We start from the raw sequence: 72,089 nt of genomic DNA, 5'->3' as shown, positions 1-72,089 counted from the left end.
TTTAGTCCCTGCGCCCATGTCTGCCCAGGCGCTCCTGATCGACCTCACAGAGGCGACCAGGAGCACCTCGGACATGACGATGACAGCTACCAGTCGTACTGTACCGTCTGCTGCCACAAGGCAAGGGGTTGCTGCTACTGTGTAGCAATGCCATACCGCATCTGCCAGCACCCAGGAGACATAGGGTGACGGTTACCTGAGCGGGCTCCATGCTTGCAGTGGTATGGCGTCTGCACAGGTAACTCAGGAAAAAAGGCGCGAAATGATTGTCTGCCCTTGCTTTCACGGAGGGAGGGAGGGAACGGGGGCCTGACGATATGTACCCAGAACCACCCGCGACAATGTTTTAGCCCCATCAGGCATTGGGATCTCAACCCAGAATTCCAATGGGCAGCGGAGACTGTGGGAACTGTGGGATAGCTACCCACAGTGCAACGCTCTGGAAGTCGACTCTAGCCTCGGTACTGTGGAAGCACTCCACCAAGTTAATGCACTTAATGCATTTAGAGCATTTTCTGTGGGGACACACACACTCGAATATATAAAACCGATTTCTAAAAAACCGACTTCTATAAATTCGACCTTATTCCGTAGTGTAGACATACCCTTAGACTGGTGGAACAAAATGGGGAAACTTTTAAAGTGACCACTGTAACATCACAGCTCCATTCACCTGATGGTAGCAGCTGACACGTTCTACAGAAAGAAGGAAAGATGTTGGGTTAGTAGAGGGAGGGAAGGACCAGCATGACAACAGTTAGTATCTCAGATTCCCACTCCACAACCTCAGATGCCATATGCTTTTTAAAAAAAAGTACATACTGTATTTATAAGTCTGTATTCGGCCTCAGAGGATAAAATGTATTTATAGCACCTTTGCAGGGCTGCTGTTCTGGGGATGCTTTAGAGGAGCACTGAGAACATTCTGAAAGCTGGTGAATAAAGGTGCAGCTGGGTGCTTTACAAAGCCAGGGAGCTATGAATGGGGAGTGGTATAAGAACTACTAAGGTAACCCTACCTCATTCAGGGATTTCCCCCATGCTCAGGGAATCCCTATTCAACCATACCTGCCATTTTTACAGCCCCCTTGCACTGGCAGACTGGTATAATGGAGCCAGAGTACAGGCGAGAATCTGCCCCATAAAATCTACATACATTAGAGCCAGATTCTTCAGCAAGTGGCACAAAAGAACCTTAATGCACCAGCGGTGGCCATCTGAGAATTCTCCCTGTGCCAGGGAAAACGCCACTTCCTTCTGTGCCTCCCATCTCCCACCTCCCTCTCCCCACCTGCTCCCTTTATAAAGGAAAAGAAGGAGGCAGGGAGCATGTTGGGGGTGCACAACAGAGGCCATAGAACTTCCCTGAAATAATTCCTGTGTAACCTGGAGCATATGTTTTAGAAAAATATCCAATCTTGATTTTTAAAAGGATGGGGAAGGGCGGGGGGATGGAAGAAGCCAGCTCTAGCTATGCCCTATGCCCCAGTGAGGTGAGGTCCCTGAGGGAGCACAGGAACAACCCTGAGGGACCATATGCCAGTTGCATAAATTAGGGCCACTCTTGTGCAGCCCTACCTTGCCCTGGTGCTGGGTGGCTGTGATGCAGGAAGGTACCATTAGCTCCCTGTTGCCCCTTCCTCTCCATGCCACGTGAGCTCAGTTACTGACTTAGGCTCTCACCCAATATTATTTATCTCGTTAAGAAGCATTTCCGCTCAGCTCTAAGCATTTTGTTGCTGTTTTTAACTTTACAAAATGTGTAATTTGTGCCAAATCATTCATCCCAAGAGTCAACTTTTATTTAATGCAAAATGAAAAGCATAGAGAAGTATTGGACACAAGCTATTAAGCTACCATCAGCACCTTGTAGTAAGTGGAAGGGACTATTAGTTTGGCTCTTCTTTTTAAATGCTGTCTGCACACTTGGTGCTATTTACAAGATAAATAAGAGGTTGACCATCATTGGTACCAAATTATTTTACCACTTCTCATGCTGGAAGGGCATAATGAGTGGGTTCAGTTCTGGGTCCAGTTCTGTTCAATATTGTTAATGATTTAGATAATGACACTTATAAAGTTTGCGGATGATACCAAGCTGGGAGGGGTTGCAAGTGCTTTGGAGGATAGGATTAAACTTCAAAATGATCTGGACAAACTGGAGAAATGGTCTGAAGTAAATAGGATGAAATTCAATAAGGACAAATGCAAAGTACTCTATTTAAGAAGGAACAATCAGTTGCACACATACAAAATGGAAAATGACTGCCTAGGAAGGAGTGTTGCAGAAAGGGATCTGGGGGTCATAGTGGACCATAAGATAAATATGAATCAACAGTGTAACACTGTTGCAAAAAAAGCAAACATCATACTGGATGTATTAGGAGGAGTGTGGTAAGCAAGACACGAGAAGTAATTCTTCTGCTCTACTACACGCTGATTAGGCCTAAATCTAGTATTGTGTCCAGTTCTGGGTGCCACATTTCAGGAAAGATGTGGACAAATTGGAGAAAGTCCTGAGAAGAGCAACAAAAATGATTAAAGGTCTAGAAAACATGACCGATGAGGGAAGATTGAAAAAATTTGGTTTGTTTAGTCTGGAAAAGAGAAAAACGAAAGGGGACATGATAACTGTTTTCAAGTACATAAAAGGGTTTTACAAGGAGGAGGGAGAAGAATTGTTCTTCTTAACCTCTGAGGACAGGAGAAGAAACAATGGGCTTAAATTGCAGCAAGGGAGGTTTAGGTTGGACATTCGGAAAAACTTCCTCACTGTCATGATGGTGAAGCACTGGAATAAATTAAACAGGGAGGTTGTTGAATCTCCATCATTTTTAAGAGCAGGTTAGATAAACACCAGTAAGGGATGGTCTAGGTAACACTTCATCCTGCCTTGAGTGCAGGGGACTGGACTAGATGACCTCTCGAGGTCCCTTCCAGTCCTATGATTCTATGACTCAATAAAAACAACAAGGAGTCCGGTGGCACCTTAAAGACAAACAAATTTATTTGAGCATAAGCTTTCGTAGGTAAGTGGGGTTTTTACCCAAGAAAGCTTATGCTCAAATAAATCTGTTTGTCTTTAAGGTGCCACCGGGCTCCTTGTTGTTTTTGTGGATACAGACTTCCACGGCTACCCCCTGATACTTGACACTATGATTCAATAAGAGTTTTGACAGTGACTTGGCTGGGATCAGGATTTGGCTTTTAAAATAGTAAACAATCAAGACCTCTGAAAATTGTCAAAAGGGGGAATCAGAAGATATTCTTTAAGGTTAATATGTGCTCAGCATGGTATGGCTTAGACCTCTCATTTACTTTCCTTTGTAAAGCACTTTGAAATCATGGATGAAAAGTGTGATGTAAGCACTAGTATTATATAAATTACTATTACTTATTAATTTTGCTTCAGTGGCTGCACTCACTCTTTTTTTTTTCTTAGCAGAAATAAAGGGCTTTTCTTGTTGAAATTTTCATAACTGGTGCCAAATCCTGATGCCAGAAAATGACAAAATTTTCCATTGATTCTTTAGTGGGAACAAGACTGGGTCCTTGAAGAGCTGAAGTTTCTCTAAGTTCATGATACATTGCTTTTAACCTAGGAAGTCTGGAATTCTTTTAATTCTCTATCAAATTATTTAAGTCAATTGAGCCTTTTAAAATTTGCTTTAATTCCTCCCTAAACTCCTTTGAAGTCATTTTGCTCTTTGCATACTCAGTTCTTTCCTTTATTTTGCTCTGCTTTTAACAATAGCGTTTCTATGTTTGCCAAAACTGCAATGTTCTCACACTCTTTACAAAGATTTGTATAAGCACACATACCCACACAGGACATTTGTAACTAAAAGCAAAATGCCTGACTCTCGCATACATCCTCTTTGTGTGCCCTGGGGCTCCCCAAACAGAATACCCTCCTGGCATCTAAATATCTTGATTTTTCAAAAACGCTCAAACTCTCTTTAGGCTGTAGCATAATTGTCTTGTGCAACAGAACAACAACAAGAAAGCATAAAAATGAACCAGGAAATGTTTTACCATGACTGTGAAATGGAGAAGCTTCCAAAATTGTCTCATTAGTGCATTGGTGGTAGAGATGGTCGTAACTGGGTAACAGTCTGACCTGCGTTGACTTCCTTTTATCTCAGGTTCCAGCAGACTCTTGTCCAATAACGCATTCCCACCCCCTTTCTCTCTTGATTTACATTAACAGTTTAGTCTCTCCAAATATTTTGTTAACAATATCTGTAGAGCAAACATCTGTCACATTTACTTAGATTCAGAATACCTAGGCTGCCATGATCAACTTGGAGATAATGGTGTTCATTTTTTGCCTTGACTAATACCATCTTACCTAGGGAATAAATCTCTCCTCTAAACTACAATTCTTTGGTTCATTTGAGACAGATTATGAAGAGGTGTTTCCTTTCCTCAACTGTCTGGACTTACTATAAAGAGAACATTTTTATTAAGATATGTAACCCTGCTATAATATTCTTACACAATTATTTTATGTGAGTCTTGTGGCAGGAGGTTCTTTCTCCCCACTAAGCTGGTTAAAAATAATCATGAGCAAATTCTTGCGTGTGAAATGATTGTTTAGGTTCTGGCCTTAGGTGGCTGCCAATGCAATTAGCCTAAACTAACAGCAATCCAGCACAGAGCTCCACAGATTGCAGAGGATGAAAAAAAAAAAAACAGCATAGGAAAAGTTGACTTTGGAGAAATGCTGGAAACAGTTAATGCATCTCAAAGGGCTCTGCCAGTATAGATATGTGAAATTAAAGGATCTTTAACTGCTTTAAATTACAGATATGACAGAAACACACAGAAAAACCTGAAAATGCCAGCTACAGAGAAGAGCAGAAAAAACTGCTACTCAGGGAGATTAAAGACTTGTAAAGATATGTAGAAGTTATAATGAAATCGACAGCGTTTGAGGAACCTTAGCTGCATTTTAGGCATGCACAGGGAGAGGAAAATACCAGCAGAACTAAATGATTTTTACTGTCTTCTCCAGCCCAAAATCCACTGGGTTAGAGAACTCAGTGATCTGCTAAATGGACTGGAGAGAAAATATACAGAGTTCCAAACTTCAAATATTATATTAGAGTTGGAAGAGACCTCAGAAGGTCATCTAGTCCAATACCCTGCTCAAAGAAGGACCAACACCAATTAAATCATCCCAGCCAAGGCTTTGTCAAGCTGGGCCTTAAAAACATCTAAGGATGGAGATTCCACGACCTCCCTAGGTAACATATTCCAGTGCTTCACCACCCTCCTAGTGAAATAGTTTCCTAATATCCAACCTAGACCTTCCCCAACTTGAAACCATTGCTTCTTGTTCTGTCATCTGCCACAACTGAGAACCGCCTAGTTCCATCTTCTTTGGAACCCCACTTCAGGTAATTGAAGGCTGCTATCAAATCCCCCCCACTCTTCTCTTCTGCAGACTAAATAACCCCACTTCAGCAAGTCCTAAGGAAAAGCTGAATGAGGGAGTGTGATGGGATAGTTAGAGCTGAGTACTAGTTAGAGTTCTATTCTTAGCTGTGCTACCAACTTACACTGGTACCTTGGGCACTTCACTTCACGAACAATTCTGTCCTTTTATTTGCTCAGCTATGAAATGGGTATAATACTGTTGCCCCTCTGTTGAGCGGTAGCAGATGTTGGGGCCTTGCAGGTAAGTTTCCTGTTAGAAAACAGTGACATAGTGTCTAAATATTTTCTTAGTATAATTCTGTTTATTCACAATGTACACTCCACTCCTTGATCAGAGGGGTCACAAGCGGCATGCAAGCAAACCCCTCTTTCAGGAATCTCAGCCCAGACACCAGTGACTGGTTCCCAGGAAGCAACTCTGGCCTAAAAATGTATTCTAGATTGAGAGTTTAAGACAGAGAGCAAACTGTTGGGGGATGGGAGGGAATTGTTGAGTGCCAAGTAATTGTATCCCAACAGTTACTAAAAATGTTTAGTCTAGATAAACAAGAAATGGCAGGCCAGCTCTTACTAATTATCTCTTATTGCCAAGACAGGCATGTGTCTCTCACTATTTTAGGCAAAGGGGTTCTTTGACATACCACAGAGGACACCACGATTAGTGCTGAGCAAATGATCACAATTATTAACCTTGGCTATTTGATTGTTAAAGAAAGTAAAAGAAAACATTAATCAAAACACAAATGATAAACAAAGGTTACTTCTATTATAGTCTCTTCTGGATGTCTTTCTGTGGAGAGTTTTTCTACAGAGATTACACTTTCGAGAGGAGACCTGGCTTGGGTGGGGCCCTTTTCTCTTGGTAAATTGAGGCTAAAATGATTGGGGGTTCAGTCTTAATAAATCATTAGATAACTGAAAACTGTTTATAGATGGGCAAAATAATTTCGTTTAAGGTCAGGTGAGTCCTGCTTGGTTACCATTGATAAGCTAAAAGCGTTTTAAAATGGGAAAAGTAAGCAACTAAAATCCAAGGAAATTAAATAAACTTTTTAAACCAGTTACTTAGAAAAAGCCATCTACAGATCTGTCTTAAGCCAAAAATCTTAAATCCAGTTAAATCCCACTGTTTTTCTGTTTTCTGGTGTTTAGCCCCTGACTCCTCTCCAGGGATACATTGTAACCATTTGGTAATTAACAGGATAAACTGTTCAGTTACAATTGCATGTCAATATTCCAATAAAATCATTACAAGAGTTTTCAAATCTACTCTCTTGGTAACGGTTTAGTTATTTCATCTCACTGCTCCATGCTGAAGTCTTGGTGATGTCCATTGGGGATTGAAGGTTGCCTTTTCACTGCTGCTGCATGGCTGTTCTCTTCTATTTCGTCTTAGCTGGCTGTGGCAGCTTGCTTGTATAGCTGGACAGGATTAATTGATGAGTGCTGTAAAGTTGTGGATGGCGGCACAGAGAGTGCAAATGCCAAATTAGCCTCAGTCATCTTTTCATTGGCTCAGTATCTTCCTGGGTTGTTCTTAGGAGCCTCTTTATCTTATTAATATGTAATATGTTAATTCCTATATGTGTTAGAGTTGTAATTCTTTCTTGACAGTTATATTGCCTTTTTCTTTGCGCAGGGAGATTCCTCCACCATCTTTAAGTTTAGAGCTTTAACTCTTTTCACTCAGCCCATTTTCTGAGCTATTTCTTCAGTTTCATTAGGGTTCAACAGGAATTGAAATTCTGATTTGAAAGAGTCCAAACACTCCTGTTCTTTATAGCAAAGCTTTTTAGCTCTCAAAGTCTTTTAAAAATAAATAATTCTTAAAGAGAATCTTCAAACTGGAATAATTATTAAAGGATTGCTTTCTTGTCTCAACAAATTTTGAAGAGGTGATCCTTGTTCTTCTGAGTTGGGTGAGGAGTTGCTAGCAGATAGCTAATTAATAAATATTCTCTATCTAAATAGCTTCTCATATTAGTGATCCATTCAGCAAGATTTCAGACTGGTACATAAAAGATTTTACCCTTCACATAGGGTATGTCTACACTACGAAATTAGGTCGAATTTATAGAAGTCGGTTTTTTAGAAATCGGTTTTATATATTCGAGTGTGTGTGTCCCCACAGAAAATGCTCTAAGTGCATTAAGTGCATTAACTTGGCGGAGCGCTTCCACAGTACCGAGGCAAGCGTCGACTTCCGGAGCGTTGCACTGTGGGTAGCTATCCCACAGTTCCCGCAGTCTGCGCTGCCCATTGGAATTCTGGGTCGATATCCCAATGCCTGATGGGGCTAAAACATTGTCGCGGGTGGTTCTGGGTACATATCGTCAGGACCCCGTTCCCACCCTCCCTCCCCCCGTGAAAGCAAGGGCAGACAATCATTTCGCGCCTTTTTTCCTGAGTTACCTGTGCAGACGCCATACCACGGCAAGCATGGAGCCCGCTCAGGTAACCGTCACCCTATGTCTCCTGGGTGCTGGCAGACGCGGTACGGCTTTGCTGCACAGTAGCAGCAACCCATTGCCTTCTGGCAGCAGACGGTGCAATACGACTGGTAGTTGTCCTCATCGTGTCCGAGGTGCTCCTGGCCACGTCGGCTGGGAGCGCCTGGGCAGACATGGGCGCAGGGACTAAATTTGGAGTGACTTGACCAGGTCATTCTCTTTAGTCCTGCAGTCAGTCCTATTGAACCGTCTTATGGTGAGCGGGCAGGCGATACGGACTGCTAGCAGTCGTACTGTACCATCTTCTGCCAGGCAGGCAAGAGATGAGGATTGCTAGCAGTCGTATTGTACCATCTTATGCCAGGCAGGCAAGAGATGAAGATGGCTAGCAGTCGTACTGTACCATCTTCTGCCAAGCAGCCATGAGATGTGGATGGCATGCAGTCCTTCTGCACCGTCTGCTGCCAGCCAAAGATGTAAAGGATAGATGGAGTGGGTCAGAACAAGAAATAGACCAGATTTGTTTTGTACTCATTTTCCTCCTCCCCTGTCTAGATCACACTGCAGTCAGTCACAGAGAAGCCGCAGCGAGGTTAATCTAGCCATGTATCAATCAGAGGCCAGGCTAACCTCCTTGTTCCAATAACAACGATAACTTTGGTGCACCATTTCTTATTGGAACCCTCCGTGCAGTCCTGCCTGAAATACTCCTTGATGTACAGGCACACCCTTTGTTGATTTTAGCTCCCTGAAGCCAACCCTGTAAGCCGTGTCGTCAGTCGCCCCTCCCTCTGTCAGAGCAACGGCAGACAATCGTTCCACGCCTTTTTTCTATGCGGACGCCATACCAAGGCAAGCATGGAGGCCGCTGAGCTCATTTTGGCAATTAGGAGCACATCAACCACCACACGCATTATCCAGCAGTATATGCAGCACCAGAACATGGCAACGCGATACCGGGCGAGGAGGCGACGTCAGCGCGGTCCCTTGAGTGATCAGGACATGGACACAGATTTCTCTGAAAGCATGGGCCCTGCCAATGCATGCATCATGGTGCTAATGGGGCAGGTTCATGCTGTGGAACGTCGATTCTGGGCTCGGGAAACAAGCACAGACTGGTGGGACCGCATAGTGTTGCAGGTCTGGGACGATTCCCAGTGGCTGCGAAACTTTCGCATGCGTAAGGGCACTTTCATGGAACTTTGTGACTTGCTTTCCCCTGCCCTGAAGCGCATGAATACCAGGATGAGAGCAGCCCTCACAGTTGAGAAGAGAGTGGCGATAGCCCTGTGGAAGCTTGCAATGCCAGACAGCTACCGGTCAGTTGGGAATCAATTTGGAGTGGGCAAATCTACTGTGGGGGCTGCTGTGATGCAAGTAGCTCACGCAATCAAAGATCTGCTGATATCAAGGGTAGTGACCCTGGGAAATGTGCAGGTCATAGTGGATGGCTTTGCTGCAATGGGATTCCCTAACTGTGGTGGGGCCATAGACGGAACCCATATCCCTATCTTGGCACCAGAGCACCAAGCCAGCGAGTACATAAACCGCAAGGGGTACTTTTCGATAGTGCTGCAAGCTCTGGTGGATCACAAGGGACGTTTCACCAACATCAACGTGGGATGGCCGGGAAAGGTGCATGATGCTCGCATCTTCAGGAACTCTGGTCTGTTTCAAAAGCTGCAGGAAGGGACTTTCTTCCCAGACCAGAAAATAACTGTTGGGGATGTTGAAATGCCTATATGTATCCTTGGGGACCCAGCCTACCCCTTAATGCCATGGCTCATGAAGCCGTACACAGGCAGCCTGGACAGTGGTCAGGAGCTGTTCAACTACAGGCTGAGCAAGTGCAGAATGGTGGTAGAATGTGCATTTGGACGTTTAAAGGCGCGCTGGCGCAGTTTACTGACTCGCTTAGACCTCAGCGAAACCAATATTCCCACTGTTATTACTGCTTGCTGTGTGCTCCACAATATCTGTGAGAGTAAGGGGGAGACGTTTATGGCGGGGTGGGAGGCTGAGGAAAATCGCATAGCTGCTGGTTACGCGCAGCCAGACACCAGGGCGGTTAGAAGAGAACAGGAGGGCGCGGTACGCATCAGAGAAGCTTTGAAAACCAGTTTCATGACTGGCCAGGCTACAGTGTGAAAGTTCTGTTTGTTTCTCCTTGATGAAACCCCCCGCCCCTTGGTTCACTCTACTTCCCTGTAAGCTAACCACCCTCCCCTCCTCCCTTTAATCACCGCTTGCAGAGGCAATAAAGTCATTGCTGCTTCACAGTCATGCATTCGTTATTCATTCATCACACAAATAGGGGGATGACTACCAAGGTATCCCAGGAGGGGTGGTGGAGGAGGGAAGGAAAATGCCACACAGCACTTTAAGCACAGCACTTTAAAAGTTTACAACTTTAAAATTTATTGAATGACAGCCTTCTTTTTTTTGGGCAATCCTCTGCGGTGGAGTGGCTGGTTGGCCGGAGGCCCCCACACCGCGTTCTTGGGCGTCTGGGTGTGGAGGCTATGGAACTTGGGGAGGAGGGCGGTTGGTTACAGAGGGGCAGCAGTGGCAGTCTGTGCTCCAGCTGCCTTTGCTGCAGCTCAACCATACACTGGAGCATTCTGATTTGGTCCTGCAGCAGCCTCAGCATTGAATCCTGCCTCCTCTCATCACGCTGCCGCCACATTTGAGCTTCAGCCCTGTCTTCAGCCCGCCACTTACTCTCTTCAGCCCTCCACCTCTCCTCCCGGTCATTTTGTGCTTTCCTGCACTCTGACATTATTTGCCTCCACGCATTCGTCTGTGCTCTGTCAGTGTGGGAGGACAGCATGAGCTCGGAGAACATTTCATCGCGAGTGCGTTTTTTTTTCTTTCTAAGCTTCACTAGCCTCTGGGAAGGAGAAGATCCTGTGATCATTGAAACACATGCAGCTGGTGGAGAAAAAAAAAGGGACAGCGGTATTTAAAAAGACACATTTTATAAAACAGTCGCTACACTCTTTCAGGGTAAACCTTGCTGTTAACATTACATACATAGCACATGTGCTTTCGTTACAAGGTCGCATTTTGCCTCCTCCCACCGCGTGACTACCCCCTCAACCTTCCCCCTTCCCTGTGGCTAACAGCGGCGAACATTTCTGTTCAGCCACAGGCAAACAGCCCAGCAGGAATGGGCTATACTGAGTGTCCCTGAAGAAAAGCACCCTATTTCAACCAGGTGACCATGAATTATATCTCACTCTCCTGAGGATAACACAGAGAGATAAAGAACGGATTTTGGTTGAATGCCAGCAAACATACACTGCAATGCTTTGTTCTACAGTGATTCCCGAGTATGTGTTACTGGCCTGGAGTGATAAAGTGTCCTACCATGAAGGACGAAATAAGGCTGCCCTCCCCAGAAACCTTTTGCAAAGGCTTTAGGACTACATCTAGGAGAACCGCAAATGCCAGGGCAAAGTAATCCTTTCACATGCTTGCTTTTAAACCATGTATAGCATTTTAAAAGGTACACTCACCAGAGGTCCCTTCTCCGCCTGCTGGGTCCAGGAGGCAGCCTTGGGTGGGTTCGGGGGGTACTGGCTCCAGGTCTAGGGTGAGAAACAGTTCCTGGCTGTCGGGAAAACCGGTTTCTCCGCTTGCTTGCTGTGAGCTATCTACAACCTCCTCCTCATCATCATCTTCTTCGTCCCCAAAACCTGCTTCCGTATTGCCTCCATCTCCATTGAAGGAGTCAAACAACACGGCTGGGGTAGTGGTGGCTGAACCCCCTAAAATGGCATGCAGCTCATCATAGAAGCGGCATGTTTGGGGCTCTGACCCAGAGCGGCTGTTCGCCTCTCTGGTTTTCTGGTAGGCTTGCCTCAGCTCCTTCAGTTTCACGCGGCACTGCTTCGGGTCCCTGTTATGGCCTCTGTCCTTCATGCCCTGGGAGATTTTCACAAAGGTTTTGGCATTTCAAAAACTGGAACGGAGTTCTGATAGCACGGATTCCTCTCCCCAAACAGCGATCAGATCCCGTACCTCCCGTTCGGTCCATGCTGGAGCTCTTTTGCGATTCTGGGACTCCATCATGGTCACCTGTGCTGATGAGCTCTGCATGGTCACCTGCAGCTTGCCACGCTGGCCAAACAGGAAATGAGATTCAAAAGTTCGCGGTTCTTTTCCTGTCTACCTGGCCAGTGCATCTGAGTTGAGAGTGCTGTCCAGAGCGGTCAGAATGGAGCACTCTGGGATAGCTCCCGGAGGCCAATACCATCGAATTGTGTCCACAGTACCCCAAATTCGAGCTGGGAACGTCGATTTAAGTGCTAATCCACTTGTCAGGGGTGGAGTAAGGAAATCGATTTTAAGAGCCCTTTAAGTCGAAATAAAGGGCTTCACTGTGTGGACGGGTGCAGGTTTAAATCGATTTAACGTTGCTAAATTCGACCTAAAGTCCTAGTGTAGACCAGGGCATAGCAAGGACATTAGGAAATTACATTATAAGCTTTGCATTTTGACAAAATATTTCTGAAGGTACAGCCGCAAAGCACTTGCCATTTCAACATTTATGAAATAAACAAACATTTTCTTCAAAACCCTTCCCCATTATTAAAGTTTCAGAATAAAGATTTTTAGAGTGTTAATAAAGGAATTACATTCCATAAGAATTTTGTGGGCTTTTTCTTGCAAAAGAAGGGTTGACAAAGCCCATTTTTAGTGCTGTTTTTGGCTCTGATAACACATCCCTACATTTGAGGTATCCTAAATAAGGATCATCCTTGCATTCTTTTACACAATGAATGTTTTTTCCTAAAACAGGAATGTTTTTTAGAAGGTTATTTTCTTGAGATAAGGTTTGCAGTTATACCAAAACTGGTATCTTAAACAAAGGGACAAATTAGTTCTTTGAAAGATGCTCTTCTTGGTTTGTTTGTCTTCTTAGAGTTATGACCTGTCTTTATAGCATTTGTAGTTGGCAATTAAAACTTGTATTAAATATTTTGTGCAAAACACAAATCTCAATTAACATATTTTTAAAATATAGACTTAGAAAAATAGCAATTACAAAAGCTACATTTTAGAGTTTCTTTTTGCACTTTTTGGGGTAACAAACATGGTGTTATGGCTAAGGTGTTATCTTGCTGACACTTGGCTTATCTCTAGGTGACGGAAAGCTTCCTACAATTTCTTTTATTAGCCTGAAAATCTTATTTAATAAACTAAGCAATGAAAAACATAAGCATGTGAGTTATTTTTTTTCTAAAGGTCACAGGATAAAGTAATTAAATGTATGTCTAAAAACTCCTTAAAGGCACAGGCAAGTTTTTAATGACCTAACATTATAAGACTAATGTGTGATACATTTATTCTTATTATTCTTATTCTTATTATTATTTAAAGTTCTTTTCTCTCACTATTTCAGTTGTTTCAAACCGGATTGATCATTCTGTTTCTGTGTAAACTAACTAAGTGGCCAAAATCATTCCCATTTTGATTTGATACAGATACAGATTTGAACTAGACACACAATCTTGTCTGTCTTTCTCATGTAAGGTTTCAGAGGAACAGCCGTGTTAGTCTGTATTCGCAAAAAGAAAAGGAGTACTTGTGGCACCTTAGAGACTAACCAATTTATTTGAGCATGAGCTTTCGTGAGCTACAGCTCACTTCATCAGATGTTTACCGTGGAAACTGCAGCAGACTTTATATACACACAGAAATCATGAAACAATACCTCCTCCCACCCCACTGTCCTGCTGGTAATAGCTTATCTAAAGTGATCAACAGGTGGGACATTTCCAGCACAAATCCAGGTTTTCTCACCCTCCACCCCCCCACACAAATTCACTCTCCTGCTGGTGCTAGCCCATCCAAAGTGACAACTCTTTACCACAAGTACTCCTTTTCTCATGTAAGTTTTTCCAGAGGTTTAACAAAAAAAAAAAAATCTAACAAAAGTAACTCTCTCATATATGTAAATGTAGTTTCAACACACATCACTTGTCTTAGTTTTTAATTTGTTCTTAACCTAAAATTGATACTTTAAAAGTGATGACAATTTAGAACCAGCTGAGTTGGGAGTAAAACACCTATTCAGGTGATACACTATCCGTCTGAAAAGATATTCATGAATGACTTCATGCTTGGTGTATAAAAATAAAGTCACATTAAGGAGGAGAATAATACACAGCAATCTTTAATGACAAACAGCAAAATGGGAAGAGAATAGGATTAAACAAAGAACGAGGCAGGATCCAAACTGGCAAATCTCTTTTCACCTGAGAAGCTCCATTGACTTCAGAGGGACTGCTCATGAGAATGAGAGATTTCAGGACTGGGCTATCCTTTGCACTGAGTTTGACAAACTGATCCTGATGGCATATTCATCTTATTTCCAGTTTTTTGCATAGGAAAAGTGACCAGGCAAGAGGTTAATATGGTGAAATATTTTTCAGCAAATCATCTGATAGAAATTCATACATAGCCAAAAGGAAAGAAGGGGTACTGCGAAGGAGCTTATGTTCAGGAATTGGAATGTGAACAAAGCAATACGATCTTTGCCAAACTGCAAATAAGCAGCAGTAATACGGGGCGGGAGGGCATGCAGGGTCACATGCTCCCCCACCCCAGATTTGCTGCTTGGCTTGTATTGAGCATGCTCAAATGCACTGAGCATGCTCAGTAACACTGCTGAAGCCAGCTGCCCTCACTGTACCCCCCAACTATCGGCTGGCTCATGTCTGGAAATAAGTAAACTTTAATAACATAAACTGTGTTTCCTGCTCCAAACACCCCCCTAGGCTAAAGTTACAAACTGAAACATTCCATTCAATGAGCATGAGGCACCTTTGATCCAATTGTATTGCGCAAGGAATCACTTGATTTGGTTAAACACTGTCTATATGCTAGTTAGTGCATGTTGCGAGCCGTAGCAGGCATTTAATTTTTCAACAGTTTCAGACATGGCCAGGAGGGATTTTAAAGGTGGTTACCCTTCCCTTTATATTTATGACAACTTCTAAATATTTTATTGTTTGTACATGTTTCTCCAGAGTAGTAAAGGAGGAGGTTAGATACTTAAGCCAATACACAGGTGTATAGCTTATTGTCTTGCCAGGATCCATCAGTTTGTAGTCATTGTGTTGGACGCTTCCTGTAACTGTCCATGCAGCTTTGCAATCTCCAAGAAAAAGGTTGCAAACAGTTTTGTTCCTTGAATGTAATTGTGCCTATGCAAAAAAAGAAAGAAAGACCAATGTTGCTAAACAGATTATGCAAAACAAGGGCCTGACCCTGTGAGGTGCTTGACACCCTCAACTCTTCTGGGTTTCAATTAGACTTGAGGGCACTCAACACTTTGCAAGATCGGGCCCTACATTTAGTGGGGAGGGAGAGAGAAAGGAAGAATTAAGTGCTTGGGTTTCAAGGTGCCAGATTAAGAACCCTTAAATTGTAAATCTCCAAATTACCCACAGGACAAACACAACATGGGACATGGCCATGCTAGCTTCTCCATCTCATCCCACCAAAATGCCTTATCCTAGTTCAGGGATGGGGAGGGTGGGAAAACCATCTCTAAGGATGAGACAGGAACTGCAGTGTTCTGTGCCAACTTAATCCATATTTCTTTGCTAAGTGTCTCATAAGTTTGTCATTAGTGCCAGCTATAATGGCAAGTCTTTCTCTGTGAATTAACAGCATATTAACACAGACAAACTAAAGGGTCAGGCAAAAGACAATAAATTTTCTCTTCCATCCTAAAAAGACAGTGTTGTCAGGCCTTCCTTTATTCACATGGTAAGGGGAAAGCAGAGGGGGAGGATGGAACAACTGCATGAATTAAGGATGCTGTTTAACATCTGGTTTTCCTGACATGCAGCAACGTGTGTATTCCAGAAAGATGATCAGAGGATTTAAAATTTTGTGTAGTTTCCCCTCAGTACTTCTGTCCATAACCTTAATGTGTGGGTCTACTCTGAAAAAACAGCTGTTGAATGTGATAGTGGGATTTCATGTTTACTGTCTCTCAATGATTTCCAGATCATATGTGGTCAGTTTACAAGAAAAATATATTTTCTTCTAACTGCCAACCCTGCAACTATAAACCTGAGTTCTAAGAATCAAGCTGAGTTCTTCTATCTCACAAATCACCACCTGTTATAAAGGGTCTGCAGCCTTCCTCAGTCACACTATTTGCTTCAAATTATGCCCTCAGTGAAAACCTAACTGTCTGAAAGTGTAACTTGTTGGAACTTGGTAGACAATTCCAGTATTGGCGACCCCATGCATTCCAAAGTCATGCATCAGACTCCAAACAATCATAAAATAAGCTTAAAATTCAAGTGATTTTTAAAAAAAAAAATTTTGGGGTTATTTTTATTTGCCTTCATGTGTCGGAGAGTTTAGGGCACACTTCCTTCACATTCTTAAGCTTTTTTCCCAATCACAAGGACCAGAAACATATAGGGTTGGTTTTTTTTAAATGACAGCTGAGATTATCATGCAAGTCCCTTGATTCCAGCATCTCGCTGGGACTTTAAGAAAAAAAAAACAATTATTATGAGACTTGCAATGAACTCATGCAAGTTGGCAACAATGCACTTCTGTTAATAGGGAAGAAGGAACAGACTCTATCTTATTCCTTTTTAGCCTTGTTTGGTACTGCAGGAACAACACAAGCAAAAAGCCACAAAACCTTACTTTTTGTCATTAAGATAAGCATATACAACTCTGAATACCCCCAAATAGATTCTATTGGATAAAACAGATAGAGACAATTGGAATCAATTGTCAATTGGAATCAGTTGGGCACAGCCTAGTATGCTGAGATTGCTGTGGGTGAGTATTAGTACTTCAGTTCCTCCTCTAGTCTCTTACGGTGCCTTTTTTTAAATTTTAACCTGCTTATTTTCTCGTTTTGGGAATGTTCCCCATCATCAGCTGCTCCAATTGGAAGCATCATCACACTCTTCCTTGTTATATTCTGGAACGTTTGGGCAATAGGAATTGTTGAGCCATCCCGGATCATTTCTGGATCTTGTCCAAAAACTGAAACACATGGAAAGAATGAAATTCTGCAGAAGTAAAATGAAGACACATTGGTCTCTTCACTGGAGCTAGTGAGCTTTGGCATTCTGCCCAGCACAAACCTTTCTTGGTAGTATTTCTTTTCTGGGAGACTGTATAGCCAACTGATGTAATAATACCATTATGCACATCCTAGAAAACTATGCTAGTCTTTTGATACTATTCTGATTTTGCATCGCAGTACACAGAAAAGTGAGACAGTATCTTCCAGCTGCCTCTTACCTTGTAATATAGGCCCCAATCCAAGAAGGTGCTTAAGCATATACCTAACTTTAAGACCAAGTAGTCCTATTGAAATCAGTGATTCAACTCACATGATTAATATTAAGCACATGGTTAAATACCTTGCTAAATCAAAGCCTCAAAAACCAGCTATTTGCACTGGGTTTTAGGTTTTCTCCTCTTTTTAAAGTGCTCTAAGCGAGTCTTCTGCTTTTGAAAAGTAATGTAACCCTCTTATGGGTTTCCATTTTTTCTATCATAGAAGCCACCAGAATCTAACAGTGCAGCAGTGTATATATGTAGCTAGGGCTTGTGTGTTTATATATAGTTAGTAAACAAAATTATTTGGAGTCCTACTGTGTCACATATATTTAATGTTGTGTAGAAAGCAAAGATGCATGAAGTGAGAAAGAGACAGCATTGCACACTCCTTCCTAGGGGAAGAGGAAATACCCTCTCTATTGCCCCAAGCCCCCTTTGAATAACCTAAGCAAAAGTGTTGCAGAGAGGCAGAATCAGGTTCTTAATATTTGTACCATGTTGCTTGGGAATGGAGAGAAGAAAAGAGGACAGGCAAGGGAGGAGGGCAATTCCTGGAGGTTCCAGGAGAAGCTTACAGTGTCCCAGGGGAAGAGAAACTTTAACTCAGATCTAGCAGTGAAAGACCTGCTAACATTACCTTTCCTGAGGTCGAGAGACAACTATATTTGATATTTCTGAGGGGGAACATTAAAAAGATCTTTTATCAACAAGTGGGAGCATTACAAGCATTACAAGGGTAATGCTTATCTGCATAGCTGCCCCATTTACCTGCTGTGCTGCATTTATTTATTTATTACACTCCACTGAAATCAGTACATCATGATATGTCAAAGGGCAGCACTGCGGTGAGTTTTCCTTAATGTGCCTGATACATAAGGCAGCAGCAGTAAGTGGTTACCTGCATCTAAATTCTCCCATGAACTGTTGGGAGACTAGAAACATAAAACCAAACTGCAAGAGTGTCACCAAACAGGGACAGTTCATTCACTGAATAAGTACCATGCCCCACCTTCCCAAATTATCTGGATCTAAATAATCTTCCAAACAAGAAATTCATTAATTTTAGAAAAGCTCTTTTTCCTTTGTGCAAGTCACTGTTAGTGTGACATTGTTTGGTGGATGTTAAAAATAATAAAATAAAGAACAAACCTGTTTTGATTGCCCTTCTTGCTGCTGTATAAAGAGGAGAATTTATGTCAGCAACCCATGGCATTGCACTTATTGGCACAGACACCTTCAGTTTGTTTGGGCTGTTTCTCTTAGAGAATACATCCTCTAAATATTGTATCACCTAAAAGGAAAGCATCATTTCATTAACAGTGTTTATAAATTACATCCTTTAACAATAATGCATCCAGAAATTGTGCACTCACAGACACACACTTTCACTCCCAAGCCCATACACGGCCACGCAGTGGAAAGATGCAGTTCATTATTCTGGCTGTAAATTTTAAGAGTTGAGAGGATCTCTGAAATTAACAGGAATTTAACATGCAGAGGACTGACCAAAAGTTCAAGTTTGCCAGTATTACCTGACGTTCTCCGATTGAAATGTCCATGTGAGGGACTTGCCGGATTGAAAATTTTCCTATTACTCTTGCGGGTATAACTGTTTTTATTCCTGGTTCGTGAAAAGCTCCTTCAATCCCATGAATAGAGAGAGAGGGATAACGCCACAGGTGCATAAGTACTTCCTCCTTTATAATGTAACAAACAAAACAAAATAAAAGTGACAATGCCACAGCCATTCAAAATTCACACAATCTACTGAAAAGCTAAGTATTTTGCATGTAAAATTTGTGCTTGATCATTTCTGCAATTTAGAGCTGATTGATTTGTGATTAAAACCCCTAGCCAGGTAAAGGTCTTTCTAAGTAAACACTGCTACTTCTTTTAGTCAACATTTGCCTACAGCCTGGCAATATATGGAAGGGGAACGTTATTCATGTACAACTCTGGTGACAGTAGGAGCAGACAGGTGAAAAAACAGCATGGGAAGAGCGTCTTGGAGGTAAAAGTGTATAATAAAAATGATGAACTAAAAAGGAAAATACCAACTGACTTATGAAGTGATTATTTAGCTATTTTCGATTGTCATTACTTCTAATTTTACAGAAGGATCGTGAATTTGATAATCTCTTAATAAACTGTATTCTATTTGTTTATAAATTACTTGAGCGTTCTTCTTGTTTGCAAAGTAGTAGGTGTATCCTGGGCTAATAAATTCTGATGCCAATGGCAAAGAAGTGTATTAGCCTGGAATATGATTGTTACCAAGTTAACAGGGATCATTATTATGTAGTCTCCAATCAGCTACTAAAACCCCTCAGATCTCCGTGGCCACTCACCTTAGAACTGCTGGCCTACTCAGCTTACAAGGTTTTACACCATCGTGCCGTACCCTATTCATGCATTGGTTCAAATGATACTAAGCAGAATGGACAAGCTCCGACGGTGAAGAAGGGAAGAAAAGCTTTTAATAATGGGCAACTCATATTTAAATAATGGAAAGGGTAACTGGACAGTGATCAGTGAACAGTCCCATCCATTCTCTGGAGCGGATGGATGCAAAAAAGACAATTTGTACTGCTTTAACTATACTAATATAGTTAGAGTGGCAAACCCTCCCTAGTGTGGACTCAGTTATATCAATATAAAAGTGCTTAAAACGGGATAGCTTTTATTCTGGTTCAGGAAGTGGAATAAGCTATACCAGTATAAGGCACTTATATACCGGAATAACTGCATATGTGCTAGGGTTTTACACCAACATAAATATAGAGGTAATTTTTAAAAAATCACATCCCTAACTGACATAGGAATACTGGTACAACTTGGGTAAACCAGTTCTTAGCTTCTGGGTTTTATTGGTATTGTTCATTTTTGGGATCGTCATCTTAAAATTCTGTCAAAAGCTTCAGACATCAAAATCTAAATTAAATAAATAAAACCAGCCCCAAATTATACCAACTTTTCTGCTGCCATCCACTTTCCAAACTGAATACAACTTTACTCTCTAGCCTATGATCTTACAAGTGGCTTTTTGTATACAGTGTTGTTGTAGCTGAGTTGGTCCCAGGATATTAGAGACACAAGATGGGTGAGGTAATGATATGAATACTAATAAAAGATATTATGTCATCCACCTTGGCTCTCTAATAAGTGTTTTTTGTTTCTTCTGGGGGGTTGATGGGTTTTGGAGGGTTTTTTTGTATTATTACTTTTTATTGACTATCTGCATTTTTGATTATTTTCCCCTAGATGTTTGCATTTGACCAGGCCAAATCTTTTTTTTTTTTTTTAAACTTCCTACCTGAGCTTTTAACTCTTTAGATTCCTGGGGGGTTTTTTGCCTCTGTTCACTGTTGCTTGAAAAACCTTGAAGTTTGGAGTAATCGGTGAAAGTAATTAATGGGTCATTTAAACTCTTTCTGCAGCCATTAATAAAGATGTTACTGTACCTTAGTGTCATATAGGAATTTTTTCACACCACTATTATTTTTATGTTCCTCTAGATCAAATTCAATTGCTTCATATAACTTCTTCTCCTCTTCCATAAGGGAAGCAACATTATCATAGACTCCAGGGATCAAAATATGACCTGATGTATCCACAAGGCTATCTACAGAACAAATACCAACAGACATAATCATCCCTTTAATTTAGGGCAGTGGTGCTCAAACATTTCCATACTGGGACCCCTCTTTTTCATACCAAGACCCAGTCACATCTAGTCAAGTCACTCATTCCCATTTAACAATATAGTACTCTGGCTTGGGGTATTTGCTAATTTACTAAAAAAACCCATTGAGTTGCTGTTTGCTGTTCAGTCTTTCATGAAGCTGAAATGGAAACATCATTCAGTTTATATAAGAATTAGCATAAAATATATCCAATTTCAGAAGCCTTCACTAATAGCACATGTCAATAAGACTTGCCTGGAGCAGTCTAATAAACATGGTGCTGACAATGATGTCAGCAACTGGTGGGCCATCTACTCTAGGGCTCCTAACACTGGTAGCACTGGTGGAAATAGTGGGAAGTATTTGTATTTTAGACATGCACTGAGGGGCCAAATTTAATAGGCCTGGAGTCAGCAAGGCACTTTAACGTGTGTAAGTTTAAGCACCTGAGCTACTCCACTGAAATCAGTGGGCCAGCTTCACACAAAAAAACCCCCCACACACACGATCATCCAAACGTCAGGATGCTTACACAAACCACACTGAACTTTCTGAGGTTCACCCTCACCCATTACCAACTAGTTATTGCCTAGTCATATGAAATGCAGTATTACCAAGCAGAGCTATTAGATCGGTCATTGGTTCATGAATGATGCCTCCAAAACTTCCTGAATGAAGATCTCTCTCCCCACACTGTACCTATATGAAATAAAGGCAACATGTTGACATGCAAAGCACATTATGTTAATGCTTTCAAATCACTGGCTTTCCATAGGGACTCAGGTATTTATGTTTATTTATGGCCTCTATTTAAAAAAAGACGTATCCTAGGTACTTTTAGGAAATTCCCTCTGGCGCAATGTGGAAAACTCCGGGTCAGAAATGGTCTCAGGTCTGCTTCTGGCAAGTGAAAGATGGCCTAGTGGCTTTGCGGCATAGTATGAGACAGACAGGTTGAGCTCCAAGTATCATTCTGTGCAGCCACCTAGTAGCAGACGTGGATCATTTTTGCTGTTTTGATGGAGTCATTCATTTGCAGCATGGCTTGAAAGAGTTGTATTCAGGAGCTTGAGAGATTTGCTTTTAGTCAAAATATTCATCGACTAATTTTATTCTTTTTCCAGTACTGGGGCTGATGTAGATCTTGATTTGGTTCTCTAGGGATTAGATTGAAGGATGGTGCCAAGGAAGGATCTCCCATCTTACTTACTGATGCAAAAACTTCCAGATAGGAAATTTATTTTCCTGTCCTCCCTTTATTTCCCAGTGGCTCATGCAAGCTGGTAAATCACTTACAATGTACTACTTACTCTGGTCAGTGGCTTCAGAACCTTAGTGTGGCTTCTCAACCAACAGTCCCCCCTAAGTTGTGCACTCTGCCGGCAGACACCATGCATTGAGCAGTACCTGCCCCACAGGGGTGGGGCAGCAGTGGGGCCAGGGTTGCACTTGGGCAGCTAGCCAGTGCCACTGCCTGCGTCACTAAGGCAACAACTTCTATTTTTAGTGTGCCAACTTGATCAAACCCAGCGCATGTATGTCTACCCGAGCTGGAAACTGCACCTCCAGCTGCAGCATAGATGTACCCTTGGGGGTGGAGGGGAGGTGGGAGGTTGGAGGAGGGAGAGAGAGAGGGAGAGAAGGAGGCAATGAAAGTGAATATGAAATTGTGAGTGAGGAGAAGGTGAGGGGGAGTAGGAGAGGGATTGGGAGAAGAGAGAGCGAGTGAATGGAGCTGATGAAATTAGGGCGGGGAGGGTGTGGAAGTTGGAGAGAATGGGGATTAAGGGTCTGCACTCACATTCAGTCAGTCTGCCCCTCTGCTCACAAACATGTATTTACAGAGCACATTGTCATCCTCCACCCCAGGACCCAACCCCAAATAAATCAATGCCATTTTCTCTTGTACCTCCACGAAGAAGCAGAGGTTCCCCCGAGTCCCATAGGTGAGGGCTGGTTTCCTGTTGCTAAGCCAAAGGTTATCCGAAATCACAATATAGTCAACATCAGAGAAAAAAAGCTGATTTTCTTTCTTAATTAATTCCTCTAGTCCAAGAGATCCTGCTTCTTCCATACCTTCAATAATGAACTTGAAGTTTACTGGCATGTCCTAAGTAAAAAAATCAACAAAGCCTAGGTAAGAAACTGGCATTTTCAATCATTAAGAGGGCCAATAAACTGGGCTAAAGTGGGGGGCAGCTCAAGTGGGCTATCTAATTAAATTGTCATCTCTTTGGGGGAGCCCCTTTCTGTGCAATGTTTGCCGAGCACAATGGGGTCCTGGTCCACAACTAGGGTTCTTGAGCACTACAGTAATACAAATCATAAAAAATAATAATAACACATCCCATCAGAAAGGGCACTCCTGGAACATACAGCCTCAGGGACAACATTTCCTTTCCCTGATAAACTTTTTCCTCTCTCTCTTCCTTATTTTCCCTTTTTTTCCCCCTTGCTCCCTGACATACAGGCTGCATCCTCACTGAAGTTTTCCTCTATATCTCCCACTGTTGCAGCTCTAGCAATGCTAGCAATGGAGGGGCTGTCAGTGTAGGCCCTTTGCTGGCATTTTTATCATTGTGTTCTCTAAACCTGCAGGGTTAGACATGGTGGTAAAAATGCAGATGGGCAGTGCTCTGAGCACCAGTGAAATTGCCCAGCTACTCCAGCATAGAGAGAATCTGAGAAAATCTTCAGTGCAGGCAAGGTCATCCGACAACTTTCATCAAGGGCCAGCAGTTGGTAGAAATGCTCATATGTCCCATACAAGAAAGAAAAACTAAGCTCAGCATTCCATTGTGGCTCATTTTCAGGCTATGGAGATTGTCTTTTAAGTTAAACAGAAAGCATCACGTTGCTTTTCTTCAGGTTTCAGATTTAACACCAGTACAATCTCTGGACTTTAACGGACTTATGTCCGGGACGAATTTAACCTGAGTGATCGGATAAACCAGAGTGGTTCGCCAAACAACCACAAAGAAATTAGGAATAAACTGTGCACATATATTGTATAATGAACTTTGCTGTTTGCTAGAGAGAGGATTCAGGAGCTTAAGCCTTATCTGATTCACTTGTTAAAATGCCAACCTGGACATTACTGATTTGAAAGATTAGCACATTGTAGAAAACAGCCATAAACCAAATCAGTTTACAACAGCTGACTTGGACAGCAAATAACTTAAGATATAATTTATATATTTGCAGGCTTGCTGTTTTCTTTGCTGAATCTCATAAGCTGTTGCAAGAATGTACTGTTCTGAATGAGCATTTTCCAGGTGCTTTCATATCCTTATTCTGTCCATGGATACACATATACTGATGATAACTTGCAGCCAAGAGCAGAACTAAAAGGTGCAAAACTAAGCATGACCAAAGCTTGCTTTAAAGTCAGTTCTTTTACAATTTTAAAAAGCTTTCAAGCAAATGGTCTTCCTGGGTATCCAATCAGTTTAATGCTTGCCTTTTTCCTCAGTGCCTTCTATAAAGCAGGACAAGGAGGTTGCACCCTCTGCATTACATTGAGCCTGGTCAATATATAAAATACCAAGCACAAAATGCTCTTGGGGAAGGCTTGGAAACAGTATTAAAACTATACTAATGTTTACAAATATATTAAACCAATTTGTGGGGATGAGGTTACATCTGAAATTCACTCCTGCACAGTGCCACTGGAATACAAATGTTTTCTCTTTGCTACCTACTAATTTTAGTGCTCTGAATACATCCACTGCATTTATCCAGGCCAAGACAGGTCCTTTGTTATCTGTTGCTCCACGCCCATAAAGATTTCCTTAAAAAAATAAAAACAAAAAGCTTATATCAAACTTTGGAGCCTCTGATGCTGCTTCAGATATAAATGGGTGAAATCCTGGCTCTACTGAAGTCAATGGCAAAACTCCCGTTTGAAGTCAATGAAACTAGCGTTTCACAGAATAGTTTTAAGTAAAGGTGTTAGATGTTTCCCAGTAGGGTTAGTGCACTAGACCTCTGAGGACTCCAAGTTCAAATGTTGATTTGTGGCACAAGTCTGCTTGCTGGTTTTATTCTAGTTCTTAACAGAAGTTTGTCCAGACAACAACATTTTGATACAGTTTGGCACAACATGCAGTTGCTATGCACATGAAGCCCACAAAAAGAACTGTAGGGATGGTATCACTCAGCAGTGATGTGTGTAGGAATTACACACTACCTTGAAGTCCTATATATGCATCCAGGGGTACAGGCCATGGTATTACTACAAAACTTTTCAGATTGATAAATCTGCATACATTTATAAGGGTCCAGATTCTGCTCTCATTTACATTGGTGTAAATCCAGAGTAACTGCCATTGAAGTCAATGGAGCTACACTGGTAAGTTTGATAGGAATCGGTCCCTATCAGAGTGGGAAGGAGTGGACTAGTGGTTAGAGCACAGGAGTGGGAGTTGGGATTTCTGAGTTCTCTACCTTACTCTTCTACTGACTCACTGTGACCTTGGCTCCATAGTTTTCTTTTCTACATTGTCTTAGATCCACCTGATTTCTCGAGGGAGCATGAAATTAAGGGAGGGAATACGACTGAGTTTCATGCATCACTGTCGGCATGGGTGGCGGGTATAATAGGCCGGGAGGGGGCTAAGCCTCCCATAAGCCAAGCCTTGGCCCCGCATGAGCTCTGCCAAGCCAGAGGGAGCTCAGCTCCGGCTAGAGGCCAGCAGGGACCAGTTGGTGGCCCAGTGCTGGGGTCGGCCGGAGGCCCAAGGGGGTTCAGCTGGGGCTCCTCCGGCCAACAGAAGGGATGGGGGGAGGCGCGGGGCTCCAGCAGATTGGGATGGGGGGAGGCAGGGCTTTGGACAGAAGGGGTGGGACCGCAGGTGCATGGCTAGCCTCCCCACATTGGGGGCTCATAGCTGCCCATGACTGTTGACCCCTGTGGAAGGTCCTTGGGCAGAGCTCTGTGGAGCTGCGGTATCAGCAGAATGGGAGGAGGCGCTGTACATTCTGCATTATCCTCTTCTGACCCAGAAGATTTCAGAGCAAAAACATTCTGTTTTGTTGGCCAAGGCAGAAAATGTTTTCAGCCCACCAGCGTCTAAGCAAACTAACCAATCTACCAACCAAACAAAAAAACCAACTAAATCCCACCACGTGCAGCCCGCAGCCAACAAATCAGCAGAGCCAAAACAAAAACAAAAACAAAACCAGCCAATTAAAGCAGAGCAAAAACAAAACAAAAAACACCCCCCAAAACCAAAAACCCACAAGCAGCACAGCAGTACAGTGCCCGCTGGAAAAAGAAAAGGAGTACTTGTGGCACCATAGAGACTAACAACCAGGGCAACTGCCTTGCTTGCCTGCTCCTACAACCAACCCTGATTAACTCCTGCTGGCTCTTTCCCAGCTGATTCTGTGCAGTCACAAGCAGGACTCAACCAATGACAGTATGGTTCCTGAAAGCCCATTTCCCTTGAATTTGTCCCAGAGATTTCCACAAGAGTAGCACCTTCTTACACCGGCTTGAGTTTAGAGGGAACCTCCTCCCACTCCATAATTTACTGTCTTGCATACAAATACTTGTGCCAGAATAATGACTATGTACAGACCATCAGTTTCAGTCAGTGTGTAGGGGTCAGTTTTCCATCCATCTTCTTTTTTGGCAGGTTGTACATCCACATGGCCATAGAAACATACAGTGGGTTTTTGTGGATCTTTCCCAAGTTCTGCTAGAATTAGAGGAGGCAACAGAAGGCTCTGGCCATCAGGCAGCTGTGGAGGAACATTAACACAGTAACAAAGAAACGCCAAAGCTTTGTGAGAACATGCTAGTAGTTACAAGGGGAATTGGAATTATCAGTATTCAAATGACCCTTTACTGGTGCACTGGACTCTTATCAGAGCAGGTTGTCAAAATTGATTTCCACCCTATCGCTAAAGCTTATACAGAAACTAAGTTCCTCTCCCCAGCCATTGAGCTTCTTCTTGAAACTGAAGAGCCCATCTAATGTTTAACTGTAATACAATGATAGCACACGCTCTTTGCTAGGCCCTTCCGTTCCCTTCCAAACTCAGCCTGCAATGGAGATGACAGAAAGCTGTCCACATGTGACAGGAGAATGAATCAAAGGCTGCACAGAAGCTACTTTTGACTTTGGTTTTGCAACAGATTGAAGTTCCAGGCTCTTGGAATCGACTGAAAAATGAATATAAAGCCGTGTTGGTAGGCAGCACTGGCAGCTGTTGCACACCATTCTGAAGACAGGCTAAGGTCTCAAGCTAATATGGCACACAAGACAGATTTCTGCACAGGTCAGAGAAAACTGGACGGCTCACAAAAGGAGCAGCTCTCTGTTTCAGAGGAGAAGAATTTGCAGACTGCCTTGCATTAACACGTGCTTTTGGTCTGCGTGAAAGGAAGGTAGCTGCTGCATTACACTGATAGGAGAGGAAATTTGTAAGAAGTGTAGTGCTTTCTCCTCCCTACAGAATGAAGGAAAATGGATGCCCTGTCCCTTTAAATGTTTGAGCTCTCCCCCCCTCCCCAGTGCAAAGCTTCCCTTTTGGGTTGTTTTTTTGCTTCAAGAACAATAAAGGTTTCCATGGCAGCTAGATGAGTTTAAATGAGCTTCTCTGTGTCTGTATCTCGTTCTCCGCTGGGTCCAGATACAACATTTGGCAATGAAGGATTTCTATCCCATGCATGTCAAGTGCTCCTACTGCCTGAATGAAAAGAAGACAAAGGAAGGAAATAATATTGTAAAAAAGGGGGGAAAGTTTACCCAGAGGCACAAGGTGACAGTCTGCTGCTTTTGCTACTGGGAGAGTGTGATCCACTCGGCTAGAGAGGGGGAATTGGCAATTACAAACTGAACAAAGAATAGGCTACTACTCAGAGCTACTGAAAACAAAGCAGTGAGCAGGAAGTAAGCAACCATGTTGACAGACCATGTGCAAGCAGGTGACAGAGCAGCTGCTTAGCCTGCCCCGAGGCTCTACGGACAGTAGAGGGAGCCCAAATACAGCCAAAGGGAGAAGTCTACCGTCTAGTGTTGGCATGCAGCCAAAAGAGGCAGATTGAGTGCAGATGCAGAGTAACAAAAAAAGAATTTCCTTGTGGCAGAGAAGGTGTCCAGGAGGTTTGAAGTCCAACAGGAGAACAGAGGAATGGAAATTTGTGTGGGCAATGTTGGTGAATTCAACAACAACTGCAAATCATGGGTGGTGTATCTCCAAAATTTTGAGTAATTTGTAACTTGCTGTTCTATTCCAGTCAGACGAGTTAGACCCTTGTTAACAGTGATGGGCATACTGAAGGCATAGGGACTGCTGCATGACCTATTGTCTCCAACTGTGCCCGGAACCGCCAGGTACGCTGCAATTCATGCAGAAATACAGGAACATTTTTCTCCGACCCATCGATGGTAGCAGAATGATATCGGTCACATCAGCGACATCAGGGAAGTGGAGAGTTGGTAGCACAGTTCACTGCTGCTCTAAGGAAGTTGTCAGTTCAGACAAATATTAAGTGATTCCCCTCCATGACCAGTTAGTCTCTGGATTATGCAATGAGCAGGTCCTGAAAAAATTATTTACTGTATCAGTGCTTACATTCAAGAAGGCTGTTGAAGTGGCTGTTACAATGGAAAGTGCAGAGGATTCTCTGGACTTTAGCATGAACTGACAAGTTCATCTTGTGAACTGATGAGACAGAAAACCACGGGAATGTAAGTGTAAGCGGGGGAATAGTCACTATGCACTACTCCAGTGAAGTGGGCTAGTGAAAGGACCTGAGACCTCGCTCCCACTTCCTTTACCCAGTGGCCTCCCTGCCCTTGAGGACTCCCCTTCCACTCTCCTGTCTGGCAGAGTCCTCGTAACCCCAACAAGGCTGGGCCCAGGATTCCTGGGGGGCTCGAGCCCCAACCCTGCTGTTGTCACCTAGGACAGGGGCTAGGGTGTCCCCACTCCGAGGTACTCTCTCTGCACTGGGCACTTCTCTGACCCACTGACCATTACATACAAGTTAAAGCAAATGCAAGTTATTTCATCAACAATTAATTTTAAAAAGAATAAGGAATAATGGGAAAGGTTAAAGGAAACACATCAACCCGCTCTGTGGCAGGGAACATCACAAACAGTGTCTCTGGAATGTCCGGGCAGTTCACAGTCTGTTCCTTGTAAGTCCCAGGCCTTCTTCTCAGGCCCTGGCTGTGCTGTAGGGATGCTGTGGGTTGGACACTTGCTCCGGTGGTAGCCACATGCTCTCAGGCTCTAAGTGGTAGGACCCTTCTTCCCAGTGTCGCCCCCACCCTGTCAGGGTTATGATCCAAGCCTGGCCTGCAGAGCCTCTTGGCTGAGGCATCTCCCTGTGCTGGGCCCGCTGCCCAGGGTCCCCCTCGCTCTCCCCAGCTGCTCACCACACTCAGCTCCGGACTGCTCCAGCCCCAGCTCCACCACTCGGTCTCTGCACTGCTGCTGCTGCTCTGCCTCCAGCTCCCTGGGCTGCTTCTTTGGCCCCTCTGGCTCTGGTTGCTGCAGCTCTGCTCCCAGGACAGGTCTGCTCTGCAGGCTGCTTCTGTGATTCCGCTCCCAGCACTGACCTGCTTCCTGGGCTGCTTTTCTGGCCCCTCTGGCTCTGGTTGCTGCAGCTCTGCTCCCAGGCCAAGTCTGCTCTCTCTGGGCTGTGCCTCTGGCTTTGGGGCTGCAGCTCTGCTCCCAGGACAGGATTTGCTCTCTCTGGGCTGCTTTTCTGGTCCTTCTGGATCTGGCACAGCTCTGCTCCCAGCTTAGCTTGGGTCCCTGCTTTCTCCTTAGCTCAGCCCCACTCTGTCTGACCCAGGCAAATCCAGCTCACATGAGAATGGGACCTCCCTGGCCTCCTGACTCCCTGATTAGCCTGCCCGCCCTGTCATTCAGGCTGGCCTGGAGCATTGGCCTCTCCCCATTGTTCCTAGGGACTATCAGTCTTAGGGTCATGGTTTCCCATAGACCCTTCCCCCTTTTGTACTGGGAGCTAGCCAACCAAAACACCCCCACTGAATGTTAGTAAGGGGGCAACAGCCCCCTTACATAAGGAATTTCTGTGTGGCCACTGTGCACAAACTGTGCATGCTGAGAAGACTTGCTGGACACACCAGGTCATTTGCAGGAAGTGCCAGAAGAGAGGACACATTGCTGTGATCTGTCACAGTTCAATGACCTCCAGCACAGGTTAATCATCCATACCAGAAGACACCTGTGAAGACTGAACCTAAGAGAAGACGGGAATTAGGAATTCATAATGTGGAAAAAAACAAGAGCTCTAGTGACACTGGCCAAGACTTAGCACTACCTTATCACAAGCTAGAGTCAGAAATGGCATCTGGGTCGCACCCTTGATTGAAGGAATGTCTACAAGAATGGAGCTTGATCCTGGAGCTGGCATTTCATTGATTTTATTGATATCACCAGACTTTGTTACAAGTTCCTCTGGAAGAAACCTGTATGGTTTTGAAGATTTATACTGGAGAAAAGTTAGTCCCAAAAGGGATACTCCAAGTGAAATTTCAACTAGATGGACAATCCCTTTTATGTGATTGAAGGAAAATATCCACCGCTATTTGGCAGATCATGGCTTGTCCACTCACAAATTTTAGTTAGGTTATTTAATCTTTGATGGCACTAAATTGCGGGGGCCTGGATAATCTCCGTCCAAGAACATTACAGGAATTGGCATATGAAATTGATAGCCCAATAGAAAGGATTTTTAATGAATCTGTAAACTCAGGGGTTGTGCCCTATGACTGTAGAATTGCTAATATAGTACCTCTTTTTAAAAAAGGGGGGCAAAAGTGATCTGGCAAACTATAGGCCTCAATTGTATGCAAGATCTCGGAACAAATTTTGAAAGACAAAGTAGTTAAGGACACAGAGGTAAATGATAATTGGAATAAAATACAACATAGTTTTACAAAAGGGAGATGATGCCAGACCAACCTAATCTTCTTCTTTGAGAAGATAACTGATTTTTTAGACAAAGGAAATGCAGCAGATCTAATCTACCTGGATGTAAGTCAGGCATTTGATACAGTTTCACATGGGAAATTATTAATTAAATTGGAGAAGATGGGAATTAATATGAGAAATAAAAGTTGGATAAGGAATTTGTTAAAGGGGAGACTACAATAGATCATACTGAAAGGTGAACCTTTCAGTCAGGCTGGAGGGGGGTTACTAGTGGAGTTCCTGAGGGATCAGTCTTGGTACCTATCTTATTTAACATTTTTATTTATGACCTTGGCACAAAAAGTGGAAATCTGTTATTAAAATTTGCAGATTTCACAAACTTAGGAGGTATTGCCAATATGGAGGAGGACTGGAATATCATACAAGAAAATCTGGATGACCTTGAAAACTGGAGTCATAAAAATAGGTGAAATTTAGTAGTGCGAAGTGCAAGGCCATACACTTAGGGACTAACAAGAATTTTTGCTATAAGCTGGGGACTTATCAATTGGAAGTAACAGAGGAGAAGAAAGACCTGTGTATATTGGGTGATGACAGGATTACTATGAGCCGCCAACATGATGCGGCTGTGAAAAACGCTAATGCAGTCCTAGAATGCATCAGGCGACTTATTTCTAGAAGAGAGAGGGAAGTGTTAATAGCATTATACAAAGCACTGGTGAAACCTCATCTGGAATACTGTGTACAGTTTTGGTCTCCCAAGTTTAAGAAAGATGAATTCAAACTGGAACAGGTGCAGAGAAGAGCCACTAGGATGATCAGAGGAATGGAAAGCCTACCTTATGAGAGGAGACTCAAAGAGCTTGGCTTGTTTAGCCTAACCAAACAAAGGTTGAGGAGAGAGATATTTTTAGAGATCAATTATATCAGAGGGATAAATATCAGGGAGGGGAAGGAGTTATTTAAGTTAAGCATCAATGCTGACACAAGAACAAATGGATATAAACTCGCCATCAACAAGTTTAGGCTTGAAATTAGGTGAAGGTTCCTAGCCAACAGAGAAATGAAGTTCTGGAACAGTCTTCCAAGAGGAGCAGTAGGGGCAAAAAACTTAAATGGCTTCAAGACTGGGCTTGATAAGTTATGCAGGGGATGGTATGATGGGACTGCCTACAATGGCATGTAGCCAATCTGCGACTGCTTGTAGTAAATATCTCCAGTGGCTGGAGAGGGGATACTAGATGGGGAGGGCTCTGAGTTACTACAGATAATTCTTTCCCAGGTGTCTGGCTGGTGGGTCTTGCCCACATGCTCAGGGTCTAACTGATCACTATATTTGGAGTAGGGAAGGAATTTTCCCCTGGGTCAGATTGGCAAACACCCTGAGGCGGATGTGTATGTGTGTGTCGAGGTTCACATTCCTCTGCTGCATGGGGCATGGGCCACTTGCAGGTTTAAACTAGTGTAAATGGTGGAGTTTCTGTAACTTGAAGTCTTTAAATCATGATTTGAGGAATTCAGTAACTCAGCCAGAGGTTAAGGGTCTATTACAGGAGTAGGTGGCTGATATTTTCTGGCCTGCAATGTGCAGAAAGTCAGACTAGATGATCCCTGATGGTCCCTTCTGGTCATAAAGACTATAGGTCTATGTAAATGATAAGGTACATATATATTTGGGAAGTTTTTTTTAATGTAGGGTGTAAAAATGTGTTGTCCTGTCCCTTTAAATGTTTGAGAACTCTCCTCTCCCCAGAGTAAAGCCTCACTTTCGGGTTGGTTTCAGTTTTGTTGCAAGAACAATAAAGGTTACCAAGGGAGCTAGAGATGAGCTTCTCTCTGTCTGTATCTCCTTCTCTGCTGGGTCCAAATATAAGAAACCACCTTACTTCCTGGGTTAATGTTTTGATCCTATGCTTAGAAGTGACTATCCATGTGACAATGGGTGTCTCACTCCTTCCTACCAATGAGAATTATTCATACGTTACTTTAGAACACACCGTTAAAGTACAGATCAGAGTATTTTGAAACATGGCAATGATAAATAGGTACCTTGTGGGATCCCAACTTCACTAACTCAACAGTGGCTCCCAAAGCTCGAAGCCTGTCTGCTGTTAATTCCACCATTCGTATTACTTCTTGTCTTAGCCGTGGTTGAATAGAATCACTCTCCACGGCTACCCATTCCTTAAGGGTCTGCAAAGGAAGCCAGGAATATAATTAAATGAACCACTGGGGTACTGAAAACCAGATCTGCACTGTTGTTTGCGTTTTGAATTCAAAACACATCAGATTTGAAGCTGTTTTAATTCCAGCTCTGTCTAGCCTAGCCATCTAAATTCCCTTCAACTGTGTAATTGTATTTTGCATGAATTGTCTAGAGTCTAGACAATCCTCATCTAGTTTCAGACATGCCCACTGTTCTATCTGGCAAAGAATTGTCAGGACACTGGATCACTTTTTCTCTTGTTAAAGTGTCAGGTCTGCTGCTAAAGTCAGAGTGATCAGAATCTGATTCCCTCATCCATCTTTACAGTGCTTCATTGAAACAACCCTCTTGATTCCATCAGCGGACCCCAACAGTTCTGATTACCTTTCTACCTGTCCCTCAGGAAGCACCATTTTCACACGTATAGTACACCTTGTGGGGGGGGGTATAGTTTCAGAGCAAACAAAATGCACCCCAATGGATTCCTCAAAGATAGGGTGCTCTAGAGAGATTTTGCAGGGCAGGGATGGTCTATCTTTCTGTCTTCTATCCATCTGAGGTAATTCTAAGCTAACTGTCATCATAGGATCTAAACTCCAGTCTTGGAGAATGTAGAGAGGGACCAGAGTATTATTAAGGCTGTCCATCTAAATTCCCTTCAACTGTGTAATTGTATTTTGCATGAATTGTCTAGAGTCTAGACAATCCTCATCTAGTTTCAGACATGCCCACTGTTACAATGAGTACTGCTATTGAGTAATTCCAGCAAAATGAAGCGTTCATAATTTGACATGAACTAATCATGTCTGAACCATTCCTCAGTTCTTCCTTTTCCCCCAATGCAAATTGATCCCAGTTTTTTTTTAAAAAAAGCATCTCTTGAAAGGCTAAACCCTGGAGAAGAGGTCACAGGCCAAACGAACAAGCTGTGCACTCACAGAAATGCACAAAAACATCACAGCACTGAGGAAAAGAATCCTGAGCCCTGCCCCCAACCTAGAGCTGGCATGTCTGCATGGCAAAGTGAGTGAAGCAGCAGCATAAGTAGCCTGCTTCTCCCCTTCATTCAAGGTTTTGGCTCAGTATGGATTTGCATACTCTGCATGGATCTAGTGGTGATGGCCACAGTCCACCCACATTCCCGTGTTGCATGGTACATTGTGCGCAAAGCCACCACCGATCTCTGCTACATGGAACACAGGAAGAGTACAGTGTCCCCACCATAGACTTTTCCTTGCCTAGCCCTGCTGTGTAGTGAAATGTGGCATTTCCAGTACATCTGAGGCCTTGTGGAAGCCTGCTCAGTATTTTTCCCCTTAGAAGAAAAAAGATGTGGTCTCATAAACACACATTGTTGGTCTTTATTACTTCACTTCTGCATTGTAGCTATTTGACAATATGTGTAGCTCTTACCTGAATAAATTCATTTTGATGAAGATCAATATATTGGAAGATCTGATTCTCCAAGCCTGAGGAAGAGGGGGATGAGGACACTCCTGCCTCAAAGAGCAGCATGATAACAGAAAGAGCCAATATCTGCAAGTTCAAGACAAAATTTGCTATATGGAAGAGAAGACATCCACAAGCATTTGTCAGGTATATTTCACGGTTGGGCAGGCAGCCACAAATAACTGCTGAACAATGGACAGGTCAGTCTGCTTTAAAGTCCAACTGCACTAGGCAAAGACATTTCGCACATACAGCATGCAGAGTTTATTGGTCAATCTGTAGGGGGTGGGAAATGGGAAATGGGTTTTGCACTATCTGGACTAAAAGCAACTTCTGGGAATTATTTTGATACACAAACATTTTCTAAAGAAACATTTATTTCTTCATGAGAAACTGTGAAACAATCTCAAACTGTAGGTTCTGCCAAACATAACAAACCATCATGGGCGGGGAATGCAAACACAAATACCAGTGGCCCAAGTCGCTCAGCTTTCTATTCTGACATTTCCAAAAGGAAAAAGAAGAACTAATTCAATAATGTACATTCCACATGGTACGTGCAATTTGTTTAAAGGAATAACAATCCTGATGGCGAAGTATATGAGTCAATAAATGGCTTTTGTGGATGATTAGACTCGAGGGAAAAGCTGAAACATTAGATAATGCAGAAGTCACTTACTGCCTTGTGTAGTCCCACTGCCACGAACGTTAGACAAAACAAGATTTAACAAGCCACTTTAGTTAAAATATTGTTCTTGCTTCACAAGCGTTTGAAAATTCTTCTCCTGCTGTGTTCCTGGAGTTTCTGCTAATGGTTCTCTGAGCTGGGAGCTAGATACTTGACATTTGAAGGGTGGGGCTAAAAATGAAATAGTTTTGGAGGGAGTGATCTCTTCAGAAAAATGGATTCTGGGATTTAAAACAATGAGCTGCCTGTCCAAAAAGTTGTACTTGAAATTGAGTCCACAAAACAAGCTGCTGCATGCACAAACTGTAATGGTCATACTTTGATTCCGGCATGTGAAATGCAAAAATGCTTTCCTGAAATGTTAGCCTCTAGTTTTAATTGCAGTTTCAGTGATGTTTGTGAGAGAACAAGATATAAAAAGTGAACTGACAAACAAGAGGAAAAAAAGGAATGATAGTGAAAATAAGATCATGTGGTGACATAGGTATTGCACAGCTTGATGGTTCCTGAAGGTACCAGAGCTCTCTCTGTTATTAAATGTACCTACAATCACCTAAACCCACCTGACACAAAACCAACTTCTACCAGTTGGATAATTTCTTGTAGGCACCACAGCAGAGGTGGTTCTTGAGGAGGGATTTGAAAGAGAGGGAAGTATGGTAACAGCTGTGATAAGCTGACAAACTGGCAGCCAAGGCATTGGCATAGTGGAGGAGGCAGGGGGCTATGAGACAGAAAAGGAAAAGCAAAGAGGGGCAAAGTGGTGAAGGGCCTTGTAGGTGACCAAAAGCAGCTTAAAACTTGATGAATTCACAGGGTATCCAGTGAAAGCGTTAGGTGGGGGTGGTGCAGTCTGAACATCGGGCAGGAAAGACAGCCATCTCTACTATTTTATCATTAGAACAGGCAGGCAAAGTAACAAAAACTCACTTTTTTCTAATATTGTCAGACCCTAAGGCCTGCTCTCAGTTTTCATATGGGCAATATTTCTAGAGTTTAATTAATCTGCAGAGATTGGAGGCTTGAGCCTTAAAGTCAAACTATGGCCTGCAAGTCTCCCTGAGCTAGAAGCCATCCTGGGCAAACTACCCTCCTGGTTCCATCACATGGAAGGTCGGAGGGCTTGTTATTGAGCCCTCCCTGGAAATAGTTGCTACCATTTTTCATGTCTCTCAAACTCCAGTTTGACGTGTAAATGGAATGCTAGTCTGTTGGACGGTGGTGACAAATGGGCTGTAATGGTCCAGGTAGACAGCAACCTCCTCATCAACTATCTGAAATTCGTGGCTAGATTCTTTGTCCGCACAAGTTTAGTGAAGAGCAGATCTTAGACCAGTAGTTCTTAAACTTTTGCATTGGTGACCCCTTTCACACAGCAAACCTCTGAGTGTGACCCCCCTTATAATTAAAAACACTTTTTTTTTAATATTTAACACCATTATAAATGCTGGAGGCAAAGCGTGATTTGGGGGTGGAAGCTGACAGCTCGCGACCCCCCAAGTAATAGCTTCGTGACCCCCTGAGGGGTCATGACCCCCAATTCGAGAATCCCTTTCTTAGACAAAAAGTTAGAAGTCATGCATATGAGCAAGTTAATAGATTTATCATGGTGATCTAGAATGCTGCCCACTTCAGCTTGGGAATTCTGGGACCAAGCATGGGCCCAATCCAGTGACCCTTATTCATGGGTGAAGTCGACATGTTTACTGTACACAAGCAGAGACTTGTGAAGAAGTAGAATTTGCAGGATAAGGCCTTGTGTCACCAAATCTAATGTTTAAATAGAAGATATTCCTGACATATACAGTTCTGCAGCATATTAGCACTTGAAACATTGGCATTTGAGAGATCTGAGTGATACAAGCAGGTGGAGTCCAAAAAACAAGAGCATTCCAAAAATAGATTTAGGCAGAATAGCCCAATTAGAATGTACTTTGTTTAGAATTAGTGTGGGTCATATTGTATGTACCAGATATTTGAATGTTACTGGAAAGTAGAGTAATGGAAAGTGTGAGGTGGGTTAGGGGAAATCGTTTGCTCATTATTTAAAAGAGAGGCAAATATAAATGACAGCATAAGAAAAAAATGTTAGGTATTTTGAAGTGTCGAGATTAAATATGGGGATACTGTAGAAATACTAAAAGTGGTTAGAGAGGAAAAAAAGCTCAAGCAATGATCAGAATAATAATTTCCTTCCATTAGTGAGGGTTTTTTCTCCAGATAAAGAAAAGGCAAAAATTTCATCCAGCAGATGGAGCTAATAAACCATTCATAGTTTAAGCTAATAAACATTCCATGATTTATAGATTCCATTAATCAGTTATAGCAATAGAAGTGTGGGGTAAAACCAAATGGAAATAGTGAAGGGACTTTTGAAGCAAGCATGAAAAAAAGCCAGGAAATTCTGAGTGGGGAAAAAATATCTTAGAGGGGTTAATAAGAAATAGGTGATGCTTGTTGGTGCTTTTGTTTTTAATTGTTCAGAGTATCTTAAAGTTTAGGACAGAGCAGTGGCGGAGAGGATTTAACAATAGGAGGCTTACAATAGAGTCCAAAATCCCAGCTCTGAACCTCTCCCATAATGTTTCAGCGTGAAAACTGCTACAAACATTTGTGGCTTGGGACCCATTTTAGAGTGAGAGCCCTTAGCACTGAGACAAAAGGGCTTGTGAGACTGGAAATACCATGCAAAGTTGGGGGATACACGTTTCTTAAGAAGGGAGGAATTAAATCAGACCCAGAGAAAACCCAAGAAGAGGGATGGCTCCTTGTTGAAAGGCTCTGGCTGCACAAGGAAATGCTCATCATTAATTCAGAAGGTGCTAGAAAATGCCTTTAACTGTAGAAAAATATTAATGAGGCTTTCTGTGAGATCACAAAACCAATATGATCAGTGTAGCAAGAGGTCAAAAGTCAATGCTTGCCATTACATAAAGGAAAAACAAAAATGGAGCTTGTCTCATTTTTTATGATGTATAAAGGGAACCTGAAACTTTGCTTTTTAAAGATTCATTTTTCTGCTTTTTTATTTATTTATTTTTTAATGTTGGAAATTAAGTCTTGTCTGTGGTGGAAAGTCTATAATCACACGCGAACTAGTGAAATAACACCACAGAAGTGTGAAAACCAAGAGGAAAGGATTTGTAATGTGACCATATAAAACTCTAGTTTTGTTCAGACCTCTACCTTCTATGATGAATTAATAATTCAGAGAAAAGATACCTTTGTTAAAATTCAGCACCCTGGCCATTCCATTACCGTTTGAGAGCTCACAATGCACAACCTCCAACACACCCAGGAGGCTCCCCAGCAAAGCCAGGGAAGGGCAGTCTTGACAGTTCCAGTATTTCTAAGTTAAAGCAATTTTTGAACACCTGTTTGTATTGTGTATGTGTATGCCACCTTTTTCAGTCCTGTGTCACAGAACATTTATTTCAGTCCATTTTCAATAAAGTTTAGGTGAGCAATTTCTTGTTTATGGTTCTTGAGTGTGGTTTTTGAGCAGCTTCTCCGCCTCAGACATATTACTTTTGGGACGGGGATCATCTTTCTCATAGATTTAGAGATTCTAAGGCCAGAAGGGACCACTGTGATCATCCAGTCTGACCTCCTGTATAACACAGGCCATAGAACTTCCCCAAATAACCCCTAGATGAGGTCTTTTTAAAAAAACATCCAATCTCAATTTAAAAATGGTCAGCGATGTAGAATCCACCACAATCCCTTGGTAAGTTGTTCTATTGATTAATAAGGCTCCATGTTTGTCATGGAGGTCACAGAAGTCACGGAATCCGTGACTTCCTTGACTTCGCATGGACTACTGCTGGGGCAGTTTCACCCCCCACCCCAGCAGCAGGAGTTTGGGGGCTGGGGGCTCATGGCTGGGGATTGGGGTGCGGGGTGGTGCTTACCGGCGGGGGGGGGTGGATCCCCAGAAGGGCAACAGGAACTCCCCTCCCTCAGCTCCTAGCTCCATGTGCTGCCTCTGCCAGCAGGCACCGCCCCCCCCCCCCGCAGCTCCCATTGGCCAGCAGTTCCCAGCCAATGGGAGAACTGGGGCTTGGGGCGGAGTGGAGGCAGCCCATGGAGCTTAGGAGCTAGGTAAGGAGCTTGCCCCAGCCCCGCGAACCCTCCCCTGCAGCACCCACCGCACACACACACACACCCCCACCCCCCGCAGCTGCCCTGCTCCCAAGTTTTAGTCAGGGGTATATACTAAAAGTTATGGACAGGTCACGGACCATGAATTTTTCTTTACTGCCCATGACCTGTCCGTGACTATTACTAGAAATACCTGTGACAGAAACATCGCCTTATTGATTAATTACTCTCACCTTTAAAAATGTATGCCTTCTTTCCGGTCTGAATGTGTCTAATTTCAACTTCCAGCCCCTGGGTGGCGTTATACCTTTCTCTGTTAGACTGAAGAGCCCCTTGTTAAATATTTGTTCCCCAAAGATGTAAGTACATACAGATTGTAATCAAATAACCCCTTAGCCTTCTCTTTGTTAAGCTAAATAGACTGAGCTACTGGAGTATGTTACTTTAAGGCATGTTTTCTAATCCTTTAATTTTGTATTTATACAGTGCCTAGCTCACTGCGGTCCATAACCAGGGTTCCTAGGCACTTCTACAATACAAATAAATAATTTTTTACATAGCATCTTCCATCCAACAATATCCAGGTGCTTCTCTAGAGGTTGACTGATTAAGCCCCACAACACCCACAACTGGGAGGTATAGTGAGTGGTATGCTTTTACAGATGGGGAAAGAGAGATACAACAGTTGTGTTACTTGTATAAAGTCATTCTGAGAGTCTGTCAGAGTTGGGATTAGAACCAAGTTCTCCTGATATCTAATCCTGTGCGATTACGCAACACTACCTTCGTTAAATCTTCTGCCACTGGTTCTATACGAGTTTAAATTGAGCTCTCCTGCCATTGGCCAGCCGAGGTACTATTACTTTCATTTTCCATTTGTTTAATTTCAGTGTGTCCAGTTTAAATTTTCTACCACAATCCTTTTTCCAGTTTTCGCCCTCAATCTTATTACATTGGTCCCAGTTGTATGTCCCAGACTATACCAGCAAACCCTCCCAGTGTAGATGCAACTTATACTGGCAAAAAAGTTTTTTTACTGGTATAGCTTATGCTAATGCCCCTCGCAAAATAAGCTATAGTGGCAAAGACACTTATGTTGGTATAACTGCGTCTACACCAGGAGAGTTTGCCAGTATAAAAATGTTGTTAAAAAAAAAAATCACACTGCTAGCAAACATTATTATACCAGCAAAAGCTTCTAGTGCACTTCTGGCCAGAGCACTGGGTGATCTCTCTTCTAAGAACCATAAGGAATTTTCTCCTGAGTGTCCATCCAACACTCCAGAGTTCTAAGATGCTCACTCACTCTCTCTCTATTTAGTTCTTTAATTTCTACTAACCTTATGTCCTTTTTTCCACTTTAATAGCAAGTGCTAGTATTTAATTTGGCCACTTAGGTGTACATCTGCACTCATTATATTTCACATTGTAATAACAAATCAGCTAATTACCACAGTACTGAGAAATACCAGTTATTAAATAGAAACCATTATGATGCCATTGTTATTCATAGCAAAACTCAGCTTTAATTCAGACATGCTCTGGCATTCAGAAAACTAATCAGTTATTTCCATCCCTTTGCCTCCGCCCCACTTGGAACATTTACCTTTAACTATTTTAATCAAGTAACTCTGAGAGTGCTAAGTACTAGTTAGAGTGAGAAGTATTTCTAAATTTGTAATACAAAGATTAAAGATTTATACTGCTGAATAAAAAATATTTATTCTAATTAATTTGAAAATTTATCTTCTGTGTCTTTACACAGAGCTTAAGACCCTGGAGGAAAGTAGTCATCCATCAGTTTATTGCAGGAATATTGTTCTCTGTAGTTAGGACCAAATCCCGTGCTTTGTCTCTTCTTTGACAAGGCACTGACAAATGATTTGGAGGGGGGAAGGGTTGAAAATGGTCTTTTTTTGAAAGTGAAAATGTTTCACAATTTTTTTATTTTGTTTTCGATGAAATCTGAAGATGAAAATACTGTCAGGTTTTGGTGTTTGCCCAAAGAAATACAGCACTTTTAATATGAAGGATGCAACTACAGAAAATGCTTATTTTTATTTTGTTGTTTCTGATATGGCCATCACGACCTCTCTTTTTATGTCTGTGTAGGCCTGACTTGACATGAGTAATTGGTGAGGCCTTATTTCTTGGGAGACAGGATTAGGGAGGTAAATGGATCAGCAGGCTGGAAACAGAATGTCTGCACTAGCCAAGGTAAGGGGGAAACACCAAGGAACCATTTACAACGGACAAGATAACAATGGATAAAAAAAGCCTGGAATGTAAGATGAGATAAAGAGTAAGGGCTTGTCTACACTGAAACTTGACAGCGCTACAACTTTCTCGCTCAGGAGTGTGAAAAAACACCCCTCTGAGCGCTGCAAGTTTCAGTGCTGTAAAGTGCCAGTGTAAACGGTGCGCCAATGCTGGAAGCCACACTCTCAGCACTGGTAGCTATTCCCCTCGTGGAGGTGGTTTTTTTAGAGCGGTGGGAGAGCTCTCTCCCAGTGCTCTGCCACGACTACACAGCCACAGCTTTAACGTTGCTGGTCGAGACATGCCCTAAGGCTACGTCTTCACTGGCAAGTGAAAGACAAAACTTTTGTTGTTCAGAAGTGTTAAAACATCCCCCTGAAAGACAAAAGTTTTGCCAACGACAAGTGCAACAAGTGTGAACAATGCTTTGTTGGCAGGAGTGCTCTCCTGCCGACAACGCAAATGCCGGTCATGCGCGGTGACAGTTTTTTGTAGGGCTGTCAAGCGATTAAAAAAATTAATCACAATCAAAAAAATTAATCGCGCTGTTAAACAATAGAATATAGTTTATTTTAAATATTTTTGGATGTTTTCTACATTTTCAAATATATTAATTTCAATTACAACACAGAATACAAAGTGTACAGTGCTCACTTTACATTTATTTTTTATTACAAATATTTGCACTATAAAAACAAAAAATATATTTTTCAACTCACCTCATACAAGTACTATAGTGCAATCTTTTTATCATGAAAGGTGAACTTACAAATGTAGAATTATGTCCAAAAAAACTGTTTTCAAAAATAAAACAATGGAAAACTTTACAGCCTACAAGTCCACTCAGTACTACTTCTTAGCCAGCCAATCATTCAGACAAACAACGTTGGTTACAATTTGCAGGAGATAATGCTGCCTGCTTCTTGTTTACAATGTCACCTGAAAGTGAGAACAGGCATTCACATGGAACTGTTGTAGCTGGCATTGCAAGATCCATATGTCCCTTCATGCTTCAACCACCATTCCAAAGGACATGTTTCCATGCTAATGATGGGTTCTGCCTGATAACTATCCAAAGCAGTGTGGACGGGTGCATGTTCATTTTCATCATCTGAGTCAGATGCCACCAGAAGAAGGTTGATTTTCTTTTTTGGTGGTTTGGGTGTTGCTCTTTTAAGACTTCTAAAAGCATGCTCCACACCTCATCCCTCTCAGATTTTGGATGACACTTCAGATTCTTAAACCTTGGGTCGAGTGTTGTAGCTATTTTTAGAAATCTCACATTGGTACCTTCTTTGCGTTTTGTCAAATCTGATGTGAAAGTGTTCTTAAAACGAACATGTGGTGGATCATCATCCAAGACTGCTACACTATGAAATATATGCAGAATGTGGGTAAAACAGAGCAGGAGACATACAATTCTCCCCCCAAGGAGTTCAGTCACAAATTTAATTGACACATTATTTTTTTAAAGAGCATCATCAGCATGGAAGCATGTCCTCTGGAATGGTGGCCGAAGCATGAAGGGGCATACAAATGTTTAGCATATCTAGCATGTAAATACCTTGCAACGCCAGCTACAAAAGTGCCTTGAGAATGCCTGTTCTCACTTTCAGGTGACACTGTAAATAAGAAGCGGGCAGCAGTATCTGCCGTCAATGTAAACAAACTTGTTTGTCTTAGTAATTGGCAGAATAAGAAGTAGGAATGAGTGGACTTGTAGGCACTAAAACAGTGGTTCTCAAACTAGGGCAGCTGCTTGTTCAGGGCTGGGCCGGTTTGTTTACCTGCCGCATCTTCAGGTTTGGCTGTTCGCGGCTCCCACTGGCCGCGGTTCACTGCTCCAGGCCAATGGGGGCTGCAGGAAGTGGCGCAGGCCGAGGGATGTGCTGGCCACCCTTCCTGCAGCCCCCATTGGCATGGAGCGGCAAACTGTTGCTAGTGGGAGCCGCGATCGGCCGAATGTGCGGACGCAGCAGGTAAACAAAGTGGCCTGGCCCGCCAGGGGCTTTCCCTGAACAAATGGCGGCCCTGGTTTGAGAACCACTGCACTAAAGTTTTACACTGTTTTGTTTTTGAGCGTAGTTATGGAACCAAAAAAAAAAAATCTGCATTTGTAAGTTACACTTTCACGATAAAGAGATTGCACTACTGTACTTGTATGAAGTGAATTGAAAAATACTATTTCTTTTATCATTTTTACAGTGCATATATTTGTAATAAAAATAATATAAAGTGAGCACTGTACACTTTGTATTCTGTGTTATAATTGAAATCAATATTGATAATGTAGAAAAACATCCAAAAATATTTTAAAAATTTCAATTGGTATTCTATTGTTGTAAGTGCAATTAATCACGATTAATATTTTTTAATCGCGATTCATTGTTTTGAGTTAATCGCGTGAGTTAACTGAGATTAATTGACAGCCCCTAGTTTTTTGTTGGCAGGAGAGCCGCCAAACAGTGGCTACACTGTGTGCTTTTTAGCAGCCTGGCTGTAGCGGCGTAGCCGGGTCACTAAAAGCTGAGTAGTGTAGACATAGCCTGCTGTACAGGGATTGGTTCCTACAAACTGATAAAGCCAGCCTCAGAACATCTGATGCAATGTATAATAAATGCATTAAGGTAGAGCTTTGCTGTTTATCTTTAGACGTGTGGTATGCCCTGAATCTATGCCCTGTGCCAGTGGTTCTCAACCAGGGTTATGTGTACATCAACTCATCTAGGTATTTGCCTAGTTTTACAACTGACTACATAAAAAAGCACTAATGAAGTCAGTACAAACTAAAATTTCATAGAGACAATGACTTGTTCATACTGCTCTATATACGGAAATGTAAGCACAGTCTTTATATTCCAATTGATTTATTTAATAATTATATGGTAAAAAGGAGAAAGTAAGCAATTTTTCACTAATAGTGTGTTGTGACACTTTTGTATTTTTATGTCTGATTTTGTAAGCAAGTAGCTTTTAAGTGAGGTGTAACTTGGGGGTACACAAGACAAATCAGACTCCTGTAAGAGGTACAGTAGCCTGGAAAGGTTGAGAGCCCCTGCACTATGCTTAAGCCTGATCACATTGGCATACAATTAAAGTGTAGTTTAATTGTACGCCAATAAAGACATCTCAGTGACAAGTTTGGAGTTGAGCTGAGTTTTTGGAAACCAAGTGGATAAGGTCTCAGAAGCCAGCCCAACAGTCTGCCCAATACACTAGGGTAGCCAACTTTCTCATGGCATAAAACTAAACACCTTTGTCCCACCCTCTGCCCCACCCCTCCCCCAAGGCCCCGCCCCTGCCCTGCCCCTTCTCTGAGACCCTGCCCCCACTCACTCCATCCCTCCTTCCTACATCACTTGCTCTCCCCCACCCTCACTCACTTTCATTGGGCTGGGGCAGGGGGTTGGGGTGTGGGAGGGGATGAGGGCTCTGGCTGGGGGTTCAGGTTCTGGGGTGGGGCCAGAAATGAGAGGTTCAGGGTGCAGGAGAGGGCTCTGGGTTGGAACAGGGGGTTCAGGTTGGGAGGGGGTATAGGCTCTGGACTGGGAGTGTGGGCTCTGGGGTGGGGCCATAAATGAGGGGTTTGGGGTGCAGGAGGGGCCTCTGGGCTGGGGCCGAGCAGTTTGGAGTGTGGGAGGGGTTGTAGGCTCCGGGTCGGAATTTAGGTGCGGGAGGGGGTTCTGGCCTGGGGCCAGGGTTTGGATGTGGGTTCGGGCTCCAGCCAGGCAATGCTTACCTCAGGTGGCTCCCGGTTGGAGATGCAGCAGGGCTAAGGCAGGCTCCCTGCCTGCCCTGGCTCCGCGTGGCTCCCAGAAGCAGTCAGCATGTCTGCTTCCTAGGTGCAGGGGTGGCCAGGCGGCTCTGTGCGGTGTGCGCTACCCGCACCCGCAGTCGCTGCCCCTGCAGCTCCCATTGGCTGCGGTGCTGACCAGAGCCACCAGGGTCCCTTTTTGACTGGGTGTTCTGGTCAAAAACCAGATGCCTGCAATGCTATAATTCACAAATGAAGCCCAGGATTTAATTTTTATTCACAATTAGCTTTAAACGGGGTTGAAAAAAAGCAAAGAAACTAAAGTGTGGGAAAAAGAAGAGTAAAATGATTAATTCTGCAAGTGTCCAATTGGAGGGGATCTAATCACTTGTTAAACAGATTTTGGTGAAATTCTGCTTTTTTAAGCTAAGAATAAACGTACATGAAAAACCTGAAAAGAGAGAGATGAGAAAATACTCACAGAGCCCTCAGAAGTAACAAGATAACTAAATACTGTAAATCCAGAAAGGAATTAGATAGCAATCATGTTGTGCTGTTCATCAGGGCGGGGAAATTAGGAGAAGAAACTACATGGTACTTGCACTACACAAAACAGCAACGTCTACTTAGCATTTGTGTAGTAACCAGAAAGAGCTGTGTAAGGGGAGTTGGTTTAATAAACAGAAGTGAGCCTTCTGGTGACACTAAAGCAACTCATTGTTGCAACAAAAACCATCAGGCACTAGTTTCATAGGATTGTACAGACATACAATAGCAAAGGAAAAAACAAACACTATCATGTTAAAATCTTAATGCATTTGAATTGGTCTGACCTTAAAGAGCAGCTAACAGCCCCTGGGAAAGTTTAAAACAATTGTTTTTAGAAATAATGCACATGATATATTTTTAGCACTTCCCTTCCTTCACTCCTTATTAATAAGCACTTTTTCTGTGTTTCACTTTCCTCTTTTTATTCAACAGTCATTAATAAGAAAAGAGGATCTTTGCTTTTTAAGTGTTCTGTTTTGCAGCTTCAGCCTTGTCTACGCACAAGTTGTAATGCTTTAACTGTATCAGTACAACCCAGTCTCGTGGGTTACATCAGGATAAAGGCACCTTATATCACATAGCTATTATTGTCAGTAACAGGAATAAACTATAGAGATGCAGTCCTTGATCTACATGACAAAGTTTTATGAGCTAGGAGTGTGAAAAAAGCCATGCAGAGAAAATCACAGGTGTAGGCGCAATTATGCCAATAGAGGAGTGCTTCTGTCGGCTTAGCTAATGTTGTTTGGGGAGTTGGCGTAACTATTGCAGCAGAACTGCTTCTGCTTGCTTATGCTGTCTCTCAGCTTGAGGTCTCTGTCAGCATAGCTATATCGGCCAATGCTCTGTAGCGTCGACAAGCCCTCGTTACCTTTATGAGGATAACTGCATCCACACGAGGCACTGTAGTGATTTAATTATTCTGATAGAAAAGTCACACCCCTAACCAAGATAGGCCTTAGTTGTTGATTGAAGTGACTCTCTGGTTTATGCCATCGCAATCGGGTGCTGTGGATCTGGGTATGATGCTTTGAAGTCAACAAGCCAGTCGTCCATAGAATGAAATATTTTGAGGACCAAGCAGAGTCGGGGGTGGAGGTGAGGTTTGTTGATGGGAAGTAGATCCTATGAAAGAATTTCTTTATAACATGAAAAAGCTGGAGAATACCTGGGTTTGCATCCTGTTCACAGTAAACTGAACATTTGAAATGGGAAGAGTCTTCAGTTCCAGCAAGGGTTAGTCTGGCAAATAAATGGGTTTTTTCTTGAAGGTAAGATCTTCCTAATGGAACTACTATCAATGAAGGTAGTTTAAAAATAACAAAGACAAAAATTTAGTGTTGCGCTGTTGTCCAAAGAGCTACCTACCTAGTGCACAAAAGGGCAACCATTTGTTTGAATACAATTCTGACTGAAGCAATGGGACCCGTTGTGGCCACATGGCTGGTTCTAGTATTCACACATTTCTCGTTCAGCAAATTCTCCAGAAAAGGCTCAGCCATGCAAAGCAGCTTCCATTGTACTCCATAGGAGCAGAAGGCATTCAGCAAGTTGCAGGAAAATCTCAGCCTCTCACCAAATCTGGCAGTAATTTAAGTTGGGCAAAGAAACAGAGTTTCATCCTGCAGCCTTATAACTACAGTGGAAGTTCTCCAGGTGAAGTGCTGGCAGGATCTGACATTTGGTTAGTAGATAGAAAGCACTTCCACACACTGATAGCTACTGTTTGAAATGCTGTTTTTGCAATTCTTTGTAAAGCCGTTTCCAAGACAGATAATAGTGCTACGACTAGAGCAGGTGGGAAACCAAGAATTCTGTTTTGTGAAAAAAATGTGAGGTTGTGATATTTTTTTTTGGTTCCATAGAATGAAGTGAAAATCTTTCAAAAATTTTTTGAAAAAAAAAAAAAATCAAAAAGTGTGAGACATCCAGCCCAGAACAGCCAATAGCCCAGTGGTAAGGGCACTCACCTGACTGCTCTCTCAATCTCACCTGTTGGAGCTGTTCCACTTTGACCTAGTAAATATGTAATTACTTATACAGAAAGACTGATTCTATAGCCCAGTTATGGTGTGGGAGACCCAGATTCACGTCTCTGCTCTGCCTGATTCTCTCTCTGGCCCAATGAATATTTAATTTATACAAAACGGAACAGCTCCAACAGGAGAGATGGAGAGACATCCGCACAAGAAGAGCCAAAGTGCTTGCTGGTTAGAGCACTCCTCTGGGATGCAGAAGAGCCAGGTTAAAATTCTCCAAACAGCTCTACTACTGAAGGCTTGGGCCTACATTCTTAACTCATGCAAGTCTTCTATTCAGGAAAAGTCAGGATATTTATTAACACTATTTTCTATATTGCATATCAAAAGAAAACCTTTACCTATTTATGTTCTTCTTTTTGCCGCTTTCTTGATAGCAGGTGAGGAACTAGAGACACTAAACTACAAGCCATGCTTTTTATTTTGGACAAAGACAATTTATCTAGGTTGATTAAAAGATTTGTAACTAACTAACAAAGGTTACTGAGTGGCTAAAAATTAACTTTTAGTTCAGAGTTTTACAACAGCTTTTTAGTTAAACTGTCAATTAATAATGCAGTCTAAAAAAGCAAAGTCACATACACACCAATACATGTGAAATGTCTCCCACTGTTTCTTTCCGGAGAGTGGACTCTGACAGTGAGCTAAGCATCAGAATCTACTTGACCTTGGCTGATAAGTACCAGGTGTTCAGGACTACAATGTTGTTTTAGAGCATGTAGGGAAGTTTGTTTTTTTAAAATATTATTAAAGTCACACCAGAATGCATTTTTTGCCCAGGATTAAAAATGGTTAATTTAATTGCTTTATCTGAATAAATATTCCAGGCCTGATACTCCATTGTTCTGCACTGTGTGCAGGCACGTACACCAGTGAGTGTAAAATGATACCAGACTACAATGGTAGTTGTGGTGTCTTTTGCTCTTTACACAACACAAAGAAACCACATGGTCACAGCGGTGGCCCAAATAACCATATTTACTAAATATACTTGAAAATTCAAGGTCTATCTATCCACATACTGCTGTTCTGGCTGGTTTCTGGAGACTTAAAAACACTGAGTGCCAATAAAGGACTCAAGCTATTTAAAGGGCTACTACCCTGTTAGGGGGCTTATTCCTTCACCCACTTACTTCCCTGGTCCTTCTCGCATGAACAGAGAGCAACAATACCCGAAGTCCAAAGGTGCAAACAATTCGATGTTTATTGGGGTGAACTTCCAGCAAGCATGATTCCAGTTTCCTTCCTTAGTATCCTCCTTCCCAGCTCTGACACCACAAAGCCTTACACCTGTGTCCCTGTTCCCATTCCTGCCCTTAGCCAAACATGATTCCAACTTCCTTACTCCCATTCCCTGTTCCCATTTCCCCCTTTAGCAAAACATGATTCCAATTTTCTTACCCCCATTCCCTGTTCCCATCTCCCCCTTTAGCAAAACATGATTCCAATTTTCTTACCCCCATTCCCTGTTCCCATCTCACACACCCACATGCCCACCCCCACCCACACCCCAGTCACTTCCTCATTGACTACAGATTATATAGTAAAACTTGAGTTCTGCTTAGCTATACCTTAACCAATCATTTTCCTGAAATTTAACTAACCAATCCTAACATATTGTAACATGATTATGTAACCAATTATATCCCACCACCTCAATTAGTTTACACCCAGCAAAATTAATTATACAGCAGACAGGAACAATCACAGAACCAGACAGAGATTATACAGACAAACTACAGCAAAGTGGGAACTATAATGACAAAACAATACAGAAGTGAGGATTTCACATCCCAGCTATTGATAAGTGAGTTCTTGCCAGACAGGATGCTATCAAACTAAGTTTCCTTTTACATTTTCTAGGCACTTCCCTTTCTCTGGAGGTGATAGGAATACAATCCTGTCCTGATAGCGCCTAACAGCCCAATAGCACCTTATTTCAATGTGACTAGTTTGGAATGTGAGGATGTGACCGTTCGCTTCCCAGCTTATGGCTGCCTCTGCTGCTTAGCCAAAGGCCTTAGCCTAAGAACAGGGCCTCAGACTGTCACAGTAAGAGAAGGCCCTTACACCAGCAGACAGTGATCTTGATTCTTTCTTTTATACCTCTATCACTAGCCAAGTGATAAGAATACACCTAAATTCTTAGAGTACAGGCCTTTGCAGACAGGCCTGAATATCTATATCCTAACATACCCTATTTCTAGAACATTACTGTTATGTTCACAGCATATGCACAGAGAAATTAGATAACAATATAAATACTCTTGCTGGCAAGTTGCAATATAAAACTACTTTATTACTTAGCATTCAGAGTGATAACACACAAATACCAAAAAACAGAGAGAGAGAAAACAGGCTGCCCCCTAAAGCAGCGAGGCAAAACTCACCCCACCTTGATTTAAGATGGCTCTTTCCAGACTGACACTGATCGAACACTTTGCTACAAAGCCTCCTGGCTTATAACCAGGAACAGGAACCCGCACCACTGTTCAAGTGATAGCTTGCAATTCCAACACAGCCCTCAATACACCACAACTACAGCAGTATTTTACATCCACTTTGCCCTCATTTAAGTCTGGTGTAAGTGACTGCACAAGGTGCAAGGCAATGGAGAAACAGGCCCTCGGTCTCATTTTGTTGCTCTTTTTTTCCCCTTACCAAGGGACTTTCATATTGGTACAAGTTTGAAAGAGGAACTTGCTATTGTTTCAGATATTTGGGTTTAATATGAATTTCCCTCCTTATAGAGGACTGAGTGGCGCAAGGGTTATGAAATTGGAAATAGCATTTTGTATTTCTGAGCCCAACGCTGCAGTCCTTTCTCAGGCAAAACTACCATTGCCTAGGTCACCTGTCACATCTTCTAGATGCGGACAAGTTGGTAGTCACCAAGAGATAGCCCCATCTGATGGCTTTTAGGTGACTTATGTGAAATAAGATGGTCTTAGTTCAGTTCACAGAGAATGGCCATCCACATGACCAAATCCACTCCCCCCCCCACGGTAGTAATGACCCTGCCCCCCCAGTTTTAGCATAAAGGCCAAGATCCTTTGTAGTAGCCTTATAAAGACATCCCCCTCTCCTAAGCGTTCACATTGGGTTAAATTCACATAAAAACTATCTGGGATTTATACAGATGAAATGCAAAGGGAAGGAAGGTGAAATTTGTTTATTTATATTTAAATGTGCCTATCCTGACCCCTAGGCACAATTCTAAAACTACCTAATTCGGATCTCAACTGCCCTGATTTTAAATCAGTCAAACTCCACTATCTTCAACTGAGGTAATCCTGAAGTACAACGGTGTCAGTGAGATCAGAAGCAGGTCTATTAGATTATTGTAGCTCAACAGCTTGCTAATGAGTCATAGTATGCTACTGGAAAATGCAATATTGTGCTAAGAAAAAAGGGATTCTTTTATTGCTTAATATTTCACTGTAAATAAGTCCTCATCTAATAATTTATAACTTGGAACATAGTTTAGAGTTCATGATGTATCAGATTTATGATTTTGCAGTCATTATTCCATTTATTGGTCATCATAAACGTTACAAACATTGTCTCAAGGTCTGTTTAAATGCAAGCAACTTTATCTCCTTAAATAAAAGTCTCTCTGGTGGTAGCTTATTAACTACTGGAAAGGTTGGCTTATGAGGAAAGCCTAAGGAACTCAATATGAATAGTTTGGTTAAATGCTGACAGTGTTCTGGAGAACAGCTGACTTTAAGTGTTTAAACACTCAGAAGGGAGAAAAATTATTTACAGGGAGTAGAAGAGAGTGGAATTAGTAACAAAGGGATAAGATAAAGAAAAGGAAGCTGTCTTAATATCTTTGTTTTGAATTTGAGCTTTTCCAGGCAGAGATTGTCTCCAATTATGTGTTTGTACAGTGCCTACTACATTAGGGCCTTAATCTCAGTTGAGGTCACTAGATGCTAATGTAGTAAAAAGACATAAAAAAGAAAAAAAAAATCTTACTATAGTTAGACTATGGAGGGTGTTGGGGGAAGCCCCATTTCTTGAGCGAATTAACATTTGACTGAGTAAAAGACTGGAAAATACACTGCAGGGAGCAATCCCTCACTGGCAAGGAAACAGTCTGGATAATGGAATAATGATTTTCATCTCTACCTATCATTTTGTGATGAGTTACCCTTCACCTCATAACAACCACTTGTCAATACCTTGTACTATATTTCAGCTGAGAGGGCAATGTGTTTACACAGTACCTATATAGCCACAAGTGATCCCAAGTTACCAGCCATGCTGGTCTTTATTCCACTAAATCTAAATGCCGCTTTTAGAAAAAAGTAGTTTAAAAAATTCTCTCTCAGAGCCGCAAATGCTGATTGGAAGGCCCCTTCCCAAAATTGCCAGTCACCTCTCACCTGCTAGGGGCACGGCCCTATTCCCTTGCTGAGAGAGTTGCAGCAGCTGACTGGATCCTTATTGCTCTGCATTCCAGAGAGAATTTCTCCTCCAGTCCCCTCTGGAGTTCCCTCAGAACTAGCCCCGTTACCTGTGCTGGATTCTAGGAAAAATATTTTGTTCAGTGAGCTAACATTATTATGCTGCAAAAACTTGACAGACAATACAATTATATCTACACCGGTAGGGAAAAGCCCTTTGTGGGTCTGAGTTGACAGGTGTTATATAAGTGCTGATTAATTAATTAATATTAGTGTATCATTATGGGGCAAAGGCCAAGTCAGAAAAGGCTTGGTCACACAGTCAAAAGAAAAAAGAAAAGGAGGACTTGTGGCACCTTAGAGACTAACCAATTTATTTGAGCATGAGCTTTCATGAGCTACAGCTCACTTCATCGGATGCATACCGTGGAAACTGCAGCAGACAAGTACTCCTTTTCTTTTTGCGAATACAGACTAACACGGCTGTTACTCTGAAACCTGTCAAAAGAAAGTCACTCAAAATGATAATCTATAGCTGCCAAGCTCTTCAATGGGAACTGGGGGTAGGAGGGAGCGCTCAGAACCTTTTAGGATCAGGCCCACAAACACCTACAAGGCTCCACATCAGCTGTCACAAGGAGTACACCCTTATTACCAAACCTCTGCTTCCTACCTCGTGGCTTACCTTGAAAGTCCTCCATACACAGAACTCCCCCTGAAGCCAATAGGACTGCCACGCACAGAACTTAAACGATCAGGCCCCAGAGAACAGAAAAGACACTTATTTTTCTAATGTCCTTCTCCTCTGGGCTCTGCTGTGTCCCGGGATAGAAAAACAAAAGAAGGGCATCCTAACAGCAAGCTTGGAAATTCATTGTTTTTAAATTCGAAAAGTATTTTCAGATATTAATCTCATGTAAGTGATGGTGAGAAGTTGTTCTAATCTTAAGACCCTCCAGACTGCTTTGCTGAGCAAAGCAACATCCATGTTAGACTCAGGGTGATTAATGCTGTACGTGCAATTGAAATGAACCCTCATTCAGCAGCAAGTGAATGGCTATGATCTGGGATTATGTTTATTAGCTCCGTATGCGACAGGTAGCAGTTTTAATGCTTATGCAGCACTCCTCCACTGTCTGGGAGAGTACAGATGAGGCAGTGGAAGTGTGTTTTATTCCCCCACCACCACCTTTTTCTCCTTCAGACCCATGGTTAACTGGCTGAGAAGTTGATACAACTTGCTGCTGCCTTGACCAACTGCTGCATAATGCCCTCTCTCTGCTGGAAACCTCCCTTTAGAGGGGAGGTTCCAACAGCAGCCACCCCTGGGGAAAGGTCTGGAAGCACATCTCCATTGGAGATGTGCTGTTATGGATTGAAGGGGAGGCAAGCAGTAAAAGCCAGGAGAGAGGCTATTCTTAGGGCTTGTCTACACTACAAAATTAAGGCGACTTTACCTAATTCAACCTCAAGCTCCCAAATTAATGAAGTTGATTGTGCATTGCCACACCATGTTCATTGTCTTGTTGGAGTGTGTCCTCACTAGCAGCACCTGCATCGATGCGTAAAACAGTGCATGGTGGGTAGCTATCACAAAGTGCAACTTGCCACAGTGTGCTTTTGGAAGTTTGTGCAATGCCTCATGGGACCAAAACATTGCTGCAGGGGAGAATGGGAACATTGCATTGGCATCCCATGATACACTGTGCTCCCTCCCTCACATCAACAGTGAACAGCCCAGTGGTTTTTGCACCTTGAAACCGCTGTGCATACACCATAACCCCAGAAGCATGGAGCCTGCTCAGCTGTGCACTCTTGCTGTGAGCATCTCAAACACCTCGTGCATTCTCCTCAAGTATTTCCAGAGCTGAAATAGGGTCTGCCGTGCGGAACATAGTGATGTCCTGCAAGCAGCCATTCTCCAAGCCATGGAAAAAAACAATTCACAGTTACTGATGACAGTCACAGAGCAGCTGCACTCTGTTGAGCACCATTTCTGGTCCTGTGAAACAAGCACTGACTGGTGGGACTGCATTGTTTTGCAGGTATGGGATGACGAGCAGTGGCTGCAGAACTTTCAGATGCGGAAAGCCACCTTCCATGAACTTTGTACAGAGCTTTCACTTTTCACCCATGCCTCAGGGATCGCTTGTGGGAGGGTAATTCTGCACCAGGCGATGCTGGCTGGCTGTCCACCAGGGTCTGCAGAGGGACTTTACCCTCCTGCTTCTGTTCCTGCAGTTCAACCAGATGCCTCAACATGTCTGCTTGGTCCCTCATAATGGGAAGCATCTCATTCTGCACTGCACGCTTTCGGTCATTGGAAGCTTTCCTGCTCTCCATGTCTATGTGTCAAATATAAAGGGAAGGGTAACCACCTTTCTGTATACAGTATACAGAATCCCTTTTGGCCAGAGGCAAAACCCTTTCACCCCTAAAGGGTTAAGAAGCTAAGGTAACCTCGCTGGCACCTGACCCAAAATGACCAATGAAGGGACAAGATACTTTCAAATCTGGAGTGGGAGGGGAGACAAAGGGTTTTGTGTGTCTGTGTGAGACCTTTGCCAGGAACAGATTAAGGATGCAAGCCTTCCAGCTCCTGGAAAGTTAGTAAGTAATCTAGCTAGAAAATGCGTTAGATTTTCTTTTGTTTAATGGCTTGGAAAATTCGCTGTGCTGGAGGGAATGTGTATTCCTGTTTTGGTGTCTTTTTGTAACTCAAGGTTTTGCTTAAAGGGAGTCCCTATGTTTTGAATCTGATTACACTGTAAAGTATTTACCATCCTGATTTTACAGAGGTGATTCTTTTACCTTTTCTTTAAATAAAATTTTTCTTTTAAGAACCTGATTGATTTTTCATTGTTCTTAAGATGCAAAGGTTTGGGTCTGTGTTCACATGTACCAATTGGTGAGGATTATTATCAAGCCTTCCCCAGGAAAGGGGGTATAGGGCTTGGGGGGATATTTTGGGGGGAAGATGTCTCCAAGTGGTCTCTTTTCCTGTTCTTTGTTTAAATCGCTTGGTGGTGGTAGTATACTGTTCAAGGACAAGGCAAAGTTTGTACCTTGGGGAAGTTTTTAACCTAAGCTGGTAAGAATAAGCTTAGGGGGTCTTTTATGCAGGTCCCCACATCTGTACCCTAGAGTTCAGAGTGGGGAAGGAACCTTGACACCATGTCTAACTTCTTGAACAGTGAAATCCTCCACACTCTCAGCTCTGTGTCAGTTGTCCTGGAGGCTTTCATTATCTCGGTGAGCATGTCCTCCTGCGTTCTTTTTCTCCTCCCAATCAGTGAAAGTCTGCTTTCAGGTTTTGATGACACTCTGAAGGACACATTTCCAGCTGTCAGTCAGGGGGAAAAATAAAGGAGCCATTGTACATGAGAAAAATGTTTCCATAGCAAGGCCATTTTCATAAAAAACAAAACAAAAACTTTATTGTGTTATGGCTTGCACCTAGTGTAATCAGAATCTGTAACCGTTCACTGTGCCATTTTGCTGCTCCAGCCATGGTAACTAGGCCCCCCTGGGTCCTGGGTGACCGCACTTTTAATAAAGTTTATGGCAGGCTCCTGTCAGGAGCAGAGGTAGCTAGTTGAACAATGGCCCTTTCCCATAGCAGCAGGGGAAGCTGTTTACAAACAAGGCGGGGGGCGGGGAGGGAACGTTTTCACTCCCAAATTGCGGAATCTCTCATGTGGGGCCCCAGTCCCTATCAGCCACTTTAAACTACTTGCTGACCTATGACAAGCACAGTAAAAGCACATTATCGGCCACATGGTTTGGCGATCTGGAATGAGTATGTGTGTGTGGGGGGTGTCTACATGCCCTTTTTTTCCCCCATGTAAGAGCACTTTTAATGAGAACTTCCCGTTTCCCCTCGGCAACCCTATGTGATATCAGTCTCCTGAGGGTAACAGAGACGGAAAGGAAGGAGATGCTGCAAGCATCTGGGAATAGACCCAGTCCTTATGCTGCTATGCTGTGTATCGCAATGATGCCAGCAGAATTAATTCAGGAGCTGAGTGGGAAAGCGTCCTACCGTGGTGGAAGAAATAAGACTGCCCTGCCCAGAAACCTCCTGCAAAGGATTGCAGAGTACCTCCATGAAAGTTTCCTAGAGATATCCATGGAGGATTCCCTGGCTGTTCCAGTCCTCATAAACAGTCTTTTCCGGAGGCCACCCTCTGCGTATCTGGAGTGGCCTCTTGTAAGCAGAGAGCCACAGCACCTCGCTTTTCTTCACAGTAAACATGCCATACCACGGAATGGGTGTACCCGCTGAAGTTTAACTGGACTTTCATTTTAAACGTATATCACCAGAAGTGCCTTCCCCGGCATCACGGTTGGATACCATGCTGTTCTGCAACCCACAGGCCTCCAGGATTAAAAATATTTCCTGGCTCTCGGGGAGAATGGATCCACTGCTTGCCTGTTTCCCATTATCCTCCTCTTCCTCATCCACCATATAATCCTCCTTGTTGTCCCTAGACTTACACACCTGTGAGGTGTCCACGTTGCTTGTGGGGGTGCTGGTAGGGTCACCCCCGAGAGTCACATGCAGCTTCTTGTAGAACCAGCATGTGTGAGGTTCAGAACCTGAACGACTGTTTGCCTCTCTTGCCTTCTGGTACGCCTGGCAAAGTTCTTTATTTTCACACGGCACTGCTGTGTGTCCCTTCTCCCCCATTCCACAAGCGATCTTTGCATAGATGTCAGCATTTCTTCTGCTGGATCAGAGCTCTGCCAGCACAGACTCTTCTCCCCACACAGCGAGGAGATCCACCATTTCCTGCGCAGACCAGGCTGGAGTGCGTTTGGGGCATGTAGTCTCCATTATTAGCTGTGCTCAAGTTGGCACACTGCCAATGCTGATCAAACAGGAAATGGTAATTCAGAAGTTCCTGGGGCTTTAGCAGGGGAGGGGCTGTTTCCTGTGTACCTGGCTGCAGTGCAGCAGAGTTGAGAATGATCTCCAGAGCAGTCACAGATGAGCATTGTGGACACCTGGAGGCCAATTAAGTCAAATTACACAACAGTGCATCTGCACTACCTCGCAGTCGGCCCACGAAAATCGAACTAAGCACTCCGCCTCTCGCAGAGGCAGATTACAGAAGTTGACATCAGAGGCGACTTAGATCAACGTAATGGACCTGGTAGTTTAGACACATACAATAACATGTCGACTTCGACCTAACTCTGTAGTGTAGACCAGGCTGTAGTAAATACATACAGTTATCACTTCTACAACTTAAAAACAGACAAAGCTCATACCTTAGACCGCTCCCGCATCTAAGTCTTGCCAGAAGCCTGACCAGACTCATACTTATGGCTTTGTCTATATGAACACTTAGCTTTCAGCAGGCTAAGGTGTAAATCTACCTCCCGCTAGCTTGCCGTACAGTAGCTCTCCATGTGGACCCTGCTGCTGTACGCTAGAAGTTCCCCAGTGCACTTTGATCTGCCCTACATTGAAACCAGAGTAGATTAAAGTACACTAGGAACTTTTAGTGGATGGCAACAGGGTCAAACACGGACAGTTAGTGCTTGGCAGACAAGTGTGAGGTGGATTTACACTCCAGCCTGCCACAAACTGAGTGTTCGTCTAGACAAGCCCGAAGCGGAGCACCTTCAAAGTTAAAGTGTTGTGCAATCTCTAACAAAACTGACAATTGACAGCGCATGAAACGTGATACTGCCACACCGAAAGCAAAGAGGCAAACATTTGAATTTGGGCGCCTAAAGTTTAATCCAGGGGTCAGCAACCTTTCAGAAGTGGTGGGCCGAGTCTTCCTTTATCCACTCTAATTTAAGATTTTGCGTGCCGGTAATGCATTTTAACGTTTTTAGAAGGTCTCTTTCTATAAGTCTATAATCTATAACTAAACTATGGTTGTATGTAAAGTAAATAAGGTTTTTAAAATGTTTAAGAGCTTCATTTAAAATTAAAATGCAGAGTCCCCCAGACTGGTGGCCAGGACCCGGGCAATTTGAGTGCCACTGAAAATCAGCTCGTGTGCCAACTTTGGCACGTGTGCCATAGGTTGCTGACCCGTGGTTTAATCCATATTTAGACACCTTAAAAAGTGCCTGTATTTAAGCTTGGATCCTGCTGCTACTGAAGTGAATGGCAAAAAGTCCCATTGACTTCAATGGTTCTGGACCAGGCCCTTAAATACGGATTTAAGGGTCTAACTTTAGGCACAAAAGTTTGAAATTTCAGCCAGACTGTTCAGGAGAATCCTGGGAGGTGAGCAAAGTTCCTTTCCTTTTATTTACTGTATTTCAAAAGGGATTAGGTTTCAGAGTAAGTTAAAATGCTAAACGTTTATCTAGAGTTATGGACTCAAGACCACACTGAGGGGAAAGTATTCCAGAGGAAACCCCAGCATCACCTAAAAGGAGTTTACTGGTCTAATCCTAATTTCTATTTGATATCCATCTCACTGTGCCATAATATAAACAGCAACTTCTAGCAAGAAAAGCCCACCATTTGAGAAGTAGAGGTTGTGTGGGTTAGGGCTAAAGCGCTGTGGCAAGGGTGTTTTTGAGAAGCAGGCATGAGGACTAGAACACCATGTTTGGCTCTGACCAGTAGCATTAGGTCCCAATCCACTAAATTACCTAAGAACACCCTTAAATTAAGTACCTGAGTAGTTTTATTGTAGTTAATGGAACTGTTCATGTGCTTAAAGTTAAGGGCTGCTTTGCTGCACCCAGGCTTTAGTCTCTTTCTTCCAAGAGCAACAAATACACTCCAGATTTTAGAAATGGCGAGAAACAGAACAAAAAAAATTATATATCAAAGTATGTACATGTGTGTGTTTTTATTAGAGAAGACAGGAGACATGCAGAAAAGAGATAAGGAAAACCACGGCTACTCCCACTGGCAAAAACAACAAGGAATAAAGGAATTTATGATGTACATGCCTTTTTAGTGGTAAAAACTGGAACAGTTACATCTTGGTTATATAAAAGGTAAATTCAACCAAAACACGGCTCGAGGAGACAGACCATAGTTGCTAATGTGGTCAAAGTTATGATGCAATTTTTTTTAAGAAAAAAAAATATCCCCAGTTAAGGGAAATGGAGAGGATATGAGAATTAGCCCCCTCTTTAATAGGGCTGTGCATGGATTGCTGTTTAATATCGTAGCTAAACACAACCCCTTTGGTGATGCCATTTTTAACTTTCACAACATGGATCTGACTTTTTTGCGGTTCTCTCACATTTCAAAATGGACATTCAAATTTTGCAGTTGCAGTTCTTTATCTAAATCCAAGGCACACTGTTAATTAAAAGGACTTACCATGATGTAGTATTGAAGCTAAAAAATTTTGCAATTCTTTCCCACTTCTTCTCTTCCTACATGGAAAGCCACACCTGGTTGGTCTTTTTCTTTGTTATCCCTTTTTATAAAAATATGTATGTTTTGCTCATCAGTGTTAACATTTCTCATACCACAGGTTAATATCCGGGGTTACAGAAAAGGACTTAGAACATGTCAACAAAAGCTTATGTGCACAAGAAAGATTAGATAACATAACTGAACTCAGAATACATCTCTCTCTCTAGGCCAGGGGTGGCCAACCTGAGCCTGAGAAGGAGACAGAATTTACCAGTGCACATTGCCAAAGAGCCACAGGAATACGTCAGGAGCCCCGCAGCCACTCCCTAGTGCCTCCTGCCAGCCCCCAACAATCAGGGCCTATTCCCCCCTCCCCCCGCAATCAGCTGTTTCACATGCGCAGGAGGCTATGGGGGGGAAGAGGGGAGGAGCAAGGGCATAGCAGGCTAAGGGAAGGGGCAGGGGCCTTGGGGGAAGAGGTAGAATGGGGACAGGGCTTGGGGCAGAGCAGGCAGTTGAGCAGTGAGCACCCCCCGGTACACTGGAAAGTTAGCATCTAGATATCCAGCCCTGGAATCAGTGCCCAGCTAAGGAGCCGCATATTAACGTCTGAAGCACCGCATGCGGCTCCAGAGCCATAGGTTGGCCACCTCTGCTCTAGGCTATGTATGTTGGTTCGACAACGCTGACTGGAATAAAAAGCGGTAAACTTATTTTATCACTAAAATCAGCAGATTTGATTGAATCCAACTGGGAGCAGGTCTATTAAGAAAGAAAGTACTTTTTCTTATATACATAGTCACTTTTTATAGTAGAATCACACTTTTGGTAAATGGTGTAACATTAGCCATAATGCATGAGTGATACCCCTTGATTTCATAATTCAGCGTATGCAAAATTTATCTCAGTAGGTTATAATTCTACCTAGAGATTTCATTCATCCTCATGGTTGGTAATTCAGCCTTAAACTGGACAAGCGATTTAGTAAGGTCAGATTCTCCATTTTAGAGTGATGTGAAAATTAACAGGGTTTTTTTTAAATAGAAAGATAAATGGCTGTTTTCCAAACCATAAAATACCAAATTTAAATATTATGAAAAGTATTAGATCACTTGTAAATCACTTACTGTTGTGATTTTTCTTAAGTGTGTAGCCAATGATTCTACTTTATTATCCATTTATGGTGTGATATGATTAATCAATATGTTATATTTTATATATTAATTTATGTTAAATAGAGTTAATTTGTAAGATTATAGAAGTATAAGATAGATCAGTAGAGGAATCATGTATTAGATACAAGTAAGACAATGCAAGAAACGCAAGGCCTTGGAGACAAGAAATGCTGACACAAATAAATGACTGAGGAATAACCTGATGCCCTAAGGTTATAGGAAAAGAGATATCAAGTGATAATATTGCAAAAATCTAGCCGGAAGAATAATTTTAAATTATAAAAAATGCTGTAAAATCACATCTTGTCTTCAACATGTGTCTTAACTACAGGATAAAGGTGGTACGTCCATGTTCCCCCCCCCCCCCCCCCCCGTTACAGCCATGATTTGTCGTCTTCACTATTCAAAGTAAAAATAAGAGACCCTGGCGGGGCGGAGGTGCCAGCTGATCCCAGCTCAGGGGACCCACCCAGCTGCATCTGTTTCCAGTCTCACAGGACATGTCCAAATCCCACCTTGAGCCCTTGTGCAGCATCCTTCCCCGGCCCAGGGGCACAGCAACTGCAGGGGTGTTGCCATACAGGTCCCACCCTAAAACTTCTTGCTCTTGCTCAGGTTGTTGCAGCACCAGATATTGTGCTTCCGCAGGAGCCTCCAGTACTGGGGCATCTCGGGGTCCAGCTCCTCCAGTTTCTTGGAGGGGCTGAGGTGCACCTGGAAAAGCCAGTCGGGATACTTAGAGTCGGCCTTCGGAACCATCTCTGGGCCCTGTCTGTAGAAGTTCACTCCGATGAATGGGAGATATATGTATATCCCTATTTAAACAAACATATGGATTCATTTGACCATGCAATGCTCCAAATATTCACACCTTTAGTTATTGATATGACTAAATATTCAAATAAATTGTTGTGGAAAACGAGTCACACCATCTGTTTGGTTCAAACAGTCTGAGGTCCTTTATTGAATACAAGCATGCAGGGAGAAGGAGACAGAGATGGTCACATGTAGGTGCCACCCTGGTCTCTCTCTGCCCTGCCCTGCCCCTAGAATACCAGACTTATATAGGTACAAATTCAAGCCAAATGATACATTTCCTTACCAAGCAAGCATTATTAATAAAGCCTTATAAGGAATTAATGGAAGGGCAGTTTCATACCTAGCACCGTGCTGACACACCGTGTTATTATCAAAATCTTATCAAGATCTGCAGTTTGCTGTGGCAGCATTTTGACTAGAGACTTTTGCGGGGTGGAGGGTGCATATAATGGACAGCTAGGGACTTTTCCGGAGGCCCTTTGGTTCTTTTCTAGTTAGAGATTGGCCTAGTCCATTATCTGGGTCAAGTGCCACAGCCTGGCATACGTAAATGCTTTAGCTTAAGCCAAGTCTTACAGGATACGGGGCTGTAGGCCTCTTGTGTTACAGCTCTTGCATATAGTGCATAGATTTTGCTGCAGAATGAGATGGGGTCAGTTTCAACAGCAAGGATAACAGCTATTTTCCCCACAAAATGCAGGTGCTTAAAGTATTATGAATGAGGAAGGATGTGATGAAGACGCTGGCCTGGAACTTAGCAGCACTAGGTTCTATTCGCAGCGCTGACCCAGACCTGTTTACTTATATTTTTTGGTGTGTGTGTTTGATCTTGAGAAAGTTGGCTGTATTATGACTGTCTGAGTTACAGCATATACAAGCCTACTAAAGTCACTAATATAATTGTGATTATATAAATCAGGGAAAAATTTGATCCATTGTATGAGACCGATATTAACTCTCAAATGTTACATTAAGTACAGAATATTAACAAGCTCATAATCCTGGTTACATAGAATCTATTACACTCTTAGGAGTTTCACTGTCTAAGGCTTCATCTTCTGTGCAGTCTATCTGTACAGTGGCAAGAGAACAAATAAACTACTGATAAGAGCTCAGGTTTGATTTTTATTTCATCAGGGTTGAATCATATATAGTTAATTCCTTAGGAATTTCCAAGCTATTTTCTAAATTCAGCTATTAATGCTAAACTCTATACATTGATCAAGAATTTATCTCCCTCAATAAATAACAATAGACCAACCAACACCCTAAGATCCATTGATTTTCCAGTTCCCAATCCTAAAAAAAGTCATATTGTTTTTGGAGCTGTTGAAGTTTTCACAGGTACAGGGCAAAATCCTGGCTCTACTGAAGTCAATGAGAGTTCACAGATGATTCTAATGGGACCAGGATTTCAACTACAAAGTAGCTTACCAACTTCACCCTCCTCTTCTCTTCCTTTAAATCTCCCTCAAAAGAAAATGACTTGGGAACACTTTAGATCTTTGGCCCATAAACTCATTTCTGTTCAATAAAGTTATCAGCCCCTGCAACCTCACTGTTCTTCACAGTAATAAAACCAAGTTATGTTTTGTTTTATTATTCTACTTCACTTAACATAGATGGACCCCAAAGGGCCTCTAAAATTCATGTTGAAAATAGAGAGTTAAGTTAACCAGTATCTTCATCTTGAGACCTTCCAGAAGAATAAAGGAAAAAGAAGTCTCTCATATCAAAACCACCTTACCATTTTCTCCTGTTTGCAACATAAATCTAGAAATAACTGTTCCATCCAGAGCTCACTTGATGATGCTGGTCTTCAAGTCCAGTAGCTGTGGCTGAATTAGAACATATCCTTTAGAAAGGCATCCAATCTGGATTTGTAGATTTCCAGTGATGGAGAACCAACCCAAGCCTTGGTAAGTTGCTCCAATGATTAATTACCATCACCGTTCAAAATTTGTGCCTTATTTCTAGTCTGACTGTGTCCAGCTTCAACTTCCAGCTTAATAAAGGGTGGGGCGGCGGTGTGGGAATGGGACAGAGAAGGCATAAATTAGCTGACTGCTAGGCTAGAGAGAAGGGTAAAAAATTCCTATTCTAAGAATCTGTAAAAAGCAGCAGCAACATATATGTGCTGTGAGAGAGATATGGCAATTTCCTGTGATATCTTTGGGAGATTTTACTGTATTAAGTTTACATATTATTACAGGACAAGGAGCGTGTGTAACTCCAGGAGAGTGGGCAGCTACAGCCCTCCAGGAACTAAGAACAACTGGGGAGGGGAGTGATTAGGCACATTCACTCAGGTGGTAACAGTTCCAGAGAAGTACCACCACATGGAAAGGCTTGTATATACTGGTTCAAACTGGGAGTATCTAAAGACGAAACACCCAAAGGAAGGATTTTTGGATAATTAGCCTGACTCAGGGCCATCTTTCTGATCCAGCAAATGGGGGTGCGGTACCCCACAGACAGCTCACAAAAGGCTGGAAAGACTGACACCTGCCCAAACCTGAGGCTGGAGTTGGGATGACCACCAGTAAGCTTAGTAGCTTGCCTGTCATTTCATTTCTTGTTTTTAATAGGTTCTCTCTGGAATGCTCTCACCTTAAGAATGAGCAAGCTTGCTTTGAAAGAGCTGTATGGTAATTTGTAACTGTGGGCAACTACAGCTATTCACAGCCCCTGAAGAGAAAGCAAAAGCTCAGATATTGGCCTGTTTATGCAGTCTGGCTTGCTGAGAACACCATCGTGTAGTCCGGGACCTGTGGTCTGGAAATACCCCAGGGTCAGGGAGGAGAGACATAAAGAGGTCTCTGCCCAGAAGAGGTGATAGTCAAGCACCCAGAAGCTTAGAATGGGTTCCTTTGCTGGATAGCAGAGAGTATAAAGGTACATGTGCCTTACTAGAACTTTATTAACTTCCTCTAATAAACCTTCACTCTATCCCTCATGCTGGCCATTACCCCAGATACTAAAGAGTGCATGTGTCCATCTTCTTTACTATTTCTTCTGGTTTCACCTTGATGGCTCCAGTTTCCAAGCACAGTCTACTTTATTCTCTAAAAACAGAATACTGCTACTTAGCATTGAGAAATGCCCACAGGTGGCTGGGGACACTGGATGTTATTCATTGCATTGAAGCAAAAAAGCTTGAACAATAATTTTATTTTAACCATTTGATCACTAACACATCAGCCAGAGCCTGATCTGACTCCTGCACTTCAGATCCCTGCCTTCCAAAATGGAGAAAGATCTCTGGTTTCTGCACCCACACCCTGACACAAAGACAGCGGGAGGCAGAGAGGGTAAATAATTTGCCTAAGCCCAGTGAGAATGAGCCAGTGTCTAAACCAGGCCTAGGACTCTGGCTTTTCTAGGACTCAGGTCTGCTCAACTCACTAGACTATGCTTTTCCAGTGCAAGCTGCAGTCTGGGTCACAGCAGCCCCACTAACTTTACTATGTAAAAAAGGCCTGTTTTTAAAGCTTGCCTTTGATGGTTATCCATCCGATTACAGATCCCTTCTCTTTCTTTTTTAATGTTTTGGGCTGTATTTTCAGAATGCTGCTTTTACTTCCTTAAATAATTTTGCTTTGGTTGTGGCAGGGATTCTGGCCATAAAACTTTCCCCTTATGAATTCAATTACTGGAAGGAGCTAGAGGAACAGATGTATTACTGAGCCTCTTGTCTCCCTCTAATGAAGTCAGAGATGCTGAACCTGTTTTACATTTGGAATGGATAATAATCAACTGTTACAGAGTACAGCTTCAGGGTGACTGTGTCCCACTAAATCTATGTCATATTTGTGCATAGAAAGATGTGGAATGATAGCCTGTGATAGAAAGGTAGAATATATCTTCAATATAAATGCTTTATGTTAATGACTTTACTACTTACCTTCCCATTTAGGGATGAGCTTTCAAAGAGCTAAACACAGCATGTTCTATAGGACTTAGGGCTACCACTTCCCATGATTCCCGTCAAGGAAGTTACTGGCCTGAGTTATGGTTGATTTTTTTTTTATTATTATTAAATAGCCAATTTACTTCCCCCTTTTCACCCAGACTGCACTTGAAGAAACACTTCTGTCTTTGTGTCAAAGAGACAAAAAAAACCCCTGATGTTTGGCCACTGCTTGCAGACTGCAATGGATTCATGCAATTGAAAAGAGATGGTCTTATTTACTCTGTTGCTACCCAAGGAGCAAATGGTAGGACCCTGCAGAGGAAAATGCTTTTTTGCTAACTCGATGGCAATGGAGGTTAGGCTGAAATAGGTATAAAATGAAGTGATCTTACTACCCTAGTTTGAAGGTTGTAGACTAACCAGAGTCAGCTACCCAATGAGCTTGTTTTAGGAAGAGTTAAAAATTAAGGCAAGTGGCCATCAAATTGGTTAATTCCCCTCTATAGTTTAGATTTTCGCAACAACCAACAACAGTGTGGTGGAAACAGACTAAAGATAAAGCTCAGTTTCCAAGGGCAGATATTTCAGTAAGACAGTGAATTCATTGTAAATCAATGCAGTTGCTTCTTAGTTTTTCCTGAATTACTGTGCATGAACATTTAAAACAGATTTTTCATGTTGGTAAGGTAACAGGATATTTGAATCCCTTAAAAACTAGTTAGTCCTCAATCCAAGGAAGACACTGATATCATTAGTGTCTTTGGACATAAACAGAGACTGTGCTGTACTCCAAGGGACAAGAGTCATTTGCAGTTACTTTACTGTACCGATTAATAAAGATTTTAGCCAATTTCTCAAATTTAGATATTATGCTACTGCTTTCCAAGTTACTGAAATTGTTGTTAGGAACAAAGTAGTTGTAAAATTTGTTTTATACCCATTTGATTGAAGTTCAGAAATGGATACTCCAGCAGGCCATAGTCCTTCTGTCAGGCTTCAGAACAGAGTCACCAAGGGAAGAAGCAATTCCATTTCATAACTCCCTCCATTTTTGGCTTGACTCTTCAACTGAATTTATTTTCAATCAACGAGAATTAGCTTCTTTATATAGGAAAAAAGTTTGCTTGGGTTTGAGCACTTAGGTATCAAGCTTTAGAAATTTTGTATTCTAATGTATAAACAGTAAGAAAGCAGCACTGTCCAAAGCATCTTTGCTAAAGTACCACACCTACATTGCTTATACATACTCTGTCCTTATTAACCCTGCTTCTTCTAATTCACTAGAAATCAAGGAATGTGGATAGCCATTGTTAAACAACTGTACTTCCAAAGGCAGCACCAGTTTGGAAGAGAGGCTAACCCTCCCCTTCACCCACACACTTAATTCTTCTCATTTTAAGAGCTGGAAGTATAAACACTATATTTTAAGCACTTGACCCAAAATACTAAAGTTTGTTTCTATCAACAACTCACTAGCCATTGGTTTAGTCGTTCAGGAGCTGTTGCATTGATGACAGTTTTTCATTTATGTGCAAGAGATCAAACACAACAACAGGTTTCCATGATTCAAATGTGATACCTATAGGACAGCCACATTCCCCAAAGGAGAGGACAGTACAGTAATGATGACAAAGGAAGCCATTCAAATGTCTGTGTTCTCATCTTTCAGTCTTGAGGGCAGAAGTTTAAGTGGTCCATGCTGCTGTCTGATTGAGATGAACATAAGCCTGCTCAGACAGAATGAGGACATTGTGTAATATATCAGCATCCGTTGGTCCATTTCATTGGCATGCATTTTAATTAGTCTGCAAGAAGTCTCAAAACCTCCAGGGATATGCAAAGTTAATTAAATACCTAAATGAATATTTGAAACTACTAGAAAACATACATTAGCATTCAGGGTTTGTCATAAGCCAACATGATGCAGAATGGTATAAGCAAGCTAGCAAGGGATCCACAGCCTCAGAAACAACTCTAACATCATAATCAAAAAGGCTGACAAAGGAGGTGCTGTTGTCATCATGAATAGGTCGGAATACGAACAAGAGGCTGCTTGGCAGCTCTCCAACACCACTTTCTACAAGCCATTACCCTTCGATCCCACTGAGGGTTGACCAAAGAAACTACAGCATTTGCTCAAGAAACTCCCTGAAAAAGCACAAGAACAAATCCGCACAGACACACCCCTGGAACCCCAACCTGGGGTATTCTGCTACCCAAGATCCATAAATCTGGAAATCCTGGGCACCCCATCATCTCAAGCATTGGCACCCTGACAGCAGGATTGTCTGGCTATGTAGATCCCTCCTCAGGCCCTACGCTACCAGCACTCCCAGCTATCTTCGAGACACCACCGACTTCCTGAGGAAACTACAATCCATCGGTGATCTTCCTGAAAACACCATCCTGGCCACTATGGATGTAGAAGCCCTCTACACCAACATTCCACACAAAGATGGACTACAAGCCATCAGGAACAGTATCCCCGATAATGTCACGGCAAACCTGGTGGCTGAACTTTGTGACTTTGTCCCCAAATGTGAAATAGTTATGTGTGAGGACAATGTATACCTTCAAATCAGCAGCACTGCTATGGGTACCCGCATGGCCCCACAGTATGCCAACATTTTTATGGCTGACTTAGAACAACCCTTCCTCAGCTCTCGTCCCCTAATGCCCCTATTCTACTTGCGCTATATTGATGACATATTCATCATAGCTCAGTGGTTTGAGCATTGGCCTGCTAAACCCAGGGTTGTGAGTTCAATCCTTGAGGGGGCCATTTAGGGATCTGGAGCAAAAATTGGGGATTGGTCCTGCTTTGAGCAGGGGGTTGGACTAGATGATCTCCTGAGGTCCCCTCCAACCCTGATATTCTATGATTCTATGATCATCTGGACCCATGGAAAAGAAGCCCTTGAGGGATTCCACCATGATTTCAACAATTTCCATCCCACCGTCAACTTCAGCCTGGACCAGTCCACACAAGAGATCCACTTCTTGGACACTAGTGCTAATAAACGATGATCACATAACCACCACCCTATACTGGAAACCTACTGACCGCTATTCCTACCGACATGCCTCCAGCTTTCACCCAGACCACACCACACGATCCATTGTCTACAGCCAAGCTCTACAATACAACTGCATTTGCTCCAACCCCTCAGACAGAGACAAACATCTACAAGATCGCTATCAAGCATTCCTTACAACTACAATACCCACCTGCTGAAGTGAAGAAACAGATTGACAGAGCCAGAAGAGTACCCAGAAGTCACCTACTACAAGACAGGCCCAACAAAGAAAATAACAGAACGCCACTCACCGTCACCTTCAGCCCCCAACTAAAACCTCTCCAATGCATTATCAAGGATCTACAACCTATCCTGAAGGACGACCCATCACTCTCACAGATCTTGGGAGACAGGCCAGTCCTTGCCTACAGACAGTCCCTCAACCTGAAGCAAATACTCACCAGCAACCACACACCACACTACAAAAACACTAACCCAGGAACCTATCCTTGCAACAAAGCCCGTTGCCAACTGTGTCCACATATCTATTCAGGGGACACCAACATAGGGCCTAATCACATCAGCCACACGATCAGAGGCTCGTTCACCTGCACATCCACCAATGTGATATATGCCATCATGTGCCAGCAATGCCCCTCTGCCATGTACATTGGTCAAACTGGACAGTCTCTATGTAAAAGAGTAAATGGACACAAATCGGATGTCAAGAATTCTAACATTCATAAACCAGTCAGAGAACACTTCAATCTCTCTGGTCACTCGATTTCTGATCTCAAAGCGAGTATCCTTCAACAAAAAAAAAAACTTCGAAAACAGACTCCAAGGAGAGACTGCTGAATTGGAATTCATTTGCAAATTGGATACAATTAACTTAGGCTTGAATAGAGATTGGGAGTCGGAGAACACTTCAATCTCTCTGGTCACGCAATCACAGACATGAAGGTCGCTATCTTAAAACAAAAAAACTTCAAATCCAGACTCCAGCGAGAAACTGCTGAATTGGAATTCATTTGCAAATTGGATACTATTAATTTAGGCTTAAATAGAGACTGGAAGTGGCTAAGTCATTATGCAAGGTAGCCTGTTTCCTCTTGTTTTTTCCTACCCCTCCCCCCCCAGATGTTCTGGTTTAACTTGGATTTAAACCTGGAGAATGGTCAGTTTAGATGAGCTATTACCAGCAGGAGAGTGAGTTTGTGTGTGTATGGGGGTGGGGGGGATGTGAGAAAACCTTGATCTATGCAGGAAATAGCCCGACTTGATTATGTAAAGAGTTGTCACTTTGGATGGGCTAGCACCAGCAGGAGAGTGAATTTGTGTGGGGGGGTGGAGGGTGAGAAAACCTGGATTTGTGCTGGAAATGGCCCACCTGTTGATCACTTTAGATAAGCTATTACCAGCAGGACAGTGGGGTGGGAGGAGGTATTGTTTCATGATTTCTGTGTGTATATAAAGTCTGCTGCAGTTTCCACGGTAAACATCTGATGAAGTGAGCTGTAGCTCACGAAAGCTCATGCTCAAATAAATTGGTTAGTCTCTAAGGTGCCACAAGTACTCCTTTTCTATTTCCCCTTGTTTATTCTCTCCCCCCCCCCCCCCCCCGCCCCACCACTGTTCCTCAGACATTCTTGTTAACTCCTGGAAATGTGCTGGAAATGGCCCACCTTGATCATCACTTCAAAAGGTTCTCTCCCCCCCCAACCCCACTCTCCTGCTGGTAATAGCTCATCTTAAGTGATCACTCTCCTTACAATGTATATTTTTTCATGGTCTGTGTGTATATATAAAATCTCCTCACTGTACTTCCCACTTTATGCATCCGATGAAGTGAGCTATCGCTCACAAATGCTTATGCTCAAATAAATTGGTTAGTCTAAGGTGCCACAAGTACTCCTTTTCTTTGAGGAAGGGATTGTAATCAAAATTATCTACTACTAAGCTCTCCTATATGGCCTAAGCAGATTCTACTAAGAGTAATTTAAAACCTCTGCATAATTGTATTAGGGATCAGGAAGATGATTTATTCAGGTTAAAGAGTGACTCAATGCAAAAGTATATTTAGCACATTTTAATTTAATGTGTTCAGCTGACAGGGGAAAAATTAAGGGTTTTTTAAAAGCTAATATTTGGTCAGAAGATGTGGGCAAACTCAAACTAATGTTCTAGATAAACAAAATGTTTTCCTTTCCCACAAAGGGATCACAAAGCTGACATTAAGTTAGGATGATACAGCAGGAGTTCTTTAGGAAAAGCTACCAATAAATAGATTTAGCATTATCAAATTCATTATACTAAAGCAAAGACTTCTAAAGAAGGCTGATCTATTTTTTTAACAATTAAATACATCTGCACTTTAAAAAGAGGCACAGTTAATTTTGGCCTAACAAGACTGACTTTGGCAGTGGTGCGATCTATCTAGAAGGCTGTACTGAACCTTTGGGAGAAGTTCATCATTGTATTTTCTGCCCTCAAAACCAGCGTTTATTATTGTACAAATGGAAATGGATGATTAACACTATGCAGCTTTTCAGAATGTCAGCTAATTAGTCCTCAAGATGCCACAGTTGGGTAGGAAAGAGTCATGCATTATGATCCCTCCCTCTTTTTCCAAGGGGAGTGAACTCAGACACACAAATTGGACTTGCCCAAGTCTACACAACAAGCAGATGACATTCAGGGTTTCCTGGTGGTCAGTCAGTACTCAGCCCACTACTCCACATTTCAAATCAGAGTAAAACCAGAGATCTGAGGGAAGCGATAAGCAGCGCAACTGTACCAATGCAGCTGCGACAGCTGTAGCACATCCAATAAAGATGCTCTATGCTGACAGGCGAGCGCTCACCTGTCAGCATAGTTTACTCCACCTCAGAGGCGGAAGCTATGTCGGTGAGAAAGCGCACTTGGGTAACTTGTGTCACTCAAGGGGCAGGGAAGGTGTCTTTCACACCCGAGTGATGCAAGTTACATTGATTTAAGCGATGTAGTGCAGAGCTGCCCTGTGTTATACGAGGGTGACAAATGGACATCCCATTTGGTTTGCATAGCTGTTTTAATAAGAATTAAAAAGACTGCAATTGGATATATTGTTCCGTGTGCTACAGAAAGCTTCAGATTTTTTTTTAAAACCTCTCCTCCCCTCCACACACACACGTGAATTGAGCCTCCAACCAGAGCAGAAGCTGGAAACAACTGTATGATCCATGTACATGGAAGAGAATCTGCACACACTAAACCAACCAGAACTAACTATTAAGTGTAGGGAGAAAAGTGATCTGATCAATAACTATTTTCTCTAGTATTTACTAGATATCACCTTGTAGGTAGAGGGTTAATACTGGGGTTGAGTCAATTGGCACAAGAGAGGCCTTATTCTGAGGCATCAAATGTAAACAAAATAGTCTTCCCAAGACAGCAGTTGACTAAGTTATTTTCCTTTCTGGTTGTGTGATTTGATTGCAAAAACCTGAATAGTTATCCTGACCAATTTTCTAGTTTGTTAGTATAGGA

General features: G+C 42.6%; 2 protein-coding genes across 3 annotated transcripts; both read right to left on the bottom strand.

Moving 5' to 3' along the window:
• Positions 1 to 10,244: 10,244 nt before the first annotated feature.
• Positions 10,245 to 12,329, bottom strand: LOC140905944 (uncharacterized). The gene is made up of 2 exons (XM_073329441.1): positions 11,411 to 12,329; positions 10,245 to 10,823 (listed from the first exon to the last, which is right to left on the bottom strand). The coding sequence occupies exons 1-2, from the start codon at positions 11,814 to 11,816 to the stop codon at positions 10,303 to 10,305; spliced, it is 927 nt and encodes a 308-aa protein (XP_073185542.1). The 5' UTR covers positions 11,817 to 12,329; the 3' UTR covers positions 10,245 to 10,302.
• A 1,741-nt stretch (positions 12,330 to 14,070) lies between these two features.
• CNDP1 (carnosine dipeptidase 1) lies at positions 14,071 to 48,247 on the bottom strand. Of its 2 annotated transcripts, none has more exons than XM_073329440.1 (12): positions 48,219 to 48,247; positions 34,452 to 34,574; positions 32,882 to 33,025; positions 26,494 to 26,656; positions 24,613 to 24,701; positions 22,821 to 23,021; positions 21,526 to 21,610; positions 20,690 to 20,850; positions 18,761 to 18,925; positions 18,378 to 18,519; positions 16,778 to 16,925; positions 14,071 to 15,106 (listed from the first exon to the last, which is right to left on the bottom strand). In XM_073329440.1, exons 2-12 carry the CDS (start codon positions 34,551 to 34,553, stop codon positions 15,001 to 15,003), a joined length of 1,506 nt encoding a protein of 501 aa, XP_073185541.1. In that variant the 5' UTR covers positions 34,554 to 34,574; positions 48,219 to 48,247; the 3' UTR covers positions 14,071 to 15,000. The 2 variants fall into 2 exon arrangements, with proteins under 2 accessions (XP_073185541.1, XP_073185540.1); XM_073329439.1 differs by lacking the exon at positions 48,219 to 48,247 and adding an exon at positions 35,167 to 35,260.
• Positions 48,248 to 72,089: the final 23,842 nt, after the last annotated feature.

The sequence above is a fragment of the Lepidochelys kempii genome, chromosome 2 (genome assembly GCF_965140265.1).
Source record: "Lepidochelys kempii isolate rLepKem1 chromosome 2, rLepKem1.hap2, whole genome shotgun sequence".
Taxonomy (NCBI): domain Eukaryota; kingdom Metazoa; phylum Chordata; order Testudines; family Cheloniidae; genus Lepidochelys; species Lepidochelys kempii.
The sequence above is the reverse complement of the archived record's forward strand: the minus strand, read 5'-3'. Positions and strand labels throughout refer to the sequence as shown.

Coding starts and splice junctions, on each gene's coding strand:
- LOC140905944 (XM_073329441.1), bottom strand. CDS start 11,816: ATGAAGGACAGAGGCCATAACAGGGACCCGAAGCAGTGCCGCGTGAAA. Junction 10,824..11,410: donor AGGCGGAGAAGGGACCTCTG/GTGAGTGTACCT, acceptor TTTCTCCACCAG/CTGCATGTGTTTCAATGATC.
- CNDP1 (XM_073329440.1), bottom strand. CDS start 34,553: ATGCTGCTCTTTGAGGCAGGAGTGTCCTCATCCCCCTCTTCCTCAGGC. Junction 33,026..34,451: donor ATCAAAATGAATTTATTCAG/GTAAGAGCTACA, acceptor CTTCCTTTGCAG/ACCCTTAAGGAATGGGTAGC. Junction 23,022..24,612: donor TATTCAGAGCACTAAAATTA/GTAGGTAGCAAA, acceptor TTTTTTACTTAG/GACATGCCAGTAAACTTCAA.